This window comes from Amyelois transitella, chromosome 5 (genome assembly GCF_032362555.1).
Source record: "Amyelois transitella isolate CPQ chromosome 5, ilAmyTran1.1, whole genome shotgun sequence".
Lineage (NCBI taxonomy): Eukaryota > Metazoa > Arthropoda > Insecta > Lepidoptera > Pyralidae > Amyelois > Amyelois transitella.
Genome location: NC_083508.1, coordinates 9,656,277 through 9,728,365, shown reverse-complemented (window position 1 = coordinate 9,728,365; position 72,089 = coordinate 9,656,277). Strand labels below are relative to the sequence as shown.

At 35.0% G+C, this 72,089-nt stretch overlaps 6 protein-coding genes across 9 annotated transcripts; 2 read left to right on the top strand and 4 right to left on the bottom strand.

Annotated features, from left to right (window-relative positions):
• Positions 1 to 18,050: 18,050 nt before the first annotated feature.
• Positions 18,051 to 32,620, bottom strand: LOC106134484 (kynurenine 3-monooxygenase). 3 transcript variants are annotated; one of them, XM_060954771.1, is made up of 10 exons: positions 32,302 to 32,620; positions 29,657 to 29,726; positions 25,487 to 25,680; positions 25,123 to 25,171; positions 24,443 to 24,530; positions 21,352 to 21,523; positions 20,431 to 20,682; positions 19,350 to 19,580; positions 18,587 to 18,748; positions 18,051 to 18,277 (listed from the first exon to the last, which is right to left on the bottom strand). In XM_060954771.1, exons 1-10 carry the CDS (start codon positions 32,383 to 32,385, stop codon positions 18,206 to 18,208), a joined length of 1,374 nt encoding a protein of 457 aa, XP_060810754.1. In that variant the 5' UTR covers positions 32,386 to 32,620; the 3' UTR covers positions 18,051 to 18,205. The 3 variants fall into 3 exon arrangements, with proteins under 3 accessions (XP_060810754.1, XP_060810755.1, XP_013190001.1); XM_060954772.1 differs by lacking the exon at positions 32,302 to 32,620 and adding an exon at positions 31,677 to 31,700; XM_013334547.2 differs by lacking the exon at positions 32,302 to 32,620 and adding an exon at positions 30,812 to 31,019.
• LOC132904425 (uncharacterized) lies at positions 26,101 to 29,216 on the bottom strand. Its single transcript, XM_060954770.1, has 2 exons — positions 29,168 to 29,216; positions 26,101 to 28,935 (listed from the first exon to the last, which is right to left on the bottom strand). Exon 2 carries the CDS (start codon positions 28,467 to 28,469, stop codon positions 26,850 to 26,852), a length of 1,620 nt encoding a protein of 539 aa, XP_060810753.1. The 5' UTR covers positions 28,470 to 28,935; positions 29,168 to 29,216; the 3' UTR covers positions 26,101 to 26,849.
• Positions 32,621 to 33,046: 426 nt separating the features above from the next.
• On the bottom strand, positions 33,047 to 46,846 carry LOC106134537 (transcription initiation factor TFIID subunit 2). Its single transcript, XM_013334624.2, has 19 exons — positions 46,619 to 46,846; positions 46,479 to 46,533; positions 46,232 to 46,395; positions 45,724 to 45,940; positions 41,690 to 41,922; positions 41,241 to 41,418; positions 40,598 to 40,867; positions 40,248 to 40,385; positions 39,663 to 39,943; positions 39,092 to 39,331; positions 38,465 to 38,714; positions 37,857 to 38,019; positions 37,513 to 37,682; positions 37,023 to 37,236; positions 36,523 to 36,724; positions 35,923 to 36,181; positions 35,435 to 35,611; positions 34,747 to 34,875; positions 33,047 to 33,846 (listed from the first exon to the last, which is right to left on the bottom strand). Exons 1-19 carry the CDS (start codon positions 46,660 to 46,662, stop codon positions 33,610 to 33,612), a joined length of 3,621 nt encoding a protein of 1,206 aa, XP_013190078.1. The 5' UTR covers positions 46,663 to 46,846; the 3' UTR covers positions 33,047 to 33,609.
• A 1,019-nt stretch (positions 46,847 to 47,865) lies between these two features.
• On the top strand, positions 47,866 to 54,079 carry LOC106134480 (uncharacterized). The gene is made up of 7 exons (XM_013334542.2): positions 47,866 to 48,209; positions 48,415 to 48,560; positions 49,279 to 49,438; positions 49,831 to 50,049; positions 50,583 to 50,741; positions 51,479 to 51,613; positions 52,168 to 54,079. Exons 1-7 carry the CDS (start codon positions 48,069 to 48,071, stop codon positions 52,321 to 52,323), a joined length of 1,116 nt encoding a protein of 371 aa, XP_013189996.1. The 5' UTR covers positions 47,866 to 48,068; the 3' UTR covers positions 52,324 to 54,079.
• A 221-nt stretch (positions 54,080 to 54,300) lies between these two features.
• On the bottom strand, positions 54,301 to 58,413 carry LOC106134491 (probable nuclear transport factor 2). Of its 2 annotated transcripts, XM_013334554.2 has the most exons (5): positions 58,160 to 58,413; positions 57,276 to 57,347; positions 56,927 to 57,025; positions 55,838 to 55,970; positions 54,301 to 54,762 (listed from the first exon to the last, which is right to left on the bottom strand). In XM_013334554.2, exons 1-4 carry the CDS (start codon positions 58,265 to 58,267, stop codon positions 55,860 to 55,862), a joined length of 390 nt encoding a protein of 129 aa, XP_013190008.1. In that variant the 5' UTR covers positions 58,268 to 58,413; the 3' UTR covers positions 54,301 to 54,762; positions 55,838 to 55,859. The 2 variants fall into 2 exon arrangements, with proteins under 2 accessions (XP_013190008.1, XP_013190007.1); XM_013334553.2 differs by lacking the exon at positions 55,838 to 55,970 and having other exon boundaries at positions 58,160 to 58,405.
• Positions 58,414 to 59,136: 723 nt separating this feature from the next.
• LOC106134494 (U4/U6 small nuclear ribonucleoprotein Prp31) lies at positions 59,137 to 63,757 on the top strand. Its single transcript, XM_013334558.2, has 9 exons — positions 59,137 to 59,484; positions 59,805 to 59,940; positions 60,243 to 60,447; positions 60,782 to 60,924; positions 61,233 to 61,417; positions 61,709 to 61,849; positions 62,157 to 62,306; positions 62,660 to 62,884; positions 63,559 to 63,757. Exons 1-9 carry the CDS (start codon positions 59,281 to 59,283, stop codon positions 63,667 to 63,669), a joined length of 1,500 nt encoding a protein of 499 aa, XP_013190012.1. The 5' UTR covers positions 59,137 to 59,280; the 3' UTR covers positions 63,670 to 63,757.
• Positions 63,758 to 72,089: the final 8,332 nt, after the last annotated feature.

The window sequence follows — 72,089 nt, the reverse complement described above, 5'->3', positions numbered from 1 at the left end:
AAATATTTTAAACATCGTAAAAAAACAGATTATAAAATCAATTGAGCACTACTATTAAAATCATGTAAATTTAGTAGATCACTTTTTTTTTAGCTAATTTTCTTTAAATTAGTTAGTTATCTCTATTCAGAGCACTCTCAACGAATTCCCACACTACATTGCCACTTCAAACAGTGAAAGTACAGTATTTGAAATGTTGGCGCATCCACTTTCGCGCAGCCCCTCAGCAGCCAATCCGATAAGGGAGCCATTACATACTTCATGCCATGTAACTACTGTTTCAACATAAAATTATAGAAAGTATTTTTTATAGAAGTTTATCATTTGGATGCGTGCCTGACTATTAAACTAGGGGCGAGGTGGTGGATCTGTTACGTAGTCCAAGTTTTTAGTTTAAATGGTCTGTGGTTTATGACAAACGACTAATGAATAATTCTCTTCTTCTTCGCCCTTTCATTGTTATTAAGGTAACATGATTACACTTCTAGAGAGGAACTCAGGGTTAGCTTTTTACATGAAAGGACTCGCATCTGACCTCCGCATGCTTTGTAAGGGAACAACGCATATGGGATCATGGTAAAAACTGCATTAGTGCTAAATGTGTTTATTACCTCAGTCACCTTTTACGACAACAATTGTAAAGGAATGAAGTGTGAATGAATCCTATTCTAAAGTGTCGGGTACTAAACGACGCGTGGTGCCGTACGCCGTAGTTAAACATTCTGTCTAAACTCCTCGTTAAATCAAAACCTATAGGATAGTTTCTCCAAAACTAATTTGCAAGTTATATAAAATGGAAAAAAAAAACTAGTCAAGATAAAAAATACAGGCATGTATTAAGATTGAACCTTATATGGTTCAGTAAAAACTTAATACGTTATTAAAAAAATAGCACATGTCCTCAGGCAGGCCCAACAAGCAATACATTCGTTGGAGCGTTGCATTTCTCTGTGTCACAAAATGTTTCAGCTATTTTCATTTCGGAGCCAGCTGAATTGCCAACATTATTTCGCTTATAAAATATTTTATTTGTTAACAAAATACATGTTTCATGATTTAAATTACGAAATTTTGTTTTTCGGTAGTCCGAATCAAACAGACGAATAAATACGAACTTACGTTATAATTTCGCGATGTACCTATCATAAATTTTGTTTATTTCAAAAATATAAAATATATTTATTTCAAAAATTAAGGTGCTCTTTGATACTTCAAAGCGAATATTTAGTACGAAATTTTAGTATACTATTTATAAATAATACAGGTATTAAACGCGCACAAGGTACCTTGATTTTATCTCGGACGTTTAGAATATTTTCAGTATAACACCCTGCTTTTAAGCATGAACTACAGAACCACTGTTTCTCAGGAAACCAAAATCCTACTTAGCATTTTTAAATGTGAATGTCTAAAACGATTACCCACATTCAATAATATTAATTTAAAACCATCTTTATCTCAAGCACGATACACGCAATGAAAACAGACAATAATTGACCAAGTCTAAGGTGCATTGTTCATTCTAAGAATTAGTCAAGCGAGCCCGAGGCTAATCATTTTATTAAGATGGTATATTCGTGGTTATTCGTGAAGAAAAACAATTCACACATATTAGGTTCTCAATTGAAAAAAAAATTGACCCCAACCTGACTGAAAAATTATAATTTTTTCCCTGCTTTTGTTATTAAAAGAAAATATTCGTTTTTTAAATCCAATACCAAGCTGTCAAAATCCACACAAAAATAGTAAAAAATTGCATAGAAATAAGATTTGTATCTTTTCTTATGAGTCGCTAAATAAACTTAAGTTATTTTATTGTGGCGGTATACTATAAAAGAAACAGTCGGATTGAAGTGATTTGCTGGAACTAGAGTTTTGTTTGGCAATATGAGTGGTTAGTGCGAGTTTTATCCGATCAAACGCGTCGGGCAAGTAAACGCGAATTTGTATGTGATTTGATCAGCGCCACCTAGTGGTAACGCGATGGCACTAATTCCATACAAATTTGTGATGACTTGCTCGACGCGTATGATCGAGTCAAACTTGCACTTACCATTATGGTTTATATGGTAGGAGTGCACAAAGAGAGGATTTTCCGTAATTCCCAAGAGAACGGAAATTATATTATAATATATATTTATGAGTTTTTCATTTTATACGGGTAAAGCCGCGGGCGTAATAATAACTATATAAATTGTAGTCTGTCCGGTCGTGCACCTACTTCCTTAACGCCAGACGCAACTCTGCCTAAGCATCAAGTTTAATTGCGGCCCTGGGCGAAAATACTTCAAAATGTCTACGACAGAAGTGATGTATTAAACGATTATAATTTGTATGCATAAATCAAAAGTACAAATTAAAATTAACTTTTATATTTTGTAATCAACTGCGGTATTTTGTTGGTTTCCGGTTAATTTGTGTAAGACTTTGTATTGTTTATGGAACTTTAAAGGAATAGGTACGAAAACGTTATGGTGTAAATGCGAATTCTTTGTTCTCGATAAATCTTTTTAAAGTGATTTCTTAGATCTCAAGAATCATTGCTAAAAATTAATTAAAGATTTCAATTAAGTTAAATAAGTTAAACACAGAAGAATTAAGTTTTGTGTCAAAGAAATTAATACAATGTCGAAACCAAATCAATTTACCTAGGCAGGTCGAGATGAAAAACGGTACTTCAGATTTACCTGGATTTAGATACGAGTATTTATCTAGATAAATTTCATCATCAAAATCATATCTTGACGTCGCGAAAGCAAATGAAATTAATGCCAGAAAGACATTTCTGATGGATGGATGGATGAACATCTCTCTCTGCGGGCTCCAAAGCATGGCAGTGGAGGATGCTACCGGGAACGTGTAAAAATTAGACAAAGTAGGAGTGAGTTCTCGATTATCAAGCTAGTCCGGACTTTCGGAGTTTTGTGACATTTGGCTCTGCCTATACTATAAAGGATAAAGGCATCTGTGTGTGTGTGATCATTTGATGTTGATCACCTAATCACTATTAACACTTCATCACAACATATCATAAAGTCCTCCTATTTTCTCTTGTCTGTAGGTATTTGTGCGCTAATCTGGGAAAGTTGTAAATGGATTTTGTTTCTGTTTGAAATGTCGAAAAGAGGTTTTTTGAGGAAAGTTCATACGAGTACTAGGAAGCCGAGTACCGAGTACTACGAGCGAAGCGGGGGCGGGTCGTTGAATTATTTAAAAATAAAAATTTGTATTTTGTTGTGCTGACATTTAAACTGGCAATTTGAATTTAACACCTAACTGAAGTAAGCCTGCTGGGTTAATCTCTAATTAATTCTATACAAATGGATGACATGAAACATTTACATGTGTGTCCAAATAAATATTATGTTTATCAGAATAATGTATCGTCCATGTTTTGAATAATTATACATGGAAGTCACATACTCATTCACTTGTTACGTTATTGATGCTTTACTAATAATTTTGTGTGGTGTGGTGTGTGTGCTGTTGATTTCGTAAAAGGCGACTTAGGGAATAAACATATTCATCTAGTACAATCATAGCTAAAACATAGGAAGTCCATGTTGTACCCGTGGTTCCACCGATTTAAACCATGGTTTAGAACCATATACTCTTACAATTACAATTCTTACGTAGTAATTTCTTCTATTTGTGGCACAATTAGGTTTCCTAAAAAAATATATAAATTAAATAAAGACTCGATAGACCGTTATCGTCTTCCGCAGTGAATAAGTATTGTAGTAGTATAGTAGAAGTCTTGAAGTTAGAATAATGCTTTCAAGATGTGTTGGAGTAAAACGGCAACACGTGTGACTAACTAGGAATTTGATGCTTACCTGTTAAAAAAATTGCTTAAGTTTTGTATTGCCAATTTGCCACCGTAAATTTTGGTCCATAATAACAAAATGTTTTTCATTATTTAAACAAATAAAAAGACTTTTTACACATGAAAAACGTACTGGCAACCTTACCTTTACAAATGACACTCATCTTTCACAAGTATTATTAGTTTAACAGGACCATTTTGTCACGACCTCCCTTGCTGCCCTCTAGTATACAATTTACTAATACTAAAGTATTATACCTTGTAGTTCAGAGGTCTTATTGGACTGGTCATTGGAGGCTCAGGAAACAAGATGTCTCGTCCTTTGCAGCAAAGTGGCCGAGTCGCTAACTAATGGGACGTATATTTGATTACTATATTGGATTTAAACTGTCTTTATTAATGCGATATATGTACGAGTACGTCTTGTCTTGTTACTGTATGTTCAATTCAATAACTTCTTTGATAATTTAATTGCGTACGTGTGTTAACTACTCACATAAAGTCACGTCTATATCCTTTTCGGAATTGACAAAGCCTTAAAGTCAGTCACACAGTCTTTAAAAGAATAAAGGAGCACGTTCAGCTATACGGCTCTGTGTTGGAATTGAGATTCAAATAGTGACAGGTTGCTAGACCATCGCCGCCAAAAGGAATCCCAAGTTTATATGCCTATCTCTTAGTCGCCTTATACGACATCCACGAGAAAGATATGGAGTAGTTCTATTGTAAAGTGCCGGAAATCACACGGCACATTGGTTTTACCTAATACCTAGTTTTCTTCCATAACAGTAATTTTTGTTATAATAAACGATAAACCGAAAGACCATTCCCTTACTTGTTCTTTCCAGTATAAAATAAACCTATTTTCTTTTTATGACTTAACCAAAACCAGCACATTTGCTAAACGGTTTCAAATTCCGGCGAAGAACAGAAGTATCAATGGGCATAAATCAAAGCCGGCATTCATAGTGAAACTAGAGCTACGCCTCGGAATGGCTGGCAAGATAATACGTTTGTTCCATCGACCAGTGTTCATATCACGAGATTGCAGCGGCCGACAGGGCAGGCCGCGAGCTCGCAGATGCTCTAATTCTGGCAGAGACCATCTACTAAATAGATTAGTTTGAATATGAAGTGATGCTCTTACGATGAGGAAAACCCGACTCAAACGATCCAGTAGCCACGTTCAAAGGCACACCCCAAGCTCCTATCCAGAGTGATGAGGATGCAACCGAGACTAGCCAGGAGGAGGATTATTCGAAAAAAAAAATAAGGCGCATGTTTATTTAAAATTCATTTTCCTAAAGACCATTTTATAATATTAACAATATAATTGACATAATTTAGGATTAGGTATGCTAGTCTATTTTAAACACTGTCTATGTCCCCGCCGTCAGTCAGCCTGAAAGCGCAATAATGGACGCCTACAGGGAACTGGATTGCTGTTGTGTGAAGTTAAATGCGCAGTGAAATTGGTAAAATCTTACTCGTTACCGCATCCAAGATAAATAGCCTTTGCGTTTGGGACCGAATTTAGCTCATGCGGGAAAGTTGAGTTATCAAAATTACACTTTCTAAATAGAACATATTATTTTATACTTGTAGGCCGAGAATATCTATTTTATAAATTATATATGAAAGTTACGACTTTTGTCTATTTTAACAATAAAATTATGTTCTTCTTTTAAATAAGTACATAGACCGTCAGAAATCTCAATCAGTATTTCAATAAGTTATCATCAATTCCAAATTCAATTTAAGAGCGTAATTAAACGAAAGCGCATAAATCTGTTCCCATACTTCCTATAATGATGAGGATAATCTCGGAAATTGCCGACGCACGCGACCCCATGGGAACAAAGGCCCGTCCCCCCAACCCTCGACTTTATGAATGAGCCTGAAACAATATTGTATTACGAGTGCGTGTATGACACCCGCTTTATTGACCTTGTCTGGGAAAATGATATTGTTATTTGGAAAGGGTAACGCTCATAAATTGCTTTTTGCTGTTTTGAACGTTATTCATACTGTACGTCGAGTTTTATTGATAACTTTTCTGTTGGGCGAAACGATGTTCTTAATTAAAATTTGACACTGTTAGAGGTTCATTTTTAAATAGATAGCTATTGAATAACAGGCTAGAAATTTGAAAAAAAAGGTATCGTGTCCTATATTGGACACGAATTTTTTTTAAATTCAAATTAATGCAGTTAATTAAAATTTTGCATCAAAAACATTACAATCAAAGAGCAGAATGTAACATTTCGCCCGTATAAACACAACGTTAAAATTACCATTGAACAACAATACACCAAAAATTTTCGTGCAATTTCAACATTAAAATAAATTTACGTTTCGACGGATCAAAAATAACTCTCATTGAGTTCATTCGGTATGCGCCCAGAGTTATACTAATGGGAGCAACATTTCTCTGGACAAGCGGAGCGGGGCTGTATGCAAATGAATGAAATCTGGAATCATTTGTTCCATGAAATCTGGGTTTTATGAAAATGTAGACGGTCACTCAGAACGCTGAACACGTCCATCGGATTATTGCACAAATGCATTTAAAATGAGAACATTACGAACGGTGTTGTTTTTTTTAGCGCCAAATCATCAGTAGGTGTTTTGTGTGAATGTGATAACATAGAAACATATCAAAAATACATCTTTATCCCTTAGGCGACAGAGCCAACAGACTTGAAGACTGAATGACCACATTCAGGTTGACATAATGATTGAGATTCAGATCATGATAGTTCGCTTGTTGATATGCAATAGGCGTAATTAGTAAAAATATACCATAGAGAAAATTATCATTGCATCAATTTTATATAGCTTGATGATTCGTTGTTATAATCGAGAGAGTTTGTATTCCATTGCAAATTTATAGGTAGGTATAGATGCGAAGAGTTGAAATAAAATGTTTATTTGAACCAACTTTTATTTCTTAAATCTTATTTATTAAATCCATTAATATTATCCAAACATAGAAGTTACTTTATGTATCGTACCCTAAAGAATAACTTGTGTAAAATTTATCATTATGGCCTCATTAAAGCATTAACTAGAAGATACTAACACGTTCCCAGATATATCACAAATAGATACAGTTTCCTGTGGGAACAAAAATTGCATGGGAACCTTGATACAATGAGAAATCTAAACAATAATAGACACGTGTCGATTGTACAGAAATATTCGGTTACTGGTAGCGGAAAAACACAAAGCAATTCAGAATAAAGAGACAACATATTTAAATAAATGAAAATTTAAAAACATTTGATAAATTTATGAGCGATTCTCTACATTGGCAGAAAAAAATATTATGATTTTATCTTTATATATAAAAGCTTACGTGTAGAAGACTTTTTTTTTGCAAAATAAAAATAAGAATTTAGGATTATAATTTTAGATCATAATTCCTTATATGTATTTATTACCTTACCTCGTAAAAGTGCTAATATAATTAAACTTTTTAAAGCATTAAGTACAAACTTTTATCTGAATTTGTCATCAATTTCAAGCAGATGTGAGATAAAATAAGTTATAACCGTTAATTTCGGACTCGATTGAAATCACGTCAAACGATAATCGAGCATTCGATAGCTCATCATAACTAGTGTTTCCAATCGCCGCTAGTGAAGTGTACTTGTTTCTAAATTTACATTGATACTGTAAATTTAGTACTGTGCTCACTTACTCACACAACTTGACTCCTTTGTCGACAATTCCACGCCACAAACCAACAAGCAGTACCTAATAATATCTACTTGATCCTAAATCGCTAAATGAAGTTTCTACGCATAAGAGCACACCTTTAAACCTCATCGTAGCCGCCAGTTCTTCAGATATAACCTCATTAACCTCCAGCTTGGCAAAACATCTTCCCTTTTGGTAGCAGTCGGGCTCGAAATATCGCTCCGACTACATTTTGTACAAATTTAGTAACGTTGATCAACGTTTTGTTAATATAATTAAGTATCAATTTAATTATAAAAATTAAATAAGTATGTCATTACGTAAAGGTATATGTATAAGTAATATTGTATATAATTTTATAGTTCGCTGTCGTATTTTTAGTCTCGATATTATAACGTGTGTCTGGCAACACTAGTTATAACATTGAATCGAGCTGCGATCCGTAATCAGATTCCATTTTAATTAATGCCGCGAATCCTATCGCGAATAGTTTACAAGTCGCAACTCCAGCATTTATTAGTTGTTTATGAGATATTAATGTTTGTAATATGTAATACTTAAATACATATATGACGTCACAGATAGCTAGATAAAACTAAACCCCGCAAGTGTATGCGCAACTTTATGGAAATTGATGTCCAATGGACTTCTTTCCGGAACTATTTAATTTTTGATTGCAATTAACTGAAGTTGAACAATGTATTTTGATGCTATAAGAAGTTGTATCACTTAAATCTACCACAATTGTTGGTCTAGTTTTGTATTTATTTTTCTCTTATATTGAGTCTTATAGTAAGCAGTATATTTATTTAGACTATATACCTACATGTGTAAACTAGCAGTATCTAACTTAATCAATGTCTGTGGTCATGTGCTAAAGGTGAACATGGTATTTGTTCAACTTGTAACGTTGTTCGTTGAATACCTACTAACATTGTTACCGGAAGGTTTTAATACCAGAATATCAATGTTTATACCAGACACGTTAATAATTATATTATCATTTACATGTCTAGATTAATGGGACATGTCTTAAAGAGAAAAAACTCTTATTTAAATTAAGATTTTAAAAAAAATCTCTAGATTTAATTTGACCTCTAAATCTAGAAAAACTTCCGACGCGTGGATGAGTCATCTCATCATCCTATTTGAAACTTTAAAACATATGGGGTAATTTGATTTACCGTTTTTAGAATTTGTACATTACATACTAACTAAGGGTTCTATGTGTGCTCCCTCCTCTGAGTTCTTCGGTCGAAGACCAGACCACGATAAGTTAATCTAGCCAAATCCCAAATAAGTATAACATCCGGCATATAAGTTGATCCTAGATCAACTAATTTTATACAATTTTTAAACTAAAATTCTAAAATTTGATACTACGGGACTAGCAGTAGCAATTTAGAAATCTTCCATAGAATAATGTTTTACTTACGTGCTGGGCAATGTACCTATATTAATTGAATAACGCCAATACGTATGAGAGTCAATAATGATTACAGGACAGCGAATAATAACGGATGTTAAACACAGCCGTATGCTGATCAATTTCCATGCAAAATTACATTGTATTTTATAGTGAGGTGTGGCGGCTCGATATTAACGAGATTTCATTACCGCTCGCGTCGGAAATGAAATGCAACGCACATCATGATTTTATTCCGTCGATATGTCGAATATTAAATGGAAAAGTTTAATCAAATATCTGGACGTGAGTGATTCAATTTTGTAATTTTAATTGAGATCTTATCTAAATGTTTTTAAGTTCATCCTGCTTTCTCTTGCTAGAAATCTCTAATTGCTTTCTTCTAAATAAAAAACAATGGCGAATGAAAGTGCTTTCATTCCAAAGATTCATTTGTCACAACAACCTAGGCTAGGCGAGGAAAGCAAAATACCGTGTCTAATGGAAACCCCATAAGGAGGCCTATACCTTGCCAAAATTGGATGAACTAGAGCTGAAGAAGGCATCGCTGGAAAGAGATCCTTTTTAGGGTTCCGTACATGAAGGTAAAAACGGGACCCTATTACTATCTAAGTCTGTCTGTCCGTCTGTCCATTTGTCACCAGGCTGTATCTCAGAAACCGTGAAAGCAATAAAGCTGAAATTTTTACGAATAATGTCTTTCCGATACCGCTATAACAAATACTTAAAATAAAAGTATTAAGGAGAGTATTTTTTACCAAACTATATAAACAATAATGGTACAGAACACTTTGTGCGCAGTTCCGACTCGCAGTTGGCTGTTTTTTTTAAATGTCGCGTAAACCACTCAGCACATTGTGACCACCTATTTAGGAAAACTTGCAAGATAGCGATGCATTTCTTGGCACTCAGACCAACGTGGAGAACCTACCAGATATATCTGTAGAATAATGTAAGTTCATTTATCTGTTGCATTGCACCCAGGTGCGTGCCACATTGCAGTTCGCATGTCAACTGCAATAAGGTGCAACGGAGCGGCCGTCCTAATACAAACGCGTATGTTGAAAGTCTATTTAGCTGCAACCTCGTTGGTATTGATTAATTGTTGTTCTAACATCTATGTTCTATGTCCCAGCTTTCCTTTGGGCTGGCTACAGTGGAGTGGGTTTCTAGATAAAGTGGAGTGGGAAATGTAGGAAAATGCTTTATTTCCCGCTCCACTTAGTCCTTTGTCGTAAGCATCAACGTATATAAGAAGTTGAATGTCATACCTCATTACATCATTATCCTATGTCACTAGGTGCTAGAAACTAAGAACAAGTTTGCCAAGTCTTCTAAAAACTTTAATCCATTTGGATTACACACACCTTCTTTCGAAGGCAAAGTATTTGTTTTCTAATATATATTCTACACAAAACAAAATATAGAAATTCAACTTGTAGTTTGGAAATACGCGTCCCGAACGAGTAATAGGATGGGGGCGAGGCTGACTCGCGGGCTATCTGAGAGAAACATTGCGATCTCATTTTCTGGTTCCTGACCTGCGCACGCGACGATATAGATAAAATGGCCGCGATTATAACGGAAGGAATATTGAGTTACCGCATTAACAATTGGTCCATATAAGTAGTTTTATTCTTCTTCCGCCTCTTGGCGTTAATTGGCGCCCTGTCACATCCTCATCTTTCTGGAGTAGTTTTAACCATAATCTTGGATTGGGTAAGTCAGATTTTAACATGAATCGACCCTTGTCTGACTTCCGCAACCTGTATTCTATAATTTGTTTTTAATTTGTTATATGTATTTATTTTTATGTGCAATAAAGAGTTTACAAACAAACATACACAGTTAGTTAAACGTAATCGATTGATCACAAAAAAAATAATCAATAAAACATTGTTCTTCTCTCCACTTATCCCGGTACCTAGTATAGTATCCTCAATTTTGAGAATCCTCAAGTAAGTACTAATTAGATATAAAACAACCAAGGACTACAATATTTTTATGCTAAATAGTTACTTACAAAAAAAATCATTGTAGGTAAATTACTACTAACATTATAGCCTTAGATTACACAAAATCTAAAGTCAACAGCTGAAAACACAATGTTACATACATACATACATATGATCACATCTATATCCCTAGCGGGGTAGACAGAGCCACCAGTCTTGAAAAGACTGATAGGCCACGCTCAGCTGTTTGGCTTAGTGATAGAATTGAGATTCAAATAGTGACAGGTTGCTAGTCCATCGCCTAAAAGAGCAATACCAAGTTAATAAGCCTATCCCTTAGTCGCCTTTTACGACATCCGTGGGAAAGAGATGGAGTGGTCCTATTCTTTTTTGTAATGGTGCCGGGAACCACACGGCACATCGGCACACCGGGAAACACATTGTTGTTCATACAAATATGATTTCCTACTAGATTATTTAGAGCCGAGCCATTAATTTTCCAGATATAACTTAGATTCGCGCGCAACCTTACAATCTTGCATATAAATAATAGCACTGACTTGACTTACATTGGAATATTATAAATGGAAATATTCCGATGGTCAGATATTGCCAGCCATGTTGCATGGGGACGTAATGAATTGACAACGTTTTGCGGATACGAAATGATGAAGTACGCTCGCGAGCTTTAATATCAGCACCACACTGAGCACTGAAGCCTTACTGCACCTGGCTGCCGTGACCTTATATCGATATATCTATTTGCAATATTATAATTATTGTACAGTCATATTTTATAGAGTACAGCCAATAGTCACAAGACTTGAAAGCGTCGACTCGTGTAGTCAGAAGACGAACGTACCAAAGTAAATCGAGAACGTTCTGGTGAAAGATTGGGTCAAGTGTTCCATAAACATATTCTGACGTTTCTTAAATCGGCAAGCTTGTATAAAATGATTAATGAAAAAAAAACTTAACAGTGTGGCAAGTGTAAAATTTGTTTTATCTCCCTAACTCCGCATTGACGCGTTATCAATGATCATTATGAATGAGCAGCAGTATAAAGATATAATTTTTTTATCAGAGCAATGAAACGGCTACTAAAACCCGCAACTACCAACGGGGAATTGTGTAAAATAGTTCTCATGTTGTATTGTTACGTGAGTAGGTATAGAAATAGGTACAGTAAGGTACATTATTAGGGTTTACTGTGGTGTAAGTATTACTTTCATAATCCTTAATGCTCAAAAAATATTTACACAAACAAACAATTACGTATTATTTTTCCAAATTGAATTTCTCTTTCTCATCTTTGCGTGCGCCAATAAAAAAAGAATAGGACTACTCCATCTCTTTCCCATGGAAGTCGTAAAAAGCGACTAAGGGATGGGCTCATAAACTTAGGATTCTTTACTTTTAGGCAATGGGCTAGCAAACTGTTTGCTATGCTAGTGAGCCAAGCAGCTGAATGTGGCCTTTCAGTCTTTTGTTTCAAGACTGTTGGCTCTGTCTACCCCGCGAAGGATGTAAACTTGATTATACGTATGTATCTTTTCGTATTTCCACTTGCACCCTCCGCCACAGTGATTTAAGGGGCCTGGAATCTGCTTTTATACACATCTTTCATGTCTTTGTTCGGTCTGCAGTGTTTTTAACTAATCACATGACTGACACTGGGTGATAGCCAGAATCTTCAATTGAAAATTTAAATTACTTACGGCTCTGCTTACAAAATAATGTTCAATTAAATTGTTATACGGTGTCATTAGTTGGCATACATACATACATACATATGGTCACGTCTAAATCCCTTGCGGGGTAGACAGAGCCAATAGCCATGTAAAGACTAAATGGCCACGTTCAGCTATTTGGCTTAATGATAGAATTGACATTCAAATAGCGGCAGGTTGCTAGCCCATCGCCTAAAAAAGAATCCCAAGTTTGTAAGCCTATCTCTTAGTCGCCTTTTACGACATCCATGGGAAAGAGATGGAATGGTCCTATTCTGTTTTGTATTAGTGTCGGGAACCACACGGCATTAGTTGGCAATTTAATTTTTGTGTCATTTTCCTCTCTAATATGTTGTTGACTGTACGTGTACATTACACCGGCGCAAGATTCCCATGGAAACTATAGCGGTAGCGTTTTTTATGATTTAATTAACGTCATGTTAAAATGCCGCGATTTCTAACAGTGTGTTACCATTTCGCATGCTGATTAGAGTTTAGCTACCATGTTTGTAATGTTTGCCTGCCAACCACTAAACTAATTTCACTATTATGGTAAAGTATACTAATTACTAATACAAGATTAGACGGAGTATGACGGCGATTATTCGTAAAGAAAAGAAGTTCACTCATGATGACGGACTAACCTGTTCTTATGTACTGAAATAACTGCAAACAATGTTGAAAAGAAGTTATGTCATTCGATTGTTTTTTTTTTTTATTCCAAAAAAAGTAATAGTTTACGTAATAAAGAAGGAATTATTTTTGCTAACCATGCTTTTCAACAAAAAGAAAGCTTCATTGTTTGCCTTTATTGCAGTACCTATCAAAATATATGGGCTTTAAGAATTAACTAATTATTTTCACTTTAACATGTAAGTACCTAATATATGTATTGAAAGTCATCGATTTATCATCGTTACCCTTAAATATCAATTAAATTCAATGGTAATTAAAACTTAAATATACAATAGATCAGTATGGTCTATAAATAGTTTACCCATCTTTCATGTAGCCTTGATGAACATCTGGATGTGACAATAAAGATGTTCTAGTAAATCCGGATTGTAAGTCGATCCCACATGGTGAATTGTTTGTCTAGTGACGATTGATACCTATGGGAAGAAAAATGTGATTTCCTGGTTCAAGAGAAAATTTATTAGCAGTAATGGAATATTAAATACATTATGTAGTTTGAATTCAAACCGATGCTCTTACGGTGAGGAAAACCGTCGTGTGGAAACCTGCACATTCAGGCAACTGGATGTGTAAGCATAATCCGAAATGGTTTAGGTTTCTCTGCAAAGGGCAAGTCAGAATTTTACTCGAAATGATCTGTCATTTTGTGTAAAATTCTGACTTGCCCTGATTTTTTAAAGACCAAAATTTATCGGTTGATGGCGTAAAAGAAAATCGGGATTGTCTACTTGTTAAAAATTGGTAAAAACTAACATACTGGTAACTAGTGTAAGATAACAAAGAATATAAAAAAAAAACTTATATTGTTTTTCCTTATTAAAAATTTTGAACATTTTATGTCATCGTATTTAAAAAAAAATAATGGATGGTAATGTGTGGTATTGGTAAACACCTACTTGTACTTATAAATAGTATGTTTAAGTTCCTAATTAGGTACTTACTTCTTTCACTGTCAAGACATAAAAAATTGTTTTTACAACTGGAGCCCTATTGCCAGGAGCAGTCCTCGGCTTTCATACACTCGTCCATTGTTGTTAAACTTGTTTAACTAGATCTATATTAATAGATCAGCGGTTGAAAAAGCGAAACCACCAACCGACCGGGCAATCAAGATGCACCTGCTTGCTTTTTGGCAAAGGGTGAGCGGTATTAAAGCTTTATGGTTCCGTGGCTTTCATTTAATGTTGATACTTCCTACTAATGCTATAGATGCGACGGTTTGTAGAATGTATGGCTGTGCGAGTGAATGTGTTTGATACTCTTTCACGCTAAATATATTACTGGAGGATTTTTTATGAAATTTAGAACACGAGTAGAATATTACAAATAACATATTCAAACTTAATATACGTTTCTTTCTGACAAAAATCTTAACAGGTGTTGAGAATTTTAAAACTTATTTTTCAGTTTGTATTTCTAAATATATGCACTTAATATAAGTGTTAATCGAAGAACCCTAAAACTTGCATTCGTTTTATCGATTTGTGGCATCGATTGCACGGTCACTCCTCTTAATTGGTCCGTTCCATGAGTGATTATATAAAGGCCTTATTAAATGTTTTAATAAACAGTATGCCTGGAGTTTCGTGTCGAAATTAAATGGCAATAAACAAGATTTCCATTCGATTGAACCCATCGAACAAAGGATATTATTCTGCCCGATTTATTACAAAATGCTCTTTGATGTTTTAATATAGAACTATATAAGTAGGTACTTACGTATAATGAGTGATATCAAAAAGAGTAAAATGTATACATTGAATATTTAGTTATATGTAATTACTAGTTGTTAAGTACTACTAAGTTATTTTATTACAATACATTTATATATATACATATTATATAATTTATATTATATACAATTAATACATTATATATAAATTGTTTTAAACATGTATTTTTCGACAAAAATTCATCACTATTATTTACTTTCATGTTCGCCTTATCATCTGGGGTATGAGTACTAAGTATAAGCTAAAGCTATTTCTATAGCCAAGACATAAACTAAACCCTAACGTCTAATATTTCACTTATATAAGTATGTTAAATTTGAAAATCAAATTAAGTCCAATCAAGGGAATAGTAGTTTCAATGCACTGTCGCCGTTTTTGTACTCCTAAGTTCAATTTTCCTTATTAAATTTTCCGGATTTACGAATTTAACTAGCTTTACACTTCCTTGTAAATAAAAACCAGTATAATTTAAAATCATGTATATACATAAATAAATTACCTTTTACCTATTGTTAACATGCCTGTCCTACCAGAAAGGAAAGGACGCAAAAAATGTTTTTATATCAGCACAGGCTGGCATGACGCCTACATTCCCAAAGCCCAAACGCTAGCGGTCTATATACCTAATGAGATCTGAATGTTTTGCTCGTTTTGTATTTTACCATATTATCCCGAGAATTGTGGGCGAGTGGCATTTTAATTGGCGGTTGAATCAAAGCGTTGATGGCTGGCTATTTGCTCACCAATACGGGTTAATCCGTTAATATAGATATTACAGTTTTATGATTATAGGTAAACAGGAAGATGCGACACTGATCTGTTGTTATTTTTAAAAGTTAATTTTCTAAATAACTGCTCTCATGGAAAATAGGTAAGGTTCTATAAGTATTAACACAGATGACCTGTTTTTAAGTGTTCAATATAATGTGATGATAACATTTTATTTGAAATTATCACATACCTAATTGAATATTATATTTTATTGGCCGTATTTCGTCCGCATGAAAAGTTTATCACTTTAAATTTTACGTTACTTTAGATAAAAATTACATAATTTCAAAGCCTTTCGCTTTTGAAAACAGATGTTATCCGTTTTACCTTAGGTAGGTAGGTGAAAATTTATAATTCTATATTATGTACCTATTCGTAAATATTTCATTCTTTTTCTTGACCTGCTGCTCCTACAATAAATTCTAATTAATGTCCTTAAATTTGTTTCTTTTTCAAGATGTCCACAGTTTCGATTCGTCGGTTGAAGGAATTCCAGGATTGAGAATTGGGAACGCCTCAGACTCCCACAGGAAAGATGGTATTTCTTATTATTTTTTGTTTCTGCATGGTTAACAGAATGTTAGTATTTATATAAATAAAATTGAATTCTAAATAAATACTATATGACATGATAAATTGTTCATGACATTTCAGAAAACAGTATCAATTCAATACTGAGTCAAACATATAAATTTTAAACATCTAATCTTGTTCCATAAATCATAGCACTTTGACATCATAATTTCTTGACTGTTTAAGAAAAGTTGTATAATTTCTTTCACCGTCATTCAAAATTGCTAAAAACCACAACATTTTGATATTTTTCCGTAAATATGCATAGGTACCAATTGTACATATTATCTTGACATGTTCGTGGATAAATTACTGCTAACTTTTATATTTATAAATATAATAGCCGTTATAAATGTGACGTATGATGTTAATTCCTATCTACATCCACAGTATAATTTAGATAAAAGATTTGTTTATTAAATAGTATAACAGTTGGTTTAAGCCTGTGCTTTAAGCTTTCCAGTAATTTAGAAAACTGTTTATACTTGAGTAAACTTAAATTTTATAAAGAAAATCCGAATCCCAATCTTTGATAAGGCATATATCTAAGGCCTTCACTCTAGGCTTTTTATCAAAATCACAGCAGAACCGAACGAAAAAAAAAGTATACATACTTTAATAAATTCACACGCGCAAATCCTGCAACTGCTACAATCTACGAATACTTGCTCTAAAATTTCGCTTTAGTGAGAATATCTAGAGCTATTAGTGCCATTAAAAGATTAGCCAGTGTCGGCGTGCAGCTGCTAATCTGCACCGTTCTAGGAGTCTAGATAAGCCCGCACTCTGCTTTCCTCGGCCATTATTCCGCGCCTCGGTTCCGCATATTGAATGAGCACAACTCCTAACTAAATGATGTTCAAACTTACTCGAGAATGGAAGCACGGTGCGCAGATTTATCTCGAGATTTGAATGTTTTGCATTTAAAATTTATCAGGATTTAGTGGTAGTTTAAAGCACTAAGACACGATGTCAATTGTTCTGAAAATGGTACTTTTTGAGCGCTAAGGCTTGAAGTTGTCAGATGTTGTTTGTAACGACAGAATACTTATTTGTCTTTGCTCTCTAGCCAAACGATTTATAAAAGATGAGAGCTCGAAGGATTTTTGGCACTCTGATAATGTTTTCCTTCGCAAATTTTTAGGGCGATTAGGGTAGATAGGTAAAACCAAATAGGTTTTGTTTACGAAGCATCTTTACATCTCCTAAATATCATACTCTTCTAAATTTTCCAGACTTATCAAACTCTTAAATCCTTTGCATAATATGCAAAGGATTTAAGACTGATCTGTGTATTGTAATTATATATTATATAATAATTACAAAATCACAGATCAGATCGCGTATTAGCAAATCATCAGGCGTTTGTGTCATCTAGCAGTTTTATTGATTTGATGGTCAAAGTGGTATCAATCGTAATAAAGTCAGTGATTGGAAACAAAATTCCAAAATGTTTCCGAAAAACTTAATAATTCTTAAAAAATATATTTACGACGACCAATTAATGATATCAATTCATTCAATCTGATAATGTTAATACCATGAATTTTAACATCAGTTACTATTCTAGGACTATACTAGGATTTTTAAAGATAAAAATATATAAATAAGGCGTAGGGAGGGATAAAAATAATAAAATTTATAAAATATAACAATTTTATTAAAACAACGTTTTAAACAATGATTATAGACCTTGCTCACACAAAATATTGGGAACATCCAATGTACCTTATAGGTATGTACCTACAATATTTTAACATCGAATACTGATTTAGTCAGGAGTAGATAAGATTCTAACGAGTAAGAGCATATGTACTTACTACAGTTAATAATCCTCCCAAAACAATGAAAGTAGACATAAGAACCTGAAACAAAGACCATAGTTCTATTTTATTATAGCTCAGGTATATTTTCTTAGAAATTAATAGAATGTTATATATACAATCATATATTAAAATACTACATAATACACTGAAATAATTAATTTTCCTATAAGGCGTCTGTCTGTTTGTAAGATTTTCCTTTTAAAACATTATAATACTCCTTTCTAACAATAAAAACTGCGTCAAAATCCGCTCCGACAATTTATACTCGAACGTTCATACCAATACAGTTTTCAAAGGACACCGTTTGAAATCACTGATTATTTTATAAAATTTGCAATTGAAACTAACCTTGTTCTGCCATTGTCTATTCTTGACGCATTGGCTGTACGGCATCGTGGAGAAAGTTACAGAATTATACAGCGGCACCCAGACGTCAGGCAGAAGCCAGAATATGAAGTCATCTAGCGCCTTCCGGAGGCGGTAGGAAGGTCGGGTCACGAGGTCTCGCATCTGACAAATATTTGTTTTTTTACACACACACATATATATATCAATTCTTTATGCCTTACATAGTTCGACATTGTATGATTCAAGTCTGGAAAAGATTGAAAGGCCACATTCAGCTGTATTGCTTAATGGTGGAATACATACTTACATATAATCACGTCTATATCCCTTGCGGGCTAGTCAGAGCCTACAGTCTTGAAAAAACTGATAGGTCACGTTCAGCTGTTTGGCTGAATGATGGAATTGAGATTCAAATAGTATCCGATAAATCATAAACCTTTCATATACATCGCCTTAGTATTGATTATACGTTTCAATACGTCAGAAAGTTAGGCCATTTCCTTTTAATAAACTTGAAATTATTTTTTAGGCGATGGGTTTGAATTAAAATTCCATTATTAAGCCACACAGTTGAATATGGAATTTCAATCTTTTTGAGACTACTCGTTCTTCTTGATACGTGATTATATGTAGGAGTATGTATCAGGCCCTTTCCATGGATATCTCTTTAGTAAGTCCTATTTTCAAACCCACATGGCACTACACCTTTAACATTTCAACTTAAAAAATCCAACCAAATCAAAAAATCAAATTTCCTGTTTACCTCAATATAATTATACACAGCCAGGTCGCTAACAGCGAAGGTGTCCACCCACCGCGTCCTGGAATACTCCTCCAGGGCCCTGGGCACGTCGTCGTCGTACTTCTGAAGGATCCTGTCCAAGAGGGTGCAGTCTTCGAAGCCCGCGTTCATGCCTTGTCCATAGAATGGCACTACGGCGTGGGCTGCATCACCTATGATTAAAGCTTTGTCGCCGATGTGGTACGGTCGGCACTAAAAATCAGAGAAATTAATTTGGTTAGTTTCTAAATTCAAATAATATGCTATGAATTAAAGTGCAGTGTGGTTCCCGGCACCATTAAAAAAAAAATAGGACCACTCCGTCTAATTTCCCATGGATGTCGTAAGAGGCGACTAAGGGATAGGCTTTTAAACTTGCGATTCTTATTTTAGGCGATGAGTAAGCAACCTGTCACTATTTGAATCTCAATTCTATCATAAAGCCAATAAGCTGAACGTGGCCTTTCAGTCTCTTCTAGAAGGTTGGCTCTGTCTACTCCGCAAGGGAAATAGACGATATCTACATGAACACATTAAGATTGAATTAAAACTGTAGGCTTTCTAAAAAATATATATTTTACTCGTATTTCTTAAAATAAGACGTTTTCAATATTGGATTTGATTTCTCATCGTCTTTCTAGAGTTTGTCCGATGAGCCCGAGGACTTAACCCCTTACGGTGTAGACAGAGCCAATAGTCTCGCCTGTATTAAGTGAGATAATAATAATAATTACGCTAAACAATTTCTGTCCCATCTTGATCCTGATATATTATCTGGGGGAAAATTGCAAATAGGTTAAGCACTATTCCTCAGGTAAAATACTCATTTCCGTAGTCACGTCTCACGATATCCACAATAGCAACCCTCATTTTGTGTCGGGAGTTAAAAAGAGATGAAGTAAAGCTGACAAGCAATAAAGAAGAATCCCAAGTTTAAAAGCCTATCCCTTAGTCGCCTTTTACGACATCCATGGGAACGAGACGGAGTGGTCCTATTCTTTTTTTTTTATTGGTGCCGGGAACCACACGGCAAATTTTTATTTTTTATTATTTGAACCCTCACCTTAATAGAAACCAAAGGTGACGGTGATCCAGCGAAGAAATCCTCTAACAACTTCTTCCTTCCGATCAACGGTATAGAATCAGGGAAATACTGCTCAAAGAATTCTATCAGCCTGACTTCTGTATCCAGACTCTTGAAGTAGCTGAACGGCATGAACAGAGTCACGGTCCACGAGCAATCCTGATTGGGTAAGGCGATCATCATGAAGTTGCCTCTGGGCCAAATGTGTAGATAATTTGCCGGCATCTGAAACTGTAATTGATGAACGTTAGATAAAAAAATAATGCATAAAAAAGACAAACAAATATGCAGATATTGGGGCAAGTGGAAAGACGTAGTCGTAATTATATTAAAACGTGATTATATTTATTATTATGCACTAGCTTTTACCTGGGGCTTCGCTTACGTGGGAATTTCCAGAAGAAGATTTCTTACAAATTATCATTAAATTAGTCCAGTTCAAATATGACAGACAGACCAATCTTACGTATATATATAATTCAGAATAGATAAGCATCATAGAATTTGGAATAATATAAGACTATAGATAGTAAGTGCTCGTGAACGTGGCGTCACAACCGACGATTCTGGGGTCACAATTTAAAAGTTTATTTGCACGCTATACTTTTATCAATCTTTTCGAGACTGTTGGCTCTGTCTACCCCGCAGGGGACATAGACGTGACTATATATATATATATATATATATATATATATATATATATATATATATATATACATATATATATATATATATATATATATATATATATATATATATATATATATATATACATATATATATATATATATGTATACTGACTACGACGAAAACTGCTTACGATGCCAGACGACACATCCTTTCTATATAGTTATTATATAGTTTTGATATCTATAACAAGTATGGACATCTATAGCTTACCGAACCATTATCATCAGCGGGTATACAAAGCTCCATATATCCGTGTTCAATGTAGCTCTGACTGTAGTCGAACAGGGGTTCCTTCACCATGGCCTTCCTCACGGCGGAGAAGGCCCCGTCAGCGCCGATGATCAGATCCGCCTGCACTTCCACCGTTTCTTTGGTGTCAGTCCTTAAATTTATTGACAGGGTTCAAATAATAATATATATCTACACTTATCTTTATGTAAACACTAGACGCCCGCGACTTCATCCGCATGGAAACTCTATCAATCCCGCGGGAACTCCGGGTAAAAAGTAGCCTATATGTTATTCTGGCACTTCAGCTACCTACATACCAAATTTCATCGTAATCGGTTCAGTAGTTTTTGCATGAAAGAGTAACAAATATCCATACTGACATCCTGACATACTCACAAACTTTCCATTTAGTAGGATAAAGAGGTTTGGTAGCATTGAATTTTTGTTTGTTTTTATGGGCTAAAATCTTCTGAAATCTTGAACCGATCGTGAAAATTCTATCACAGTAGGTACTACTACTACTACACTGTATAATGTATTATGTACTGTAGTATACTGTATTATCTTTAATCTGTTTGTGTGCCTAATAAAAGGAAACAAAACAGTAAAAAAAGTACATTACCTGCGGGTTTTATAGGCTACCTATATCACGCTCAAAGCCTTGGCGGGCCGCTAGTATTTTATAAAAATAATAGTTTAAAAAAAACTAAAAAACTACGCTTTATTGCTAATCAAACTAAAAAATAGAAAATAAAATTTAAAGACAAAGGAATTATAAAACAGTAGTAGCAAGTCGAACAATCGGTTATAGTCAATTACCTCCGATTAAAATTATAACAAAATTAAATTTATAAACAAAACAATTGAAATCTGAGTAAAAAGCGTGGGGTGCCTGATGTAGTAAATATTAAAATCATTCTATTAGCATATATTTATGACAAGAGAGTTATGAAAATGAAGTAAAATGCACCCCACGCTTTTTACTCTGATTTAAATTGTTTTGTTTATAAATTTAATTTTGTTATAATTTTAATCGGAGGTAATTGACTATAACCGATTGTTCGACTTGCTACTACTGTTTTATAATTCCTTTGTCTTTAAATTTTATTTTCTATTTTTTAGTTTGATTAGCAATAAAGCGTAGTTTTTTAGTTTTTTTTAAACTATTATTTATTTTCTATTTTTTTGTTTGATTAGCAATAAAACGCCTAGTTTTTTAGTTTTTTTATACAATTATTTTTTGGTAGAAGTGTTAACTTCCTACTACTTCTACTACGCTGTAAACTATCTTACTAGAAATGACTTTCGCAACCATGCGCCCATCGCCGGAGGTTTTCACAACTAACTTTCTTAAAGTTATATGTGGCCTGATTGGATTAAATCTCATAATATTCTCATCATCATGATTCTTTTTTAGGCGATGGGCTAGCAACCTGTCACTATTTGAATCTCAATTCTATCTTAAAGCCCAATAGCTGAAGGTGGCCTATCAGTCTTTACAAGACTGTTGGCTCTGTCTACCCCGCAAGGGATATAGACGTGATTATATGTATGCATGTATGTATGATGATTGTTAAACCCAGTTGAAAAGAATTTTATAGTGATAAATCACTGTTAATAATATTTTTGACTATCCAGCAAACATAACAATTTTCGATTGTGGCCTTGCCAGGAATCAAACCACAAGATTAAGAGGCAGATTGATACAGGAACAAAAATATTTCAAACATACCTCCACTGCCTTTACAACCAGGAACGCAACAATGTTTATCTGAAGACATCGTGGCACTTTTGTAGTAAAATCTGTCTTTCACAAAAACAAACACAAACTTGGGACTCCTATCTCAAATAATCAGGTACTTTTTACAGGAGTCCTATCTCAAAATATCTGCACAACACAGTGAACACAGTCAGAGTCCAATCTCAGATGATAAAATCACACGAATATCCGGAAGAACAAAGCTCGACTCAACGGAAGATTCCAAACTCCAAATAACGACAAGTTATCAGCACAAAACAAAGTGCAAATAGGTAAATACACAGGCACCGGTAAAAAAACAGAAAGAAAGTTTACAGGTGTTAGAATCGAATTCAAAACTTACTGCAAAACTTATTTTACATAAATAAACAAACTGTCACTCATTTTCCAAGCGAGTATTACAGTGTTGCTATTATAAATATGCAAAAGTTACATAATGTTAATTCAAGAATCGCATTAATATGTTAAATACGTATTAAATATCGCAAAGTTCTGTAGGTAGTAACTTTATTCTTGTATTGTTGTAAATTTAGTTGTTCAATTTTCATTTATTACTTTTGTTTTATTACTTATATATTTTTTATTGTTTTAAAATATTCTACTAATTCTACTATTGTTTCTAATGGTAATTCTAAATGGAGCGATGCGATGAAATAAAAAAGCCTCAGGTTAATAGTAACATTATATGGAAATATATTACATCTCTTTTTGGACTCCTTATACGTCAGAACTTCTTGGTTTCTTGTATGGAGATTACTGGCATTGGTGCTATCTCTGTCTCTCTTACTCTCATACGAAGGATCTAAAAATGAATTTATTAATCCTGGCAGTTTTAATAAGGATAATGAGAAACTCTTATCAAAATATTGCATTGTCATCGGTCCTTGATACGTGTGCAAAGTTTCAAGTTGATCAGACGTTTAGAAATCAGTGAAAATTAAGCTCAAAGATTCCGTTACATACATACATACATACATACATACATACATACATACATACAACCCAAGCTAATAAAAGCGTAGTAAAAAGGATAACATGAGTAGGTATTGAGCAAATAAACAAAACACTGCTATCCCGATTTTAATGATAATTATTACAAAGACAGACAAAACCTTCAGGAGTGACAAAGACTTTTTTAGCCTAAACTAGCCACGCGAACACTAGTTAAGAATAGTGTTTTTTACATACAAATATATACCACGTCTATGCTAGGCGTAGGTATATATACCCTTGCGGGATAGACAGAATCAACAGTCTTGAAAAGACCTTTATTTTGAGTGTTTTGTATTTAAAACCAAATAAATAACTTACTTATAAAATTGTAAAGTCCCTTTCTTCAAATTGGTGTCTACCAACTTGTGGTTGAAGAATTTTTCTACATTTTCGTAATTTTCAGATTCTGAAAATAAATAAAAAAACCCTTTAATATTACTATATTTTATAGTTTTATTCTCTAAATATGTTCTCAGTTGCATAATTAGCGGTGTTGCTTCTGATCCCAAGGTCTACATCAAAGTAATATCCTCACCTCTCTTGAGAGAAGCTCAGCATAAAGAAATAACAGGATTAGCCCTCCTTACTTAGACACAGATACACTAACGCCTCGTAACAGGATATTATCCGAATTGCATAATACGGTATTAATTTTGATAACAAAGTTTATCTTAGTTCATTATGTCAAAGCTATAAGATATAAATTCTATATCTTATCAAAGGCAAACAAAAAATAAGAAGAAAGCATGTTTGACGTTTTATCTATACGAAGTTCATTTCTGAATAATAACATAAATTAGACAGTAACTTGTTTTTAAACAGTTAAACAAAAAAAAAGAAACATGTGGTCTAAATTCCAAATTGACCAGTTAGAGTTTTAAGTAGAACGAATGTTTCATCAATAAAGCGTAGTAATTTACAGAAGAGCGATATGCTCGCACTTGTATCTATTAAAAAATATTGTGACCATAAGGTTTTTATACTTATTGCTTACTAACCTTTGAGTAAAGCGCTGTTTAAATAATTTCGGCCAACTGACAAAATGCACTGAAAATGTAAATAAAATATTCATTAGATCAACGCTTACATAAAAATGCTGCATTGGAGTTTGGTACCTCTTCTTGTGCACTGACGCTTTGGAAGCGGCAATAAATTTTATGTAACTGATTCGTCAACCTATGTTGTGAAACCAAAAGATGTGACAATTATTAAATAATTTTCGAAATGTTTTACAATAAAGAATAAAAATAATTTATTTGAAATTTTCACCTGATATTCCTATTATTTAATAATATAATTAGGTAATTTGGGTTATAAGGCTGCACACAAGGACAGTGCAAGAGAATACCATATAAGCCTTACCTGTTTAGTTCTAGCATCGTATGGTATATCATAGGTGGAGCCGTCCAGCCGATGAATTTTCCTAGCCCTCATGGGAATTCCATGCTGTTCAACTATATGCTGCTCCAAGCCCACGTCCTTCAGGGCTCGTCGGCCTCGTACTGACAACGCTAAGTTGATTGACCTGCCTCGTGCTTGAGGGGTCTTTCTGATATCTGTGATAAGAGAACATAAAACATGTAGTAAATTCAAACATAGGTACATAATTATAAACAGTATTACGTAGGTTCCCAGAACTTCAGTATAGGACCACTCCATCTCTTTCTCATGAATATCGTAAAATGCGACTAAGGGATAGGTTAATAAAATTAGGATACTACTTTTAGGCGATGGGCTAGAAACATATCACTTTTTGAAACTGAATGCTATCAATAAGCTATACAGCTCAACGTTGCCTTATATTCTTTTCAAGACAGCTGGCTCTATCTACCCCGTAATGGAAAAACACGTTAATTTTATTAACTAGTAGTTCCTGAGATTAGCGCATTCTCTTCAGCTTTATAATATTAGTATAGATTTAAAAAATATGAGGACATTACATTATATTTAGATATGTGTAAGTATATTGGAAAACTAATAAGGTACCCGAGTCGAATATGGCCACCTTAAGGTTTAGAGTAATTTTTTTTAATGATTATGCGATAAAGGCCTGACTTTGCATATTTTCCTAAAAACCTTATCTATTTAGCTTTCATAACATAGAAAAAAAATTGCTAAATTATTGATCATTTCTATATAATATTCATTTTTTTAAAAAGGGGTAAATTGGCCATATTTCCGACCGTGTATGTAAATATGCCCACGGTGTGGCCATATTTACAGTATGGATAATTTTGTTATGAAATAAAATAAAATAATTTGTAAATTTCAAGTATTTTTATTAAACCAGTCCAGATATGTATTATCTTACGTTTAATAATCAAAAATCGTATAGGTACGAGTACTCTCTATAAAATATTTTAAGTCAAATCTAGCGAAAAACAACAATATTTAAATTTCTGTGCTAAATGTATTGGCTCAGCCTGAGATCCATTTAATACCTATCTAAACTTATTCTAACATCAGTCTCTGACTTCAGTTCACAAAAATTAAAACAAAACACTTAAGAATTACTTGTCTTATTAATTAGATAAATTGGCTTGCTCTGAGATCAACTTAATTGTCAATAACAATAACAATAGAAGACTAAATCTGTGAGACATTAACTTCAAATCACATAAATTCTAAAGAGTGATAACTTAAATCTAGAGACAACATGCATGTGCATTAGACAATGCACAAAAGATACTTGAACGATCAATAAAGATACTTGAGTATCTTGTTTTTAATCATCATAACATTGGGGACATATAAAATTTTCTGTATCTTCGGCAGACAAACCAACGCACTCTTCATGGACATAGGAACCACATTTAAAACAAGATCGCATGTCAGCAACTCTATCTTGATCACAAACGAAGCAATACCAAGACTCACCAAGTTTTCTAGCTTTTCCTTTACCACTTTTCGGTTTTGAAGGAATCTTGTTTGATGAGGCTCTATTCCTTTTTGAAGGATCTTGTTTTCTTTTTGGTAAAGTAATGTTGGATGGTCCAGGAATATCATTCTTTTTTTGAGAGGCAGCTGAGGATGACTTTGATGTACTTTTCTTCTTTTTTGAAGTTTTATTCGATGACCCTGGCAAAGTGTTTCTTTTCTGAGAAGCTGCTCCGGACGGACCTGGCAATTTTTTTTGTACAAAAGTTGCTTTCGTTAGTTCTTGAGCCAGACTATTAATGGCTTTTGCCCTCGGAGCAGTCTTTGGGCTAGATGTTGTCTTTACCGGAGTTTTTAACATAGCACTGAAAGATTCATATGATTCATTAAGTAAATCCGAAACTGCCTTTACAGCTTCTATGTTCTGGCTGTTCTGTTTCAAGCTTGCTAATGGGACGTCATCGTCGCTATCGTCACCTTCAGTACGAATATTTTCACCGAGCTTAAGTTGATCATTTCTCGAAGGTGAAGAAGGTGCAGTAGCTATGTTATTATTGTCTTGTGACAAGGCACGTACTGGTGATTTAGCATTGGTGCCAGAGGGACCACTTTGAACTGGAGTGTAACGATCACCGCTGATGTTCAAATTAGGATGAGAACAAGCTAAAATACTTTCACTGTCAACACTTGAATCAGTAATATCATTAGGATCTTCATTTTCCTTTTGTCCAGTATTAGATTCAGTTATTGTGGGATCGTATGTTGGGATACTTGGAGCATACGCTTCTTCGGGAATCTTTTGCGGATCAAATGGAAAAATCCCAGTAGCCTCGAAACCAGCTCTGATATTTGCCGGCGTTGCAGCCTTGTCCCACACCTTTGAAAATATAATTCCAAATCTTTGTTTCGTTATTTTACGATCCTGGTTGATAGACCAGTACCTCAGAACCTCCTCATCCCAATAATACTCATACGAATGAAAAACCGATTTGTCCATCGGCTGCAGCTCATGTGTTGTGTTGCTGGGAAGACAGAAAAGTTTTATATTGAATTTCTCTGCAACTTCAACTATGGTATAGTCCAGATGGCATTTAGCACCGTCAAAGATAAGAACACAAGGTCCTGATAGTTTAAATTTGGCGAAGTGGTGTAACCAGTTCACGAACGTTTCAGTATTCATACTGCCTTTGGGAGTCATTTGAGCTATTGACCCTGTAGGTAAAGAATCAATCCATTCAGGTTTCATTCTTTTGCCCTTGAACAAAATCATTGGGGGGATAGCGTGGCCTAAAGCGCTGCCACATGAGACTACAGTCACATTTTCACCATGTTCCGGCGCCACTAGGTGTACTCTTTTTGTTCCACGTTCCGCTAAAACTTGTGGTGCTTTATGTAAATTAAGCTGACAGCCTTTCTCATCAACATTGAAAATTCTCTCAGGTTTATTCAAAACGTCGTTTTCTTCCATAGTCTTTTTTAATTTGGCAAAATAGTCAGCAACTACGACTTTATTCAGCTTTGCGGCGCGTGCCGGGTTCAGATTTTGATATTTTTATGTCGATTTAGAAAACCTCTTAGCCAATCTCGTCCAACCATTAAGCCTCGACTCGATACTGAAACATTGTTTTGAATGCAAAACGTCTTGACACAAGTGCGTAGTACCCGTTGTGTTAGCGGATACCCCACATGGCATAAACGGATAATACGGGAAGCCAAATCTCTCTCTTGTGCTTCGTTTAAAAGCGGCTTTCTGCCTAAAGTAGACTTCGTAGTCTTTTTCTCTAATAAATAACGTCTTAACGTGCGCCTTGGGATGTTATAGTTTTTGGCAGCCGTGTATATCTTCACACCACGTTTGACAGCGGCAATTGCTCGTTTCATGTCATCTTCTGACCAATTACTCCGAATACCTTTACTTTTGTATCGCGGCATATCTAAAAAAGAAAATGTTACTAAGAATGAAAAAAATCATACATGCAATATGGCCAGTTGCTGGTTATATTTTCAGTCATAGGATTTTTATGCTTAACCTCACTCTGACCAAAAACACATGGATACTTTCATAAATGACAAAGAAAATATCGAAATACGATAACTGTGCCACCTGACAACGTGAATAAATATGCACTAAATCGAAAAACTAAAGAAATATAGCAAAAAACTTACTTGCGATTTTTAAGAGCAGCGATGCACCTTTCCACTGTGATGCCCGTTGAGCGACTGTGGAGAGGGTGGGGCGCCCTGCGGGTGCGCCGTTCAAATACGACCTTGGGCCACCAACATGGCGCGCAACGATCAGATTCTAACTATGTTTCGTATTTGTAATATTAGGATGTGGCCATATTTTTCGGCTGGCCATATTCGACACAGGTACCTTAATAAAAAGAAATATTTCAACTAACTATATCTAATAAAACATTATTTTATGATGATTTTTATTTCATACGATCTTTTATGCTGATTTTTATTCCATACAACCTTGATTATTATATTCCACGAAGTGTTGTCAATGAAGCCATTTTATTAATGGTAGCGTTTAATTACAATTTGCTTAAATCAAGCACTTAATTCATTTATAAGATAACTTCTTCGAAAACAATTTCGCACCTATAAAAAGTGACACCTGTCCAATTTAAAAGCAGATTGTTATCTTACCTTCTCGGTATTCATACAGCCGCACGTGATGACCCCTTTTAGCTAGGTAAAGGGCTTCGAGAGATCCTACCTGGAAGAAAATATTATATTTCTTCAATCATCTTCTTCCTCCTGGCTTTTAGTCCCGGTTGCAGCCTCACCACCGGACCCTGAATTGGGTGAGTCAAGTTTTTACACAAAATGACTCTCATCTGCCCTCCGCAACCTTTGCAGGTAAACCTTTTACCATAATTACAAATCCAGTTTCCTGAAAGCGCAGGTTTCCTCACGATTATTTCCCTCACCGTAATAGCATCGGTTAGTATTCAAACTAATGTACATAACTTACATATAGTCATTGGTACATGGCCGGGGTTTAGAACCTGTGCCTTTCTGCGCATCACGCATTTTAATCGATTACCGACTACCAACGCTCTTATTTCTTCAAGACAAACAGGCCATAGCTCAATACAGTGATACTTTTGTCACTATCGTGCAAAAACTGATTTTTCAGCTATCGTGTATAAAGTGCGGATCTTTATCCGCACTTTATACACGATAGCTGAAAAAAAAAAAAAAAAAAAATATATAGATATATCATAGTTATTGCTACCACGGGTCTGAAAAGGTCACTTCACAAGGTTCAAAAGTTACACGTTTATAAATTTATCAAATTGTACTGAGATAACCTGATTCGTACGAGGATGGGATAAAATTGGATAATAATACTATATGTATTTCTCCCATATATATATTTCAACGAAGTCGTTGGCAAAGGCTCATAATTTTTAAAGGCACATAAATGTGACTTGCACATTTTTTTTCTTAACTTTGTAAAATATGATTAAATGATATTTACAGAACCTATTCAAAAATAGTAAAAATATTGGTGCCTAAATAAGTAGGTAAATTATTATGCGTGAGAAGTTATAATTTAAAGATTGACTTACCAAACCACCACTCCATCCCTTTCCCATGGATGTCGTTAAAGACGACTAAGGGTATAGGCTTATAAAGTTGGGATTAGTCTTTTAGGTGATGCGCTAGAAACGTGTCACTATTTTAAGCTCAATTATCATAAACAGTTGAACGTAGCCCTATCAGTTTTTTCAAAATTGTTGGCTTTGTCTACCCCGCAAGGGATATAGACGTGATTATATGTATGTATGTACTTACCAAACCGCCTCCAACAATCACAATATCCATAGATTTAGAATGTCCATTTTGCATAGCCATTATAATTTGCTAAAGTTTCAACCAATTAAAAAACACAGTGCCGAAATTTATCTACACCAATAAAATTATTTTAACTGTCAACCATCGATACGCGTGAACGCCACAAAGAGCGCGGAACTAATAAAGAACTAGGTACCTACTTAACTTGTGATCCTTCTATACTTACTAATTGTTATTGAATAGTCAAAGATTATCACCGCAAGACCAAAGAAGCGTAGTAGGTAGATAACATACATATAATTATCATATGTCCCTTGTGGGGTAGACAAAACCAGCAGTCTTAAAAAGACTGTAAGGCCTCGTAAAGCTGTTTTGCTCAATTGAGATTCAAATAGTGACAGGTTGTTAGCCCATCGTCTATAAGAAGAATCCCAAGTTGTTATTTATTTAAGTTACTTTTATTTGATTCCGGCCCGATGGCAATTGAAGAATTAGGTTCCAATGTAAATTCACGGAAACTTTTATATGGTACTAGCAGTCCGCCGCAGCTCCTCCCTTGATACAATATAGCCTAAAACATGCGCCTAATAATGTACTTAAAGTGAAAGCATTTTCATGATTGGAATAATTTCATTGTGAAGATTCGCCCTTACAAAGTTATTTGTACCTACAAACTTGACCTTTATATAATACCTATGAGTATAGGTAGATTTTTAAGCACAGCACAAGAAGCGAAGACAGTATGGAATGGTTTACAGAATACTTTTAACACAATAACTACACAAATTTTGTCAGTCAATGCAAGTGCAAATCGAATGGACTGTTACAAAATTATTATAGGTACTAAATATACTTATCTACTTACTAGTTGCATGGTAAAATAACTACCAATTGCAAGTTTGGCAAGCTAGTAGGATAGGTCTAATGATTCTCGTCAAATTGATCCTAACTGTACGTAAATACGATTCTTTGATTGGCGTCCATACGTCCATAGAGTTAATCGAGACGGTAGTAATAAATTGTTTCTAGTCAGACCTATCAAATCTTGTGTAAACAATGTTCAATCTCTTTTTGAGAGGAAATAACATCATGTTATATTGATAACCTTGTAAGTATGTACATATATAAATAAATATAATCTGATACTGAAAGTTATAAATAACCTTTTTTATTTGTATACATACATACATATGGTCACGTCTATATCCCTTGCGGGGTAGACAGAGCCAACAGTCTTGAAAAGACTGATAGGCCACGTTCAGCTGTTTGGCTTTATGATGGAATTCAAATAGTGACAGGTTGCTACCCCATCGCCTAAAAGGAGAATCTCAAGTATATAAGCCTATCCCTTAGTCGCCTTTTACGACATCCATGGGAAGGAGATGGAGTGGTCCTATTCTTTTTTTTATTGGTGCCGGGAACCATGTTATTTGTATGAAAGTATATGTACTTAATTTGTAATTGAATATAAAAATTATGTAGATACTTACCCGTGTTTTCAAGTTTTCGGTAGAGTGTCGGAAGAAGGAGAATCGGAAGTCTAAGACCAAACACGTGAATGTCGTCACTCGCATAATTTGATACTCTTATAACAAATATCCTTTTGTTATAAGAGTCTAACTCTAGAAAGTTAAGAAGACAACCGTTACCATAATAAAAGATTACACAGACGAATGTCGAGAAAGAGACCCGAAGGAAACAAGTCTTCAAATAAAGGTTTTCATAGTCATTGGCAACAAATACATCCGGAACTTTTTAGGCTACAGTGGAAATGTGAGCTCGCGATACTCGATCCGAAGCCGCAGTCTTGCGTTTCATTGTTAGGTACCTACTAACCATCAATGCCACTGAACTTTCTATAACTAACGATATCTACCTAGTTAAAGTAGATATGCCCCACTTTAAGTAGTTATGTAATATAAATGTTAATAATGCTCTAGTTTTAAACTTCGGACTTTTCATGACTAATCTGCTGATCCATTTTCTGCTGCTGAACTGCTGAGCCAAGCAAAACATTACTTTTTAGTTCGGTAGAATTATAGACGAAAACGTTGAAGGAGCCACGGGTAAATAGTAAATAATACTTAGGGTAAAATTATAGTTCCAAGTTGCTTATTCAACTTTTGGAAGTGGGCTTCTTCAATTTTCCTAGTCATCTAGCCTTGATTGTCTCTGGTTATCATCGACATGCACAGAAAATAATAAAAAGCATTCAATAGAAATATATTTATTATTTATTAATTTATAATTTTACTTACATACATAACTTACACAAATGCATTGTAGTATTCAGTTAATCCACTATACGCAACTAGGTGATACCGGGTTCGCAATTTAATGTCACCTACTTTTACATTCATGAAAATAATACTCTACTAGATCCAAAAATCAATAGATGGTTGGAAACAATGACATGAGATTTACGTTGACCATTACCGATAGATATTTTATTAAGAATCCACATAAACTGTAGAACATTCTAACACACATTCTTACGTGAATGCTCAATAGACGCACCTTGAGATGTGATAATCTTACCGGAATTAATGCCAGGAGGTAAAAGAGACACACAAATTCTTCAGGAACTCATATAACAAGGCATGGAGGACACATCTTCACAGGCGCTCTGGTTTGAGCTAAAAGAACTGAGAATTTCTCTTGTATCCTTGATATTCAGATGTTCTGTGCTAGAAGGTGGTCGGGGCAACAGAAAGCGGTCTTTCGCTTTATGCTCTTTAGGTTTGTTTGAGCGGTGAGGATGTAACCGGGGTTGGAAGAAGATACTCTTACACAATTCTTCAGAAACTCATATTGCTAGGCATGGAAGACACATCTTCAGAGGGGCTCTGGCTCGAGCTGAAAGAACTGAGCGTTTCTCTCGTCTCCTCCTTGATCTTCAGATGTTCGGTGCTGGAAGGCGGCCGGGGCAACAGTGAGCGGTCTTTCTCTTTGTGCTCTTTGGGTTTGTCCTTGCTGCTGTGTTTGTGCTTGTGCTTATGCTTGTGCTTCTTCTTGTCTTTCTTCTTCTTCTTTGCCTGTAATTTAATTTTTGTTTACAATCTTTCTATCTCTTCTAATCCAATATTTTATCTTGAATGTTATCAATTCACATCTAATATGTCACTTAAAATATATTAAATAAAACATTGCGCAAACGCGCATCTAAGTCTCTATTTGGAAAATAAAACTACTCGTACATACTTAATCGTACTTTCGCGATATCACTTCCATACATTTTAAAAAAGTAAATATATACACATGTTGCTAAGTATTTTTTACAAAAAATAGACGTAGAAAGATGTCACACATCAATATACAATCAGCTTTAGTAAACAATCAAATAGCGTGAGACTATTTACTAACACTAACAATGTTTAATGACTTAGATAATTTTCTTATCATCGTAAAATAATTCCTCTGATAACAGTAATATTTACCACTTGACTATTTGTGTAACCTTGAATTTGCATGTTACATCTGAATCGTGTACAACTAAGAATAAAACAAATTAAACCATGTTATCACACTGCAAATCTAAAATATTCTGTAAGTTTGAAAATTCATGCTTTTTAAGTTTCATAAATTTTCATCATATTTTTATAGCAAAATAATTAAACCATAGAGTCTAAACTTTTAACAGATATCAACTACAAATGAAACAAAATCACCAAAGTTTCTAATGATCTAAAACTTATTTCGCAGACAAAAGTCAGTTTCAATATGTCTATATGATTAAATAAATACCTCATCTGACTCAAGCCTTAAGTAATAAGTTGTACCGATACTATCGATAAAAACTCATCGATTGTGAAACTATCGATAGTTCGGCAACACTAATATAGGCGCAACATTTTTGTATTACGATCGTCAGTGAACTATAAGCCACACAGATTCCGTTTAAAATCGCGAGCAACAGCTAGTTAATTAATATTTACCTTAGGAGCTCCAAGGTCGTCTTTGTCGTGTCGGAACATGCCGGGTTCGAACCCGATAGGTCCCGAAGAGCCGGGGATACCAGGCAACGCCACCGCGTTGTCGGATATAAACTCGCGCTTTGTGTCATCCTAATACAACAAGAATCTTTAAAAACAAAAGTATTTTTGGGAACACTATTATTATAATTATCTTCTGATATTTAATCTCGTCTTCTCAGAATTACATTTTCCCGATTCATTCGGTGAAATGTTTCAAATACCGGGGTCAGCTTATGTAGAAAGCATGTAAGAGACAGCATTTTTACGATCGGCCCCTTTTTAACGACCCGAGATCTTTTATTGAAGATAGACATAAAGTTAATAATTGTGGCAAATTGTTCTGCCAAGATCCAATATGGGTTATGTTCTCCTGCAAAAGTTGCAGTAGGAGTCGCTTCGTGTAAAAACGTGACTTACCCACGTTCATAGGCGGAAGGCGCACTCGGAGCTGCTTTTTTAAAAGGTGAAGCTGAATATTTTACCGGGATCAACAACGAAGGAAGGAGAAAGAAAAATCGTGGCAAATTGTTTTTTTTCTTTTCATTACAAAACTCCCTAGATAAAATGTCGCTTACATACTGTCATCGCGAACCAAATTTTAAGAGCAAACAGCTTATTAAATTGAAAAAATTGAAATGTGGGTACTTACCACGCCAAACAAATGAGGATTGGCATCGTGCACCGTAGTCACGTCCACTTTGACGTCCTCCTCCTTGATACTGGAAAGCGGTACAGGGAGAAGGTCGTCTTTGTGGTCGGTCTCCATCAGAGAGGGTACCACGGACGGGGACGCCGTTATGGGACCCACGTCGGGCTCCAATTTTATCTGGTGATAGAAAAATGTGGTAATGGAATGTTCGTAGTTGAAAAGTACTATTTTCGATTCTAAATAAGAAATAAATAGATTTATGATTTTAAGAAAGCTCGGTAGAAATGGCATCCCTACGGATTTGTGCTTTTAACCTCCTTGCCTTTGAAACAAAGATGGTCTTATACAGGAAACTTAGATAACGCCTTAAAAATGTCTGAAATGGCTATATTTACTCTCAAATATAGAATAAAAACAGACTAGACAGAAAGAAACCAATCTGGTCTCGCTTTAAAAAGATAATGTTATATATATCTGCAAACACTTACGCCATCTTCAACCTCCTGTTTAATGACCGGCTGCGTCTCAATCTCGTCCCATCTCTCTTTCTCCTTCTCCCTCTCTCGTTCCCTCTCCCTTTCTAGTCTTTCTCTCTCCTTATGTTGCATTTGTTTCATCATCGCTTGTATTTCTGGCAACGGCACGCATATAGGCCGTTTCGGTCCGTACAAAGTATAATAAAGGTCCACAAGGTCGCATCTCAGTTTTGCGTCGTTTGACAAGAGACTGTTTATGTTGTTCCATAACCTAAAATCAAGACGACATTAAGTAAAGTTATACATAGTGTAAACGGGAACATGGATTAAAAGGCGATCACTAGTGTGATGGTAAGCAAAAGGTCAAAGTAGAAGACAATTTCACATTGTATCAACACCAATTTAATTCAAATTGCAATCATCTATGACATGGTTCTTTCTTTTCACGTATTATCATCTACTTAACCATATTATTTTAAATTTCGCACAAGGGTTAAGATCCTCACACAGTGGGATTCTCTAAGAATTTTCAGTCAAATACTACTTTTCATTGCCACGGGCAAATGCTAATACCTACCTACTTCATAAGCACAAACATTAACTCAATCAAACCTGTGTACAACAGCCTCAGTGTCCAGCCGATGCCTTTGTGCCCTTTCGAACGGCGGATTGCTGATAAGGAGGCGAGCTAACCCGTGCCGCACTCCTGGGTCGGGATCACTCTCCACGGCCGTCAATAACGCCGATAAGTCTTCAGGCTTGCCGTCCACGCGAACGAAGTCTACGAGGCACTCGAACGCTGCTATTCTTACGTCTACGAGATAAATATGAGATAAGATCATTCCTTGCCGATTCCAGTCAGCCCTTGCCGATTTGAAATTGGAAGTCTCTTTGGGCACACTACATATTATTATCATTCATTTTTGACCAGCCTTTGTTTCCAGCCAGCATTTCCCTATTTGGAATTCGAACACTTTGGAAACTCCATATTATAGGACCATTCGGTTTTCTTAAGCTTTCTTTGTAATATGAGCTTGACCGTGCCGGTCCCGTGTCTCATGCAAAATCATTAATCAATTACTTCATAAAAGATCCGAGATAGGAAAACTTACCAATGTACTGTCCATATTGAGCGTAAGCCCTGAATATAGTCGGTATGCTCGGTAGATGCCCGCATTGCTGCAGCCGACGTATCGCCCGGAGACAACTCACTGTCACCGTATTTTTGTAACATGGCAACACTTTTTCCAAATTCAAAACTCGGGTGATTTCCTCTAAAACTAGTTTTGTGTCTGCTGACAGTGAGTCGGCGGTAATGGGGGCACCCTGAAACATTTCACACATCACTCAATTGTCACATCTTCTGGTTTCACAACAATGGTTGACATTGAATAAATAACTTAAAGCAAGTTTAGTGCCGCTTCCAAACCGCCAAAAACAGCGGTAACTAACTTAATGCAAGCATTTTCTTTAACAACGTCAACTTCACAATTACCAAAACCTAAAATAATAAACGTGGACGAGAGAATACATTATTATAATTAATTTATTTTCACTTTACAACCTGCGTATCGATGCTACGACAACGACAACTATACTTACAGGTTGCAACACCGATATGACAGGGGTAATGGTTGCCGCTAAGGCGTCAACTAACGCCGCTTTGTAATAGTTGTCCGAGAAATGATTCTTCGAGTTGTCATTATACTTGAACAAGTCCAGTAGGAACCTCACTACTTCTGGCGGACATATGCCGTGGATGTTTCTTAAACCTGATGGAAAAACAAAATTAAACTAAAATAGATTTCCGGCTAAAGTTCATTACCTACAATTGCCTACTTTCCGTGTTGCTGTTGAATAACTGTTACTTTTGACAAAGTATTTTACCCAGAAATATTTATAAACATTATACGTACGAGCAAATTAAAAAGTAACCTCATACTAACCCGCCATAGCAACAGGGATAGTCTTCTGCAAGAAATAATGCTGCAGATTGTCGAAGTTGTTCTGCTTTATGATGTGGGGCGCCGAGAATGAACCGAACATCTTGCGGAATATCGTCAACATAGCCGGCGGGCCCGCCCACGAGCTTATCATAGCGTTCGCTACCTGATAATATAATAAGAAAAAAATAATTGTCAAAAGAAAGTAACAAGAAAAAAGTTTAGTTTTCATTCCTAAACATTTATGTAAACCGATGAGATTGCATGTAGTAGATAATTATGAATTAGATGAAGCGAAAGAAGTATGTAAAGATCGTGGCAAGTGGAAAAACGTAGTCTCTGCCTACCTCCCCGGAATAGAGGCGTGATTTTATGTACATATGTATGTAAGAAAAAAAAAAAAAAGTTTTATTTCCTTAACATGTATGTAAACCGACGAGATTACATGATGATAATTATGAATATGGGTGAAGCAAAAGGAATATGCAGGGATCATGCCAAGTAAACAGATATAGTCTCTGCCTACTTTCAAACGTACTCTTCGCTGAAAACGTGGTAATAGCAAAAAAGTAATATTTTAACTCTTTTTTTATTTAGTGTCACAAACAAACCTTTGTCAAACAGTGCGCTGCTCTGCACCTAATCTTATAATAAGCGTGTTCATTCTCTATTGTGTCCGTCAACGCCTTCCTTGTCGATGGTTCCGGGTAGTTATGTAGCGCGTCTATGGCTTCACTCTGTGCTGTGACGTCACGCTCGTGTCTAAGCTGATACTGCCATTGGTAGTCCGGCTGGGATATCACCGTGCTACGTAAGAGTGACATCTCAGGGTCGAGACGGATCCATAGTACTGGAGAATCGCTATAAAATAAAGGGATTTTATCATCAATACACGATCGTAGTTGGTAAAACAGTGCACGTTAACAACTGCTTTACCGACAATTACCGTTTGCTATTTGCCAATTGATGCCACGTATAAAATTACTTTTACTTAGTGCCGTTTTCATTTATTGTAAGATTTCCATGATTCCAAGCATTTGATTTATTCCATAGGAACTTATCGGAAAACTCTTCCCATATGTTTTAACGGTATTTATGTAAACTTTCTGTTTTATACAGCCCTAGCCTTGAAGCCAACATTGATATTACATTAGAAGCAATACAGAAAGTTCGCGAAAATGTGGCTGTAAAAAGCCAAGGAAAATAAGGTAAATTATTTAAAAAAATAACAAACTCACTCCATAGCCGATAGATCCATATCGACCTCTTCCCCGGTACACAGTGGTATCTTCTTCTTCTTGTTCCTTCTGTTCTTACTGTGGCACGTGATGTCCGCTTTCACGACCGTGTTCTCTATTTGCAGTGTGTGTTTGAATGTGCCGTCCAACTCCTGCAACTGTACTAGTAGGGGGCCGACGTATTTGCGTATACCGCGGTCGTGCACGTGGTCTTGGCGAATTTCTAGTTCTATTGTGTTTCTGGAAAAATTTTATCACATTTAAAATTAAATGGACGCATAAAATTCAAAGACAGCCAGTAAATGAATAACTTTTCAGTAATTAGAATAATTTCGATTTTAACTGAATTTAAGCTACAATAACATTTGTCTGTTATATGAAATCATTTTATCATTTTATATTAAATTTAGTAAAAAAAAAGTAAAGCAAATAAGAAAATTTGTACAGTAAAAAAACTTTGCAACTCGGGGAAACCACAGACAAAAGCTGTATATACAAGCAACACAACATGCATTACTTTATAAAAAAAAAGCATATTATATAACATAATGCTACTAGTGTTAAAACATACCTTTTCCTATTAAAAACAGAAGTCAATTGAAACTTCGCGTGCCCTCCAGTCCGCACCCACTGATCAACAAACACGGCCATATGTTTACCGGTCACGGTGAATATTGCCTTCACGAACGAATTGGTGGACAGCAACAACTGACCCCACAGTCTGCTGCCTATCTTCGTGTTAGCCGCTTGGGTGGCTAATGACAGCTGCTTGTTGAATACTTGTAATAGCAACTCTTGGCCTATGCGCTGTTCTAACATGCGCAGTACTAGGTGAGATTTTTTGCGCATAACCTTTAATGAAAATAAAACATTTTATTAAAAAGCAACAGGAGATTACGCACCACGAACGGTGAAATTACTAAGCTAGTCTAGTGACTTGTCCGCTGCACCCGCAATTGTTTTAATGTATTTCCATGAATCGCATATTATTTGTAAAGATGCTCTTATAGAGATATCATTTAGACCTTTATTAAAGCGAAAGAAGTCTTAGTTAAGATTTTGTGTTAAAAAATGAGTCCAACATTCGTCTAGCGAAACTTCACGACAGCTTAGCATAAAGAAATAATATAACCGATGAAAAATAATATCTTATTACCTCCATGTACCTAGGCGACATAGTGTGCACATTTCGCACGGGAAAATAGAAATCTTTAATGTCCTGTCTCGCGCCCGTTGCCGGGGGCTGCCAAGGGTCCAGAATTATACCTCCATATTGCTCTTCATAGCTCACCACCTAAAAATAATTTTCATTAACGAAAGAGCTTAGAAACACTTTAACTCTCCCTCGCACTATATGTTGATGATGATGAGAGAGGGAAGATACATACCTAACACATGAGTACATTAAGCGGGTTAGTACATTAGGCGGGTGAGTCAAGTTATTACATGAAGCAACTGTGTACTAGCAAAACTGACTTCGCTTGGCAACTAAAAAACTTTAATTACCTCCTGTAATTCCTGATGAATCCAATACCGATACTCATTATTACCGAAGCACTTTTTAATGTACAAAGCGCACAAATAATTCGGTATTCCCTTCGCTAACCACAAATCCGACCAGTTTTGCATGGTTATAAAGCAGCCGAAGAACTGTTCAGCGACAGCTTGGGCCATGGCTTTGCGGCTCAGGTAGCCTTGGTCTATGATAGCGATGGAGTGGAGAAGGTGGGTGCTCATTATGGACATGGTTGTGTAAGCTGTGGCATCCTCTTCAGTCTAGAAAAAAAAATTGATATGAACTTAAGAATTTTATTAACTTAAGCATTCATCGCTTTTCCTTCATTGAAAAACAATGTGAATTATGGAACTTTGAATTTATTAAGTCCTGGCAATAAACAATTTATTTTATGCAATTATTTTAAAGCTCTATTTCAAATTCAAATTGTTGTATTTCTTTCTGATTCATAACATGTATGATATTATAAAGATAGTTTTGCAGTTGATTAAGAACTTCATGAATGTCTTTTTATCACTTAGATAGATAAGACACTGTCTTACGAACAGAAAAGGGTTTGTAAAGAAAATATGAAAAAAATGCAATAAAAAAAAAATTTAACCATACCTACCAAAATAACACCTAGTCACTCACCTCATCCACAAATACTTGTTTATAACAAGGATATGGGTATCTTGTAGAAAGGGTTTCTTCATAAAATTCAAATGCTTCATGCAGAGTCCTTACTGTGTTCTTCAAGATTTGCATCAAGTGTGGTAGGCAATAATGAGTCACTTCATTCATGAAAGGATCTACAAATGTTTCAAAAGGCCTAAAACAAAAAATGTATCTGATAGAGATTTTAAACATACTTTTAAGAGTTACTTTCAAAGACTATTATGGTCTAGAAGATGAACTAAGAAGCAGGCATTATATCAGTTGTATTATCAGTTTTGCACATCCTAGGTAGGGCTCTCACTCATAAAAAAATAATTGTGTCATTTTTTTTTACTGAAAGTGTAAACTCAGTTCAGATTTAAAAGCAGCAGTTTTATACAGTGTATGTGAAGAAAGTAAAACCATTACGTAAAAAAATTACACACCCAATAGCCAACCCAATATTAGGGGCACAAGCCGGCGTATTCACAACATAGTGGAACGTCTTCCGTCTGTGATCCGGTGTGAAGATCACATCGACCAGTTCCCCACATGACACAACTGTCAGGCTCTCATCCACTGTAAACTCTAGTTTCCAAGTGCAAGGCTCTGCGTAGCTGTCCACACAAGGAAACCAGAGACGGGAGGAGTGGCCGTAGGTGAACATGTGGGCTGATTTCTGAAATAATTATATTACATACATACATAAACTCACGCCTCTTTCCCGGAGGGGTAGGCAGAGACTACCTCTTTCCACTTGCCACGATCCCTGCATACTTCCTTTGCTTCATCCACATTCATAACTCTCTTCATGCAAGCTCGGCGGTTTCGGGCACTTTTGACCTGACCCTTCACCAGGACGTCCTTAATTTGATCAAGATATGTTCGTCTAGGTCTTCCCACCCCGACCTTTCCCTCCACACTCTCCTTGTATATCTGCTTAGTCAACCTGTTTTCATTCATCCTCTCCACATGACCGAACCATCTCAACATACCCTTTTCTATTCCTGTAACTACATCTTCTTTCACATCACAACATTCCCTTATCACGCTGTTCCTTATCCGGTCACTCAATTTCACACCCAACATACTCCTTAACGCTCTCATTTCCACTGCATTTATTCTGCTTTCATGCTTCTTTTGCCATACCCAACTTTCACTCCCATACATTAATGTCGGGACCAACACGCCCCTGTGCACAGCCAGTCGAGCCTTTTTGGATAGTTTCTGACTGCTCATAAAGGCATGCAAAGCTCCATTCACCATGTTCCCCGCGTTCACTCTCCTTTCAATATCACTATCACACTTGCCATCTGATGTAAACTTTGATCCTAGATATACAAACTCTTTCACTTGCTCAACTTTTTCTCCTCCAATCAAAATATTACATGCTGTCATTTCTTTCTCCATTTCAAAAACCAGTGTTTTAGTTTTACTTACGTTCACTTTCATTCCTTTCTCTTTTAAAGCTTCATGCATACAGTTTACCATCTCCTGTAACTCCTCCGCTGATGACGCCAGTATAACCTGATCGTCGGCATAGAGCAGACATTTGACGAGTAATTCATTCATCCTTAATCCACTTTCAGACTCTTTCAAATCTGTCAAACAACTATCCATAAATAGGTTGAACAGCCACGGTGACGCAACACATCCCTGCCTAACACCTTTCTCAATCTTAAACCACTCAGTGTGCGCTCCGTTTATCCTGACACAAGCACTCGAATCCTCATATAAGGATTTCAGTGCTCGTATCAAGAGACTGCTCACCCCATGCATAGAAAGTGCTGACCACAATTCATTCCTCTCAACTCTGTCATAGGCCTTTTCCAAATCCACGAATGTGCAATAGACTTTTTGACTCTTGGCCAAAAACTTTTCGGCTATGCACCGCAAAGAAAAGACCTGATCAGTACATCCCATTCCCTTTAGAAATCCCGCTTGAGCATCCCATATTTTGTCATCAGTTTCATTCCTGACTCTATTAATCAATACCTTAGCATACAATTTGCCGACGACGCTAAGCAGGCTTATACCACGATAATTTTTGCAGTCCAGTTGTGACCCTTTTCCTTTGTAAAGTGGCACAATAACAGCCTTACACCAATCTTTTGGTACTCGGCCGCTTCTCCAAACCAAATTGAAAAGGCAGTACAACTGTCTAGCTACGACGCCTTTTCCTGCTTTAAGCATCTCGACCGACACTCTATCATACCCGGCAGCCTTACCCGCTTTCATACTCTTAAGTGCTTCCACAATTTCAAACATTTCAATTTCGCCTTCCATCTCATTCTCTTTTTCTTCGCTATAGCAGAACTCTTTCTTATTTTCTTCCTTTTTTTCAAATAAACTCTCAAAATAGTCCTTCCATATCTTTAGCACACATTCTTCTCCTTTCACAACGCTACCATCCTGGCATCTGATCCTAGTCAGCTCTCTGGTTATAGTTTTTCCTCGGGCTGACCTTACGGATTTCCAGAATACTTTCAGATTTGACTGAAAGTCTTCTGATAGCCTTTTATCAAAATCCTCTTTATACTCTTCTTTCTTTCTAATCACAGCTTTCTTAACCAAATCTTTCATTTTTTTATATTCCTTACGTGCTTCATTCACATCCTCATCTATAACCTCTTGCATTCTTAAGTTAGCTTTTGCTGTTAACAAATCCAGCCATGCTTTCTTCTTTAATCGCACAAGTTCTTGCACATCTTTACTCATCCACGCATTTTTGTGATTTTTCCCTTTCCTTCTTCTACTTACACCACACACTTCAACAGCTACTTTCACAATTCTTTCTTTAAATTCCTTCCATCCATCTTCAATATTGCTCCTCTCATCTAAATCTTCAATTTCATCCTTCAGTCTATTAATATACTTCTTACCTACATCCATATCTTGCAAATTTTCTACTTTCACTCTTTCCAAAGCGCTGGTTTGCTCCCTTACCCTGTGCCGCCAGCGATTGAAGATACCCCTTATCCGGGATATCACCAGTAAATGGTCCGAGTCAATGCCAGCACCGCGATATGCATGGGTATCCAGCACTTTGTTCTTCAATCTTTCATCTACAATCACAAAGTCTATCATACTTTTTAAAATACCTTCCACTCTTGTATAGGTGTGGATCTCTTTATGTTGAAACATTGAGTTCGACACAAAAAGATCCCACTCTAGACAAATTTCTAATACACTTCTTCCATTATCATTCACCTTTTCGTCACCAAACGCACCAAGCACCTTTTCATATCCATCACGCTTTACACCCACCCATCCATTAAAATCACCTAACATAATAATCTTCTCATTTGGCTTGGTAACTTTCAATACTTCTCTTACACTATTCCAGAACTCCTCGTTTTCGCTTTTTGCTGATGTTGTACCCCTCGAACCCACATCCCACGGTGCATAAACACCTAAAACGAAGATCCGAGTGATTCCAACTTTCAGCCTAATCCATAGAAGACGAGGGCTGACACACTCATACTCATTCACACACTCAGCCATTCGTGCAGAAAGGATTAGACCGACCCCTTGACAGCCTCGGCTGGTACTGGAAATTCCAGACCAATACGCCGTGTAAGGGCCGTGCTGCGTCGCGTCGCATCCTTTCCGCTTCGTTTCATTCACGCACAACACATCCAACCGTCTTTCACCCATCATCTGACATACTTCCTCAATTTTATCCTTCATTCCTCCTCTTACATTCATCGTCGCAAAGCGGCTTTCAGCAGACCGCATACCGCTCCCGCCGGGAACGAGACGTGATGGGGTGCGGACACCATCGCCGCCATTTAGGTGCTCTTTCAAAAAAATTGCATCCATGCGATTCCCACGAGACGCAAGGGAACAATTTTGTCCGCCCCAGCAGAACCCCGCATGCCAGGGTAAGGCTAGCCATTACCTGGGGGTCGCCCAACCCCATGGCGGAAGTGGCACGCTCGAGACTAGGCTCGCCCCTAGCCATGCATCCATCGGCGCGGCAGACCTTAGATTGGCATAATTATATTGATGTTGGTAAATTGAAGAAAATTACAGTCAAGAAGAAAATACAGTACTAACAGCCTTGAATAGTTAGCCTTGTATGCCACTTGATAAGGAGTAACTTAACATTCATATTATTCTTAAAAAGATAGGTTTTTGACAACATCAAATGTTATAACTTATTGTACTAGATAGGTTTTCCAGATAATTGTCTTCAATCCCTAACAAATATATTTTAGTGAAAGTATCATGCTAACCAATATGGTTGGTATGTATGGGACTCCTTTATTCTGTGGGACTCAAGGCCTAAGGTAAAGAAATAAATATAAATGGGACCGATTATATAAATAAACATCCAAGACCCAGGCCAATCAGAAAAAGTTCTTTTCTCATCATGCTCTGGCCGGGGTTTGGAACCCAGGACTGGTAAGGTAAGATGTAAGGGAAATAATATTTTCTCTAAATTAAAAAGCATACCTAAATTATGTATAAATTTTACCTCCACAAGACTACCTTCTCCTTCAGGGACAACAAAGTGCAAACCACCTTGTGGGGACTCCAAAGAGAATTCAATTCCGATCCGGAGCCCCCTCCCCTCTCCCACCAGGTGAGCAGCCTCATCAGGAACTTGAATGTGAAGTTCCCCAGAATTGTGATCTGGGTCAATTTTTTGTGCCGCAGCTAAGTGATATTGTGAAAAGACCTCCAAAGACCTCCTAAAAAGTTATATTTTGTACATTTAGCAAAAACACTTCAAACATTTTCATATTTTTGAAAAAAAATTAATAAAAGTTAATTAAATAAACAATACTATATAAAGTTAATATCTGATTAGGACCAGCACCTTTTCACCTAAATCGACAAGGTATATGCTTTATCTTCTCACTGTATTTTCCATTACCATAACAGATAAAGGGAAAATGTGACAAAATATGCCTTGACAATGTTAGTAGAGAGAGCCACAGGAATAATATACAAGTATTCTTTTGGGACCGAAATATACTTACGTATTTGGGTCCGCTTGACAAATATCCAGGAATGGGTCGCAGTATTGGAAATTTGCTTCATACTGATCATTTAGACATACACGGTAGATTCGACACTGTTTTGCATTGAGCCGAATATAACGTAAGTTGTCTTTAAGTGGAACAATAGTAAGTTCCACGAAACCCTGAACAAATAAACGTTGTGCATTTTAAAATAGTTACAGAGTTCCTTTTTTATAATAGTTTAATGTAGGTTACAAATACTTACAATAATACTCCTCCTTTCAAAGCTAATTCCAGTTAAACTTAATATTTGATGGGCTGTAAATACACAAAGTTTAGTCAATTAACTTACAATTCAGGAAGGCGTTATAATCATTTTTATGTAGAATAATTAAAAATACTTATAATTTGAAAGGTCGACAATTATCACCCGTACGCTCTTTCTTCATTTTGTTTGATTTGATTCATTAACTTACAAAGTAACGTCACATTGTTTGAAATTGATGAAATGTAACGTTGTCTTTTTTACAATTCAATTGTTTATATTAATTAAATATTAGAAAACAGAAATCAAAACAAGAATCCAGAAACACTTGTGCTTTGCTTTGATTGATGCTCTGTTGCTTGATTTGATTGTGACTTTACAGTGGTGCTACAATTTTGACATTTGACAATGATAAATGTCATCAAGTGAGAATTACCCAAAACACACCAAAACTTTAAACCTTCTAGTCCACTTGTCTTCGCACAATATCCACTTTATTCTTAGTTATTTATTATTAATATGTTTATTGACATATTTATTGATATGTTTTTAAAAAAGAATACGTAACAGGGAATTGGGTAGCACTTATAATGTAAACTTTAAAAAAAAATTTAATGTTTCTTTTATTTTATTGATCGCTTTGCATCACTCTCCAGCTCAAGCTTTGAATAAAAATTAGTAAAAAAAAATTGGTATCGTTATTACTGTCAATCAGGTTACGACTGTTTTCATTGTTTTAATGACGGATTCACCGTGAACACTTCTAATCGCGTCGCGTATCATACAGTTGCGTTGTGACAGACAAATTTCAGGTACTTATATTTTATAAAACAGAACAGATTTTCATTTAACGAAACGGTGATCATATGTATAATGCTAATTGGTTACGTTATTTATAAAGTTAATTGTTATCGCTATTTAATTAATTTTATAAATTATAATAATTGTTATTTATTATGGTTACAAGCGAAGGAAATATGCAGAAATCCTGGAAAGAGGTAGTCTCTGCCTACCCCTCCGGGAAAGAGAAGTGATTTTATGTATGTATGTATGGTTACATAACGTTATTAGATTACATTACCGGTATCACGTCTATAACGTTATGAGTTTTAACTTTTTAAAAATAATTTACCGTTACTTTTAGTGTTAATTTGGTAACGTCATATGTCGTGATAATAACGTCATATGTACGTCATAAGCCCAGCAGCCAGCCAGTGTGCCTAGGTAAGACTCTCAAGTCTTAACTTTGGTACGCAGGTTATATCTCCATCATTCAGTCAGTGCTACCTATTTATAATTCTGTTGCGCGGAAGATGCATGATGCATGACGTTTTTCTCACGAAGAACGCAACCAGAGTGTGGTTGCGTTCTTCGTGAGAAAAACGTCAATCACGTAGGTATTGAATTGAGTTCCAGCTGTCAAATTAACTGGAAGAAAAGGAAGGTGAAACCATTGCGATTTTATCATTTATTAAAATTGCCGAGTTAAATTGACTTCATTATTTGTTCTATTAATTTGTATGTAAAAGTTCTGAAAGAAAATAAATGTGATATTCAATTTCATGCCTAGCATTGCATTCAGTGATTAAAATGTGGGACTCTCCGTACTTGACTTGTTTGGTACTGTATATATTTTCTTTCCAAATTATCGTCACTAATTCTCGCACTTCAAATATTTGGAAACTGAGTGTGGAAGAAGATAAAATTGTTGACGGGACCATTATATCGCAGGTGGGTCTATAAACTCATTATCCATAACATTTATATAATCAATTCACAACATATGTACACACAATCCTTTCATCTGATTCTGAACTTGTAGTTATTACCTTACCAACCTTGAAATCAAGATTTTGGTATGTCAGATAACTATAAAAAAAACTTAACTATAATCTCAATAATTATGTTGAAAGCATAATATTTACTTCGGTTATAGGATGTGGATGCAGTTGATAAACCAGCATTGAGTGAAGATGATTCTATTTTCAACATTATAACTTCAACAATTTACTATGGTAATACATGGACAAAACTTGGATATGATATGTTTTGTACAGACTGCCAAATGTATGACCAGCAAAGGTAAACTTGTGTTTAATAGTATTTTAATTTTTGATTTATTTTATTCTTATCTTTAAAAATATTTTGTATATTTGTATTAAAATCCACCAATCTAATGTCTATAACACCAGCTTCATTCACAATCATTTCACTGCTTTGTTTTTAATACATGATTGTGAATTTGCTATAATTTATTGTGGTACAATATAGAGTTATTGTATTGATAGGGCACATGACCGAGTAAGGGGAAGAGGGAAGGCATATCAACATTTGTGGAATGGCCCTTAAGGATGTACCATATCAAGTGGTACACCACTTGGTGTGTTACACCACACACACAGCAATATCCAATAAGAGGCTACAGCCTCTTATTGGATATTGCTACCTTCAAAATTTAATCCAACAACCACATGTAAAGGAAACATTACCAGTAAAATACAGAGTATATAGGTACAATAACAAAATCACACCTCTTTGCCATCTTTTAGAGTATACATTCTGAGTAAAATGTGAGTGGACACGGGATTGTGTACATAATTTTTATTTTACATCATGTAAAATAACAATAAATGATCATTTTCATAGGTAATTATTTTTTCTTTAAGTCTGTTTTTACATGATTTATTATTGATAATTTTTATTATTTATTTATGAACCTATTGTCCTTCAATTTTGGGGTCTTGTTAAACTATTTTTAGTTAATTATTCAGGACTGTTATTTTGAAACTTACTTTTGTAGAACTGGCACTGAAAATGGTGATGAGACTACACCAGCTGAAACAAATGGTGATGCTGATGATGAATACTTGGACTGCGGGAAGGCAGTCAACTTCACATATTATGATAACTTAGTAGGGGTGGCAAGACGTCATCGGCATCCTAATGTACCTGAGCCACAGGTAACATAACTTGCATACATATAGTTAAAATGATTTTTATTTAAACATAACTATGCACAATACATTTATTTAATGTATCTATTTTTAAATTTTTTTATACTTATTGCTAAACCAGTGTACCAATTTTTATTACCTAATATGTTTTATGGATATAGTTAAAAACATGAGATCAAACATAGGCTACCTGCTTCCGGAAAGTTCCCAAGGCAATTTTTTTTTATTATAATAAAATTTACTAGTTCTTTTGTGTCACATTTGTTTGAGGGAATTGCACTTATCATATCTCTTATCATAGTCTCTATAAAAAAAGAAAACGCAATATTTAATGGTATTATGATAATGGTTATAAATAATAATGAGCATTTATTTTTAAAACATGTTTGTTTTCACAGGTGGCTCTCATATTTACAAAGAAGAAGTCATACAAAAACGGTGTGACAGAGTTAGACATAAACACGCTGGAAAAACGTTTAAAGAAAGCAAAGCGTGAGAAACCAAAGTCAGTGCAGCTTTACAACCAGATAGGAAACTTTTGGAGGATCAAGGGAGATACACGACAATCGATTGAGTGTTTCAGGCGAGCTCTCGCTGTTTCTCCTTACAATTCTGAGGTAAGTAGGTACCTTTAAGGCTAGATTTTGTCCAGCTTTTATATTTATGTGGATGTGGATTACTGAAAATATCTTTTCTTTCTGACCCTTAAATTGTTATAATATTCATCAAAAATATATAATGTTTTAGCTATATTATTTCTTACATTGAGGGAAAACATACTGGGGAACCTGCACACACTGGCCCATAATGGAATGCCCCAAAAAATCTTATACCTTAATCAACATAATCACGCCTCTTTCCCGGAGGGATTAGCAGTGACTACTTCTTTCCACTAACCACATTCTTGGCATACTTTTGCTTCATTCACATTTATAATTGTCTTGAAGCAAGCTCATCGGTTTAGTGTCTTGACCTGCACTTTCGCCAGGGCGGCCCCAACGTAAAAATGCATCTCCCACATTCATTACTCTTTTCATTTATATCCGAAATAATTTTCGGCTGCTTCTTTTTAAGGCATTCGAAATTCGATCCTTAAAAGTTCGACGAGGCCGGCTCTGTCCCATTTTTGATGACTAAAATTATATTTCAGGTACTGCTGAATCTAGCACGAGTGCTGTTCACCCTGCAATACCTGGATGACGCCATTTACCTGACCCGCCGCTCTTTGGAGGTGCAACCTCCGGACCGCAGCGCGTGGCAACAGTATTTCACGCTCGGCGAGATCTTCAAGGCTTATGGACATTATCAAGTAATAACCTTTGTCTGTTTGTTTGCAATGTCGTAATATTTAGAGTAAATTTAGACATAATTCTATCATTAAGCCAAATAGCTGAACGTGGCCATTCAGTCTTTTCAAGACTGCTGGCTCTGTCTACCCCGCAAGGGATATAGACGTGACCATATGTATGTATGTATTTAGACATAAATCACACCTCTTTCCCGAAGAGATAGGCAGAGACCACATCTTTCCACTTGCCACAATCCCTGCATACCTACTTATTTTGTTTCATCCACATTCATAACTCTTCATGTAAGCTCGTTGGTTTCGGGTAGTCTTGATCTGACCTTTTTTATTTATTTAAAGCAACGTGTTTTATAATAGGTGCTAATAATAGGAATACATCAATTAAAATTGGGTAATTTTTAAGTTCCAATGCATTTAGTTGGCAACTAATGTTGTTTGCTGAAATTTAAAAAAAAATTGTAGTCAACACTGTATTTTTAAACTTTATATGCTCTATAGATACTTTTTTAGAATTTTGTATATTCTAATCTTCAAAGTGTTAAGTTTAAAATATGTAATACCTTAGAACTTATTTTAACGTCCTCGCAGACCAATAACATTTCAAATCAATTTATTCTTTATTTTGACTGCGAAAAATTTAGTCATATATAAATTATGACAAACGTTTTGCGCAGCCTGTCAAGTCATAATTTAATTGTGACAAACTTTAAAAAACTAATCTGTGATGATCAATATTCCAGGAGGCGGCGGTTCACCTCCGACACGCGCTGGACCTGCGGCCCGACTTCGAGCCCGCGCTGGCCGCGCTCAAAGACATTGAGAACATCCCGGAGGCATCCGTGCACGTCTACACGCTACTCATCATTGTCTGTTTGGTATGTTTTTACCCGACTACGGCGAAGCAAAAAGGAGGGTTATGATTTTGAGCTGTATGTTTTTCAAATTACAAAGGGGCATACATAAAATTCTTACGGGATAGAAAGAGCAAAGTTTTGGAATGATTGAAAGCCCATGTGCAGTTATATGACTTAATGATGGTATTGAAATTCAAATGATAACATGTTACTAGCCTATCGCCAGTATGAAGATTCTCAAGTTGACTAGCTTTTTTCTTAATTGACTTTAACAGTCTGCACAGATCACTGCAAAGTTGAGTTCTCCTTGAGGAGAACTTTAAACAATAACCCAAGGGTTGTAAAAATCAGGGTAACTACAGCAAACGACGGATAGGCCACGCCCCCACATATTGTCTTTATTTTACTAACAGAATAGCCTGTTGCCCTTGTGATGATGGTTACTTACATACCTACATAAAATCATGCTTCTTCCCTGGAGGCGAAGGCAGAGACTACAACTTTCCGTTTCCCACGATCCCTGTATGCTTATTTCGCGGTTCGCGGTTACTAATGCATTGCGTATCTACTTTTAGGTGATGGGAGTTCTCCTAGTAATACTGTCGTCAGTGGACAACGGTGGTGACGCAGAAGAACACAAAACCCAAAGGCATTTCAACCGCGCAATGGCCATGCGGTCCCTGCGGGGCGTGGCGCTGGGCGGCCCGCGGGGCAGGAAGAAAGGATTCTAAATTATACAAACACCCTGTTTTATTCACGAACGTTGGTAGGGTTAAGTCTCTCAGTTAACTTCAGGTGCCTATAGAGTGAGATAAAAGATAAGTCTTGTCAACGTTCGTGAATAATCTGAGCCGAGTTGCGATCTCCTATTTTAAAATGGCCGGAATACAAGTTGAACCGAAATGGCCGCTATCTGATCGGATGCTGTAAGTCAAACGCACATCTACCTTGATTGGCACTGTTTTTGTTGTGCATTTTTATGCGTTGAATATTGTCTACTAAATTGTCGTTTGAATTGATATCATGGTTACTTTAGAAAAACTGTTGTGATTTCAACTTATTTTTATGTGACGCAATTTCTTTTTTTTTTCTAGTTCTTATGGGCATTTGCGTCAAAAGTAAATGTCTGAATTCAATGCTTGCAATGAGTATTTTTTCTTTTTGATTATTTTTATTTTTCAGTTTAATAGAAAATCATGAATTATTATGGATAAACAAACGAAATAAAATTTATATGAAATTTCCGTTGTTACAACAGACTATTTACAGTAGTCGTATTGTTAATTACATTTTTTTTCTTATGTGGGAAAATTTGCATATGCCTTTGTACTTATTAGTTGTAAAGTAAAACCCCGAGATATGCAACTCGAAGCTCAAAACTGATCAGTATGAAACATTTTACTGCTTATGAAATGCAAATTTGAAAGTATTTTGTATCGCTACTATTGTCTGATGCGACAAATAATGTTCCCGACTCAATGTTATTCAGTAATTGTTTTGCCGACTTATAAAAAGGAGGTCATGAATGTGAAGGAACATGTACTCATGAGAGGCTATTGTACAAAAAATATGTTACGTGAAAGTGACCGAGAGGTCTTGCCATGTCTCATTTGATCTCTGCTTATAGTCACCTCGGTGATATGTGGTGTTCCCTTTAACAGTTTGAAAATTTTTCATATTTTACATTTTATCAAAAAAGTCTACAATAAAAAATCCACTTTGTTCTCGTTTAAATATTTGTAAGGTAATGTTCTGATTTTTAAACAGAAACTGCTTTATGAGCAATAACTAAAAATAAAAATGTAGCTAGTACTAGTGATTGGATTCTGTACGAACACGGATTTCGTGATCGGAAACGCCTGGTAAATGAAACATTCGCAAAATGCCAACTTCTACAGACAAGAAAAGGTAAAAAGCGAAACAGCGATAGCTTTTCGCGCGATAAAAACTGCGTCGCGCGTGCCATACTACGGGGGCAGGAGCTGATAGGAATACAAACAATGTTCCGAAATTAAGTAAGGGAAAAGGAAAATTTTTATAATTATTTATTATTCTAAACTTTGCTTTATCTATCCATTCAACATAGCAAATATGAGTGCACTACCAAGTCACTAAACAAATATGTAGAATAGTTGGCATTTCACGAATTTGCTCATGGCATTAGCAATTAAACTGCAAATAAAATATAAAATTCAGGACAACCATTATACAGACTTCTGCGAGAACATAACAATGTCAACTTTGCATCGAGACTCGAGAGTAACCCGTCTGCAACCTAGTCATTCACTTAGACAAGTTTGGTCCCGACAGGGGCGAGTGTGTAATTCGTATTGTAGTGCATGCAAAGTAAACTTGTAAGTGTTCGTAGCTTCTAAGGATTAAAGGGAGGAGTTAAAATTCTGAGATTGGTAAAAATGTACCTGTTTTCAGTGGTTCTTTTGTTAATTTTTGACTATTTATAACTTAATACATGATTGTCTTAGCATCTTTTTTTGTCTATTTTTTATCACCTTACATCACTGTCTTCATGTACAGATGTCGCAAGAAGCGACTAAACAGCTTAAATCTTTAAGACGAGTTGCGAAACTATCTGAATAGTACACAAACGGGAATACTTGGGAATATGTTTTAAGCTTTTAAGAGATACCCACTAGAAGAATTAAATAAGCAATAAATTGAACAGGAGATAAATAACATACAGACACAAGATTATAAAATTATATTTATTTTATAAAATGTATGTATACATGTAACTGAAAAAAAAATCCGCCGTTATTTTAACTAAAGCCGTCTTAGAAGCCAAAAAAAAATACGGGATTACTGATTTATGTAGTGTGAAGAAATATTAGAAATATTACATAAACTTTCAATAAGGCTTCGAGTTGTTCACGTCACGTGTATGATCAATACATTGAGATCACCACCTTCCTGTTTTACAAGCTGAATTTAGGCAATTCATTCAATTCGTTACTTATACCTAGTTAACCAAAACAAGATTTATTACAGCGTTGATCACACATTACGTATGACCTTGTTTGGAGGTGTGATGATTAAAGTTAGGCTACGTCGTGGATGCCGAGGCGGAATATGTCATGTTGGACAAAGAATGATTCTCCGAGTGGCTTCAATACGAAAGTCTGCATGTACGGGTGTGGAGGATCTTCGTCACACTGGAAAAAGAATTAACAACATTATTTGGGGTCTACAACATAGGTACAATTATGGAATTATGTACACAATACTTAAAACATAGGCACTACTTATGTAAATGTTTTTAGGATATAGTTCGCATAATAAAGCACAAATATTTTATGGACTGGCTAATAAGTTCAGTGTCTGTGTCACAGTAAAATAAAAGTAACAGTGAAGCGACTGCCGTCTGATCCATAGAATTCATTATGATCTGACCCCTGTCACACAGTTAACCCCTGACCTATTGTACCATGGTGACACATTCTGTTGCCTGAAGAGGTTTTCTCACGGTGTGTTTGCTCGTCCAGTTAATATACCAATAAAATATTCGTACTTAATTTGTAGAACTTTGAATGTAAAATATCTAATATTTACAAAATCTCGTATACACCATGCTGGGCAACCTAATTGCAAGACTGAATTAAATCTTTACCACGCGCGTTATCTAAAGACGCAAAATAAAACAAGAAACCATTAAACTCATTAATTGATAACAAGCAATGAGCAGACATTACAATTATTTAAAAATAATAGATTAGTAAGTACTAAACATAGTGGTGATATTCATGAAAGACTATGCTGATTAAACATGTGTGATATAAAGTAGATATTATGCCTGAGCCATGTTACCAAATAAGAAATTAAAAAGTAAATATAGATGGATGCAGTGCCAGATAGATAATCCATACAAGCATTAAATATAATCATCGTGAACTGCAGATGGATCATCTAGCGTACCGAAAGCATTCCATACTAAGTTTTTCAATGGTTTGCAGTTACCATAGTCTATGGGCACTCGCAAGAAGTCCTAGCGCAATATTGATAGAATATCCACGCATTTTTGCATTTAGTTAAGATAGTTGAAAAAACATCCTATATTTTTATATATACCTTACAACAAACCTATACAAGCTAAATTAATATTGTTTTGCTTAACTACTAACTTAATCAGGTTTCATTAGTACTGAAAATGTTATATTTTAATTGTTAGGCACAAGTGGTTGCAGGCAAGCAAGGGATATAAAACGGTGCGTTATCACTATAATATCTTACTCTGCCAATGTTGTAAGACAATTTAAACGTCATGTAGTGCCAGCCTGAATATGTCATGCTCTACATAGAATGAGTTTCCTATTGGCTTCAAAACAAACGTTTGGAGGTAGCCGTGCGGTTGGTCGTCATCTGTCTGTTACAAATGTAACATTATTATAAACAACCTAAACAATATGTTCAAAGTATTTTTAGCTTAATAAATAAAATGTAATATTTTGTTACAAGTCACAATACAATAGACGGAAGAGATAATGGCCACATTCAGCTGTTTGGCTTAATGATGAAATTGGGATTAAAATAGTGACAGGTTGCTTGCCCATCGTCTCAAAGAAGAATGAATGTGGCCGATTGGTTTCTTCAAGACTGTTGGCTCTGTCTACTCCGCAAGGGATATAGACGTGATTATGTGTGTGTGTTAAAGATAATTCAAAAAAGGGATACATTTTCTCCTAAATATAACTTTAGCTAGACCAGTAAATCCTAAAATATCTATGGCTGCATTGCATACTTTCATTTCAGCATTATCTAATGATGATTCATCAGAAGAACATAGTAACGGTTTTCTGCATATTTATAAACAACTCTTCTCTACACTTTGAATAACTTTATGTGTGATCAATGAATAAGTTGATCTATCACTCATAGATTCCTTACTAAATTTGCAAAAATAAATTTTGCAATGAGGCTGCTTCCAACTAGTCAGTGTGATGTGCTTATATGATGATTCACAACTCAATACATTTTAATATGCAAAATTTTGTGACCAGCATGTGTTTGAAACTTTTTCATCCAACAACTATTGAACTAATTTAAAAGGGTCTTTACAGAAATATACCATAATACAACAGTATAACAAACAAACCAAAATTTTAACACAAGTAAAACCGTGGAATTATCATATTACATATACATAAAATTGAACCTTTTCCTCAGAAGGGTAGGCAGAGACATCTTTCCACTTGCCACAATCACTGCATACTTTTTTTGCTTAATCCACATTCATAAATCACTTAATGAGTTTCGGGTACACTTGACCTTATGCTAGAACAACTTAAGCTAGTAATGTATTAATAATATGAGTATGCCCACCTGCAATCTGCCGAGTACATTAATTAGAACTCCTCCATCAAACATTGGTTGTGAGTCCACTGATGTTATTAATCTACCAATTTTTTGGAAAGTTAATGCCTGAAACAATTAGAATGACTTTTTTAGGTACAAAAAATACAACAGGGCAGTGAAAAAAAGTCAACAACATAATACCTGCAAATACTGCAAAATCTACTTGTATTTCTATAATAAATTTGCTAATCAGGTCTGATAAGGCATTAAGAAAATGTCTATTTCACATATTTATTACTGGACAATGCATTATCAGGTGGGTTTATTAAAAAAAATATTTGTCATGATGACAAATGTAGGTTCAATTGTTACTTACATTTAACTTTTCCATTATCTTAGCTGCACCTTGTATTTGTACTCCTTCAAAGGTCATAAAAGATGTCTCAACCTAGAAATATGATAATAAATGGTTATTAAATAATAATTTTCTAGTACTATCAGAATTTATGGAAATTAATTAATTCATATAATTCTATCTATATCACTTGCTGGGTAGACAGAGCCAGCAGTTTTTAAGGACTGACAGGCCACATTCAGCTGTAAGGCTTAATGTTAGAATTGAGATTCAAATAGTGACACAACCTATAAGAATTCCAAGTTCATAAGCCTATCTCTAAGTCGCCTTTCACTGAGAACCACACAGCATAAATTAGAAAATTGAATTGTTATGAATTCTAATATGAATATTTTGTAATATAACAATGACAAGATTTTCACTGGAAAATGCTAAAGTAGATAATTAACATTATAAGTTGTAACTCTTCATAGGTAGGCATTAGTTATATATTATTATAGTTTCCTGAAATAAATGTTAGTAGTTGCCTGATATTATTTTTACTTATGACAACAAGCCAAATTGAGGGTTTTAATTTTTTTTTTATTTTATCTTGACACGAATATAGCATTGCATAGGATAAAAAATATCTTAAGTAATCCTTTAATAATGGTGTTGGGAGTCCACAAAACTTTTAGTATTGTGAAGATGAGATGAAGAAGGTAACAAAATCAACGACGTAGTTAATAAGTCATAGCTATTGTGATTCATATTGCAATATTTTCGGCGGGAGTATCTCAGCTAAACTAACCTAAAATATTGACTCACAGGTTCACAGATATTTTAATTTCTAATGAACCTCAAAATTGCTATTTGATATTTAAGGAATTAAATTAAATTATACGAAAAACTGCTCAAATACTCACGTTGTACATATTTGCTAAGCTTGCTCGTGACGCCGGATCGTCGAACAAAGCGTAATATTGCTGCACGAATCCTTTTCCGATAGCATCGTACTGTGGGTTGAGTGCCATTTGGCTGAAATTTGTTTTAAATATCACTACGAACTGAATTCACTTTATAGCGTTTAAAATTTAGGCCTTTTGAGCCTCTTGATACCTTTCACAAAGAAAAAATCAGAAAATGGCAATAGATTAAGGTTGCCAACTTCAATGATGCAAATTCTCCAAGAGTCAAAACTAAACAGACCTAAATGACTATATTTTAATGGCGACGGCAATAGATAGGTATTAACATTTCAAAGTATAGATTTGATAGCACTGATATTAGCATGAGAGTGGGCAATTAAACCACTTCCCTTTGAAAGCGAATTTTAGAACATACTCTACTGATTTTAATTGCAAAAATAAACAGAAAAAAGCACAAAGTGCGTTTTTGTTACAATTAAATTTCTGATTGTATTATTCAAGTCAGTGGATAACACAAAATTTCAGCGAAACAGCAAAGTATTCGCACTATAAAATATTTGCTGATCAGATAGTCCAGTTATAAGGTCACGATAGAGGCGCAAAGTCCTGAAAACACTGAAAGGCCACGTTCAGCTGTATGGGTTAGTGACTAATTGATATTAATATAGTGATAGGCTAGGCGATTAACGTTTTATCTAATTGAAATTATTACTAACAAATTCTCTCGTTATTGACACTTCTGAAGTTTAAATTTTCTAAGCTATAGGGTAATAACATAGATAGGAACCCTGATTGTTTATGGTATAGAGTCAAATGTCATAGACAATGTAGATCAACGTCAAAGACTATCTAGACGCGAGTATGACCATAGACAAATCGTCAATGTCATAGTTACAAGTGTCAGATTGATTGACGTTGACTGCAGTCAGTTCATTTATATAATAAATTTAGAACAGTTTCTTCAGACAATCAGTGTTTGTTTGCTTTCATTCATCACAGTATTAATAGCTTTATTTACTTTGTGCATTCATCTTTCATTGTTTTTTTACGTGTTTTAAAGATTGTAAACTTTAAGATAGAAAGATACAACTTAAAGTCTAAGCAATAATTTTGCCGAAATGTCTTTGGCAGACGAATTATTAGCGGATTTAGAAGAAAATGATGATGGTGAACTTGAAGCCGCAATCGAGAGTAAAACTTCAACAAATGAAGCGTCTCACGAATTTGCTGTTCCTTATCCAGTTATACCCAAAGAGGAAGAAATAAAAAATGTTTCCATTAGAGAATTAGCGAAGTTAAGAGATTCTGATCGGCTGAAAAGAGTAAGGTTTTAAACAGTTTATTTTAGGTTATGTACAATTTGTTTCATTTCATCTACTATCTGTTTTAGTATAGTGTAATAGTCCTTCCCTTCTCACGCGTTTTCTTTGCCAAATAGCAATAATAACTTCGAAATATACCGTTGAATTTTCTTGTGTTAGGAAAATTTCATGCATTTATATTACCATGAATAATATATAATTAAAGAAATATGCAGGGAAGTGGAAAAGACTTTTCGTGGCAAGTGGAAAGATGTAGTCTCTGCCTACCTCTCCGGGAAAAAGATGTGATGAATGCTTGTAACTTTTCTTTCAACTTCCAGGTAATAACAGAAATTGAACAAAATGTTGGTAACAATCGAAATAAAATTGAAGTGACAGGTTTAATGGAATCTGATCCTGAATACCAGTTGATTGTTGAAGCCAACAACATAGCTGTGGAGATTGATGGTGAAATTGGTGGGTATTTGTATTGTAACCTTCGGTTGCTTGTTTATTTCTTTTGCTTTTAAATGTATATGTGTGATGCAGCTTCCTACTCTTTCACAATATAAAAATAATACCATATAAATAATCTTTATTAAGCTCTACATACACAGAAGGTCATGTATAAACAATCCCTGTGCAGTTTTAATTTACATAAAACAGTTGTTGTCATGTTTCTATCAGCCAACTTTATAGCACACATTTTCATAGCTTCATATACTATATAAATGTGATATGATTGAGTATAAGAACATAGTGCCTTTAATATTTTTCAGCTATTATTCACAGATTTGTACGTGATAAATATCAAAAACGTTTTCCGGAGCTAGATTCGTTGATTGTTACTCCGTTGGAATACATTCGGAGTGTGAAGGAACTTGGAAATGATCTGGACCAGGCTAAAAATAATGAAATCCTTCAGAGTTTCCTTACACAAGCTACTATCATGATAGTATCCGTAACAGCATCTACAACACAAGGGTGAGTTAAAGAAAATATCAGGCTAAGATTTTTAAATAACCTTTTATGATTATTGCTATATTCATTATTATATATTATCTGTGAAATCATTAAACAATTATTTATATTCATGAAAAAAAAACAGGTAGTAAAAGAAGTATTCAAAGTTAAAATCTTGATAAAAATTTTTACTTTTATTAAGGTTGCCAAGATGTGCAACATACAAGATAACAAAATGATAGTCACATTAAACTTTAGCAAAAAGCACAAAATGAAATTCCAGGAACCTTTTGACCAAGTTGGAATACCTCACAACAATTTACCAGTTAAACAATTCACCTGATTATTGTTTTAGAAAACGGTTGAGTGAAAAAGAGTTGCAAGAAATATACGAAGCATGTGACATGGCTGCCGAGCTGAACAACTACAAGTCAAAAATATATGAATATGTTGAAAGTAGAATGACATTCATTGCACCAAATATTACAGCTATAGTCGGTAAGACAATAATTCATTTATCATAGAATTTGCTTCCTTTGAGAGTCTTCATTTTGTTTGTGAATTTCTATTTATAATCTTACTAAAATAAGTATAAAAAATTAATTCTTATTTATTCTTGTTCCATGTTGCGATATTTCTTAACTGGATTATTAATTTAAATCCTATACTAAAATATATACCGAGCTAAATACAATTCACAAGACTCGGAAGGCTGCATGTTGTTTAAATATGACTCTAAGTTTTAAGTTTCCTTATGATTTAGAGTTTCTTAAACTGGAATAATGCTTTTTTTTATATTTTTCTAGGTGCGTCCACAGCAGCAAAAATCCTGGGTGTGGCTGGGGGTCTTTCTAAACTATCCAAAATGCCTGCTTGCAATGTCCTTCCCCTTGGACAACAAAAGAAAACCCTGTCAGGATTCTCCCAGGCGGCAGCCTTGCCACACACTGGCTTTATTTATTTCTCGCAAATTGTACAAGATACGCCCCCTGTAAGTACTATTGCCTAATAATTTCCAATGACGAAAAAAAGTGTAGAATCATTAAATTTTGACTTAGTTACAGTACTACCATATTTATAAATCGACGGCGTAGAAAAGCGCACCTACCGCCGAATCAATCCGAATAACACAATAAAATAACGACTTTATTACAAGTACAACTTAAAATCATAATAGCGGCCAGTTCAAACGGCGCGCTCTGATAGCCTAAAAAAGTAATAATTCTTTAGAATCCAATTATTATTAAATATGTTTTAATAAAAACCTCTTTTTGGTTTAAAGGAGCTGAGGTACAAAGCAGCCAAGCTAGTATCAACTAAACTGACGCTCGCTGCCCGCGTGGACGCCTCTCACTCGAGCACGGACGGCCATATTGGAAGACAGCTGCGGGAAGGCATTGAGAAGAAACTGGACAAATTACAGGTAAACAGAATTAATTACTTACAATGTCGTATGGAATCACTTTGGAATTGTAATTTTTTTTCTGTGGTTATCGAAAGAGTTGATCGACTATGCCCATAAATATTTACGACTTTGTCTGGGACATGCGGATGAGATGCTATTTGACTGGATTGCTTTGCAATGGAGTGAGATAAGGACATCTGCCTCAAAATCCCCCAAAATTTTGATCAGGCAGATGGATCTTATGCTATCTCGTATCTTACTGCTTATTGGCTAGAAATAGCTTCTGGGTACCCTAAATAAAGCCAACTTTATTATTTATGTACAGGAACCCCCTCCGGTGAAGTTCGTAAAACCACTCCCGAAGCCGATTGAGCAGAGTCGCAAGAAGCGCGGCGGCAAGCGCGTGCGCAAGATGAAGGAACGCTACGCCATGACAGAGTTTAGAAAGAACGCGAACAGGCTTAACTTCGCTGACGTGAGTGTAACGTGTTGTCCTTTTGTCGACTCGGAATGGCGACAACTTATCTTTCTATCTCCCTCCTATCAATATTTTATTACAAACATCCGAACGTAAATACTGACAAATTTTTCAATATAAATTAATTTGAAGCTAACATCTGATATTATTACAATATTTACTACTAATTTTTATGAACTTGCTTTGGGAATATTGATTACTAGTTGCTTAGTCCAATATCTATTTTAAGATCTTTTATATGAAGCGTAAGTGCTATTTCCTTATATATATATTATATATGTATTATAAAAGCACGGCAAAAATGGCTTATATATTCTTATCGGTATTTTAAATAATGACTTTTCACGCAGATCGAAGATGACGCATACCAAGAAGACCTGGGCTATACTCGCGGTACTATTGGCAAATCCAGCACAGGCCGTGTGAGGTTGCCACAAATCGATGAGAAGACGAAAGTGCGCATCAGCAAGACCTTGCAGAAGAATCTGCAGAAGCAACAGCAGTATGGGGGCGCTACTAGTATAAGGAGACAGGTGTCCGGCACGGCGTCTTCTGTGGCCTTCACTCCGTTACAGGTTGGTTTTGATTACTAAAATAATACATTGATACTGAGTATTGACATTTATTTATACCGTTGTGTCGTGTGGTTTCCGGCACCAATTGAAAAAGAATAGGACTACTCCATCTATTTCCCATAGATGTCGTTAAGGTAGGACTAAGGGATAGGCTTATTAACTTGGGATTCTTTATTTAGCCGATGGGTTAGAGAGATTCAAATAATCTCAATTCTACCTTCTCAATTCTATTAAGCTAAACAGCTGACCGTGGCCAATCAGTGTTTTCAAGACTGTTGGCTCTGTCTACCCCGCAAGGGCGTGAATATATGTATGTATGTATTTATATAATATAATTTTCTTAATAATACATTTATACAAACAATTATGAAAATGAAATTCATTTCTGTATTAATGTTTTATTTAAGTAAATACTGTTAATGGAAATATATGTGCACATACTTTTGCGTCGTGCGCATTCATCTATTTTTATCATGCAATTGATAAATTAATTTGTTTTTATAAGGCACAAGAACAGTTGAAAAATGTTATTTTGGGCTATTTTTGTATAAAAATAAGGTTCTATATAAATATAACTATTTCACCATGACCATCCGGTCGCCACTTCCATACATAAAATGGCGTTGTTTTCTAGTGACTACTTTCCATAACGTAGTTTTTATTCTTTGTTTCAGGGTTTGGAAATAGTAAATCCCCAAGCGGCAGAAACTCGCGTCAATGAAGCTAATGCCAAATATTTCTCCAACACCTCCGGTTTTCTCTCAGTGGGGAAGAAGACCACTTAATGCTTTGTACCGTCATGACAGATTTCAGTATTTGGAAGAAATAAGATTGATACAGATATAATTTAAAAATAAATTTAGTAATTAAGCACTCTTTTGTTTTTATTTCACAATAACTTTAACCTACTGGTACAGTAGTACTGGTTTGTTTTTTTTATGTTTAGATACTTTTGTACTCAAAACTGAATAATAAGGTTATATAGATGAGCCAAAAAGCTGAACAGTCTTTTCAAGAATGAGGGTTATGTTTTGCAAGTATATAGACGTGATTGTATGTATGTAACTTCTATAATTATTATACTACATCTGAAAAAAGTTGCAGTCAAATCGGAGTCAAATTTTCGCATATTGCGAGTACAAACAATTTTTATATTTATTTCTTTTAAGTATAGATCGGTCAGTTATTAGATTAGATATCAGACTATTTTATTGTAAATATATGTTCTTACAAACATAAGATAAATTTAACTTTAAGGCAATAAGATTTTATTCATGAAAATGTTTTAGATATTTATATTGAATTATTATATTTTTTTTATTTTATTTATTTGGTAGACCATTGCTTGCTACATTGAAACATGATATACAATCTAATACATATGATAAATTTAATTGCTAAACGTGCAAACCATTGAAGGTAACACACCACATACTCAAATTCTTAGTTGAAAACATTAATATATTAAGTGAAGTTCAAAAATTTTTAATATTCTTTTTTTTAAATTAGCTTAACATAAATTATATTTTACTTGCCTAACCCGATTTCAATCGTGTTATTTATTCATATTCATTCTAAGAGAAAATAATTTTATTTTTGTTCATAACACAAAAACTTCTACACCGATTTTGGTTAAATTTAGCACAGAGATAAAATAGGCATTCAGAAGTAACATAACTCTTTTGCTGGAAATTCTCACGGGAATAGTATATCTATTTACGTAAACACGTACATGTTAATCAATCCGGCAATCTGGTGGCATTTTTTAAATATATTTTCGTAAGTATTTTTGGATGTTTTTTTCTATTGAATAATATACTCATATGCTGTTAATAACTATGGCAAATATAGGTACTAACAATTCCCAACCAGGGTCCGGCTTGAATTCCATAAAGTGCGGTATTCGTAACACAATTACTGACATAACGATTAATGAAATCGGATCTTGTTAATTATTTTACCCGTATAAACTTAGAGTGAATATCTCATAGAGTGAACGTTGTCCATCAGAAAAGTTTTCATGAAAGAAAGATGTTTTCATAAACAAAAACGTCTGTAATGAAACCTTTACTGATATACATACTTATATGTTAGCGACAGCACAAAATTTATATAATTTTAAAATTTCCACGCAAGTTTCATTTTTAACCTAAGTATCAAGACAGTATTATGCCAATTCAGAGACAGCTCATCAAGTGCAGAAGAACCTGTTAGTTATTAACAATATTACTTTATATTTCGAAATTAATAATTAGGTAACTTTCGCAGAGGAAAATGTACGCTTTTCAAAAGTTATTTAATTTTAGTATGTACAATGTGACGGGAGCGTACCTACATGATAATTGGTTTAACCGGCAGTAATTTATTTCGTGGTATACATAAAGTTACCATACATCCCGCTTTCGGCGGGATTGTCCCGCTTTCAGGCTGGCTGTCCTGCTGTCCCCAGCGAGAGCAAAAATGTCCCGCTTTTGCAATAAAACCAAATTTTTATACTTATTTTATATCAACATTTCACTCAAATCTCGCTGACGAGAACAGTCAGTCAAAAATACTGAATGTACAGACAAAATATTTTTACTGTTTTATTATATGTATAGATAATTATTTATAACTAACTTATATATTAAGTATATAGTATATCTTTTATTTACTTATGTACAAAATTCCATAAGCGTCCCGCTCTGGCGCAAAAAAAATGGTGACGTTAGGTATACATATCTCATGGTTGCACACTTTTCTACAAAACAAGCTTTATTACTCTGGATTGTAATTATAATCGATCGAGGCACTAATGAGAAGATTCACGGTTCGAAATTGCGGTATCGCTTATAGCCCGTTGTTTTCAAGAATTGTAATTTGTATGCGCAACGTGCTGATTACTAAATGTAATATGAATAAAAAATCAAGTTAGCGTAGCTGTGCACATTAAGATCAGATTATTAAAATGGTCCAAGATAGCTAAAAATCTATTGCTTGCTACAATTAAATAAAGCTTTAGGTACTTCATCCTAAGTCAGTTGTCTGCATCCATTTTTACGTTTAATGCACAAACCTAGTCGATTTTTTTAATTTCAAAAGTTTAATGTACCTACTAAGTACGAGAGTCCTATCTTTTATCTTTGTGTTGTTGACGACTTTTAAATGTGCCAAAAAAGAAACATGATGGTATGGTGTTGGCACTGTTGGCATACCACTGTAAAGATATATAAACATTTTTTAAAGATAGGCATGTGAAAAAAGAAGAGGTGTTAAGCATTTATTATAATATATATGTGAATAGCTATAGCTTTGTCCATCCATCGGCAACGCAATAGGAAAAATGTATGGAGAGGAAAAGTAGTCTTGCTCAGGCAATGACTGCAGTAAAATAATAAATCAAAAACAATAATTATCTATTTTGCCCGAAATGACGAAAAGCTGTAAAACATTGATGACAGTAATATTTGTAAGTATTGTAGGTATATCTATAAATAAGTAAGTACTCTTACTGCTGTAACAGTAAGGAATAATACATTTAAGAAGAAAACACTAAGAATTTAAATACAGCCTAAAGAATAAAAAGATTACTTTGTGAATTAAATAAATAAGGTTCACACCTGTATATAAGTTACGCCATTTTAATGGCAGACAGCCGAGGTACCTACATATAAGCTACATGCTATATCCTCATCATAATATTTTAACGCAACACATAAGATATAACCGAAGCTGACATCTCTATCTAATAACCGGATAAATGTAGGAAGTTGTAGGCAATTACCAGCGTCCAACAGGCGGTCGGTATGGATTACCGGAAATCCATGACTTAACCTACGCCATATGATTATGAATACAAGTTACTATCTACTTAATTAAAGTAGCATAAATTATCGTAACTTTAACGATAATCAAGTTTTCTTAAAGAACCTTTTTCTCTTATTTACCTACCTAAGTTAAAATCTTAACTAAGTTGAGTTTGATGCAGTTTTTACTATCATTTAGTTAGGTATTATATTTTATTACTCAATTTATAGGAACGCATCTTCATAGGTACCTACCTCATGAAGACAGTGCGAATCCCTAGTGCAATAAAATGGAAATGTAACCCCAGCGGAAGAAGAGATCTATGAAAACAATTAACCTTTTTTTCGGGAAAAAAGAAATATTCATCATGTTCTTTTGCAACGTCTTCCAAAAATTGGCTCTTTGTCATTTTCTGCCTAACACCTCCGATTTCTTTTTCTATGCAGACAGCTGGGCTATTTCACTGCCCCATGACCATAACTATATCAGGTCGAGAGATAGAATTTCAAATGGGCATAGTAAGCGTTCCGCGGTTTTTCGCGCGTCGCAAATAGACCGGAACCGGGCGGTTGATGTTCGAGCGATTGTGTTGGCCTCAATTGCTTTGCTGCACCGCACTCAGGAGACACACAGCTCTTAAGATCCTTTTGGAGATATTCTCCGAGCTTCGATGGAGAGCATGAGAACTTTTATAAGACATATTTTTTATCTACAACCTACAACTCTTTGGTACCTTAGTTAAGGTGTTAAAATGTTTTAAAGTTATCGTAAGATCTATTAGAAAATGTCTATAACGTAAATCACCGTAGCCTGATTTTTCCGTTTTACTTGAGACTTCTTTCTAAATTTAAGAACCACAACTTATGAAGCGTAGAAATGGTTCTTAAAAGTCCTATAAGTTTATTTTTTTTCTTTTTAACCGGAACAGCAAATAAACTTAGCAACTTTTCACTGTCTTAGATCGCATTACCCCCGATGGCGCTATAAAATATTTTCTTTAAATTATCTGCAAATCACCTAATAGTTATACTTATATCAAAATTTATAATCAGGCCTCTCGTTTTCGACAGTGTGTCGCATAAACAACTAAAAATTATAACCTAACGCTATAAATTTCTTTCATTAAACATCTAATCGCGTGTAGAACGTTTCTTCGTGTTATGTTTAAAATTGATAAAAGTTCTTTTCTATTTGATACTACATAATAAAAGATACCTTATGTCACTGATCTGTAATAAACTGATTTAGGTTTTGAGACATCTTGGCATAAAGAGAATTATGAATGTGGATTAAGCAAAAGAAGTATTCAGGGATCGTGGCAAGTGGAAAGATGGACTCTGCCTATCCCTTTAGAAATGAGGGTTGATTTTATGTATGTTGATATCATCATGTTATTGGTCTGGTTCTATTACAGACGCAACCAATAGTAAATTTCATCTAGGTTTAAGGTACTTTCATACAACGATGTCCGGTGAAAGGTGAGCAACCCGACATTGCATACAAATTACTTCTCCAAAGAAAACTTGTTTGGTGGTCAAGATACTTATGGTTTAATGGTAGCTTCGGCATGAGCCAGATATAAGTAGAAGATACGACAAAGCCTACCTGCCATGTGTTAACCTCAACATATTTGCATAATCCCAGGGTCAATGATGTAAACCGAATGCAAATATCGACCTACCTTCTATGCGTTCTATGATACATATATACATATCCATATAATCACGTCTATATTCCTTGCGGGGTAGACAGAGCCAACAGTCTTGTAAAGACTATTATTTTATTCTCTCTGCCACCTTTGATTATGGTTTATCTGAACTTAAATTGATTACGGTGAATTCTTGCGTATATATTAAGTACAGCGGATCTTTTGAAGCTAAAGTGAGATATAAAAGTTATATGAATAGGTATCATCCATACTCAATTTATGAAGAGAAATTGTAAATGTACTGTAAGCTATATAGGTATACTAGCGCACAATTACTAAAAGGTATACCTTAATAGAACTTATACCTAGTAAGCAAAACTGAGAGCCTTGTCTGATTGAATGGACATTAGACTATGAGTGTTAGTATACCTATGATTATCAGGTACCTGTGTGAAATTCACGTTAGCTTTGGTTATAGTTTACATAAATTAAAAATTTAAGTGGTGCAACACATCTTGTTTTTTACTGGACGCCTACTTAGGGTTTGGTTATCTTTATAGCTACATACATACATATAGTCACGTTTATATCTTTTGTGGGGTAGAAACAACCAACAGTCTTGATAAGACTGAAAGGCACGCCCGCTTTATGGCTTAATGATGTGTTTGAGTTTCAATAAATTCGACCTTAATAGCTAGTGGTAATAATATGTTCCAGCCCACTCTAACTGCCTGTAAATCTGTGTCTATTTTTACTTGAGTCAGCGATTTTTCAAACTAATCAAACGGTCGTCCAGCAACGTAGCTATAAGCTAGCCGCAAGCTTATCTGTCAAGCCAGCACGACAAGTATGGGTTAATCGTCTTGCATACACCATTCACTATTGCAAAGAACACAATAAAGGCGGCGGTTTGACAGTTCCATTCATATTTTGCCGGCAATGCTTTTGTTATGAGAAGAAACTAAACTTAGAATAAAAAAGTAGGTATTTTATTTAAAAGCTATGATTCTAAGTTAAAATACCTTGTTAGGTAAGTAGCTGGATACATTGACGATAAAATAATAGAGTTTATTTGCTATTTTAGACAGGTTAAGGTTTTGTTTCAATTTTTATATTGGAACTGTTAATAGTTTGTCTTATGTTTAAAGCTTTTCATTGGTAACTAATTTAGCTATCTCTGAGATCAATATCATCGTTTAACAATTTCTAACTCAGGCGACAGCACAGATATTATTTAATAATAGTGTGTCGTCACCATTGTTATTTTGAGAGCATGAGAAACTTACACGCCCACATACAATGGGGTCGCAGACTGCTCTACAAGTTGGATAATATTACATACATGTAACTATGACAGGCACTTGTCTCAAAATAACATTTTTAGAATAACTTGTAATTTTTATAATAAAAGTAACATGGTAAGGAATCTCAAACATTAAACATGATTATAACATTTTCAAATTTTTAAGCCTAGATGAGAATTTGTCACCCAAGAAAGTTGTGTCATAATCGTCATAGCAATATTACTGTGACAAAATGAAAAGTTACACCTACCTCTTATGAATAATGAAAATCTGTAGCGTGTTTTCTCTTGTAGCTATTCAAGATTTTCTGATTGACAGAGCTTGCAGACTTCAGGATGAAGTGGTGACAGGTGAGAGGCGGTCGTGAGAGCCTCATTAAAGGCATAAAGGCTCGCCAATACAGTTTATGGAGTCGTTCCGTTGCGTTACGGCCTCGTAACAGCCGCTGACATCTGAAATTTATAGGAATGCCTAGGTCACAAAGAGCGAGTGAACGTGCGCTGTTTGGTTGGGAGATTCTACTATGTATTTTTTACTATACAAATTAAAAGAGTGTGGCAAATCATGTGTAGTGTCGGGACTGAGGAAAGCAAGATGTGACATGTTAGGACGAGAAACATATGTAATACGACTTATACTTTTTGTTGCATTATATAACATTAATTTACAATAAGAAAAAAATACCTTATTGTACTACTAATCACAACTTCTTGACTTCTTGTGATTAGTAGTACAATATTGTAATTAGTGGTAATGACAATGTGCTTACTCTTAATTGGTGTAAATACCTATTGTGTGGAATAGGCGTAGGTGATATCAGAATATTATGAAAACAGAAAAAACTTATTTCACACACAGTGGACACACCCGTTTGGTTTGCATTGCATATATTTATTTAATTTGATCTTATATAATTGAACCTTTAAAGATATCGAAAGAGATGAGTACAAATATGTATTGAGAATTTTAGTGCAAAGTATATTATCTTGATTATATTTACAATGCCTCTGCTCAATTATTGTATTAAAGAAAAAATCGAGGTAGATACCACGATCTTCCAGGTAAAATTTATATCAAAAACCTTAAGGAAATAGCTGGCGGCGTTCATGAGAAATTGGTCTCGATCAGACAGACAACAATGAATTACGGAAACATGTCGTGTGGTGGTCATAAGAAAAAATAGACCGGAATTGGACTTATTTTTCTCTTCTTAAACTCTTACCATTGTTTTGAAACAGGCAAGGAATCGGCAAATTTACTCAAATGTGGTTGAATATAGACTTGTGCATTTCTCAATATTGTTACATAAATACATATAGTCCAGTCTATTTCCCTTGCAGGGTAGACAGAGTCAACAATATTGAAAAGACTGACAGGCCACGTACAGCTTTATGGCTTAATGATGGAATTGAGATTCAAAAAGTGACAGGTTGATAGAGCATCGCCTACAAGAAGCATTTATTAGCTTGATCAACAGTTAGCCTTTCCCTTGGTCACCTTTCACGACATCCATGGAAAGATATGGAGTTGTCCTATTTTAAATTTATGCAAATAAATTATCTGGAAACTTTTCCGTAAAACATATCTGTAAAATATCTAAGTACTTTACAGATATCTTTTACGATTTATAAAGTTGAACCAAGAACAAATACATACTATTTTACCTTTCATGTTATAACAGCAGCTGACTTCAAGAAATGGTCAGCTCATGGAATAGAAACATAAGGGAAAGCAGCCTTAGGACTATACATGTTCATTTTAGTATCTCGGTCAGAGTATGCGGTCCTCGCTACAAGTTTTGCATGTAGGCTGACCTCACGAGACTCAACAAAACGTGGATGTGGTTTTAAGCAGGTAAGTTTTTGTGGATCTGTATAAGGTCGTCCTAAAAATACGGTATTGGTTTCGCCGGAAAGTCAGAACTGGTTCATACAGAAACTACCTAAATGAATTGTAATAAAATGTAAATTACACATTAAGTTGTCCTAAATATGACAGTTTAATAAGCGAATGCAGTTATTTCTGAGTACTGTAGTAGTTTCTGCAACATTTGGTTAAATGGAAAAGTTCTGTTTGAAATGCATCGCCACAAAAAAATTATTGAATTACCTAATAAAAAACTTACAGTTTCTTCAATTCATAAAATTTACTCTCGAGATTCATCTGTTTGTTATTAATCATTTTAACCGCCTTCAAAAAAGTTGGTTCTCAATTTGACCTATATGTATGTATGTGTGTAAGTTTGTCCGCGATTATCTCGCTGCTGCGTACTGCGATTTGATGCGGTTTTTAGGAAAGTGTTTATTTGTTACCTAGGAGGAGGATTTAGAAATTTAACCGACTTCAAGAACGGAAGATAGGAGGTTGTTTTCTTTTTACAAAAGTTATTTTACAAAATTTTAACCAAAATGCCTTATCAAAATTTTTTATGCGCGTGCAACCCCGAGTAAATTGCCTGTCGCCATTT

Coding starts and splice junctions, on each gene's coding strand:
- LOC106134537 (XM_013334624.2), bottom strand. CDS start 46,662: ATGAAGAAAGAGCGTACGGGTGATAATTGTCGACCTTTCAAATT. Junction 38,715..39,091: donor ATGGATCTATCGGCTATGGA/GTGAGTTTGTTA, acceptor TTTATTTTATAG/CGATTCTCCAGTACTATGGA. Junction 34,876..35,434: donor ATCCTCATTTGTTTGGCGTG/GTAAGTACCCAC, acceptor TTGTTGTATTAG/GATGACACAAAGCGCGAGTT.
- LOC106134491 (XM_013334553.2), bottom strand. CDS start 58,267: ATGGCACTCAACCCACAGTACGATGCTATCGGAAAAGGATTCGTGCAG. Junction 57,026..57,275: donor AGATAATGGAAAAGTTAAAT/GTAAGTAACAAT, acceptor TAATTGTTTCAG/GCATTAACTTTCCAAAAAAT. Junction 54,763..56,926: donor ATGTACTCGGCAGATTGCAG/GTGGGCATACTC, acceptor TTCTTTTTCCAG/TGTGACGAAGATCCTCCACA.
- LOC106134480 (XM_013334542.2), top strand. CDS start 48,069: ATGTGGGACTCTCCGTACTTGACTTGTTTGGTACTGTATATATTTTCT. Junction 49,439..49,830: donor CTAATGTACCTGAGCCACAG/GTAACATAACTT, acceptor TTGTTTTCACAG/GTGGCTCTCATATTTACAAA. Junction 50,050..50,582: donor TTTCTCCTTACAATTCTGAG/GTAAGTAGGTAC, acceptor ATTATATTTCAG/GTACTGCTGAATCTAGCACG.
- LOC106134494 (XM_013334558.2), top strand. CDS start 59,281: ATGTCTTTGGCAGACGAATTATTAGCGGATTTAGAAGAAAATGATGAT. Junction 59,941..60,242: donor GGAGATTGATGGTGAAATTG/GTGGGTATTTGT, acceptor AATATTTTTCAG/CTATTATTCACAGATTTGTA. Junction 60,448..60,781: donor ACAGCATCTACAACACAAGG/GTGAGTTAAAGA, acceptor TTATTGTTTTAG/AAAACGGTTGAGTGAAAAAG.
- LOC132904425 (XM_060954770.1), bottom strand. CDS start 28,469: ATGGAAGAAAACGACGTTTTGAATAAACCTGAGAGAATTTTCAATGTT.
- LOC106134484 (XM_060954771.1), bottom strand. CDS start 32,385: ATGCGAGTGACGACATTCACGTGTTTGGTCTTAGACTTCCGATTCTCC. Junction 20,683..21,351: donor CCGCTGATGATAATGGTTCG/GTAAGCTATAGA, acceptor CATCAATTACAG/TTTCAGATGCCGGCAAATTA. Junction 18,278..18,586: donor ATAGACAATGGCAGAACAAG/GTTAGTTTCAAT, acceptor TCTTTGTTTCAG/GTTCTTATGTCTACTTTCAT.